We start from the raw sequence: 72,089 nt of genomic DNA, 5'->3' as shown, positions 1-72,089 counted from the left end.
ATTAACCAATATTTTCGATAAGATTTTGGTCTATCAAATAATTTTTTAATAACATTCTTATAAAAAAAAATTCCATTATATTAAGTAAAAGAAATATTTTTCCAATATCAAATACCCCTTAATACGCATTAGAAAAAGATGCTAACGGGACTCGTAATATTAATGGAGTGTTTGGTTGAGGAGAAATTTTTTGAATACTAAGAAAATGTAATTGATAGGAAAATGGTTGGAAAGTGAGTTTGACAGAAAAATGTAAAAAAAATTGTTTGGTTGGAAAAAATTGAACCGGGCAAATTAGGTAAGATTTATAAAGTCTATGTTTAGTTTGAGGTAAAATATAGATGGGGAAATAAGTGGCTATTACGAAAATGTTCCTGTTTTTAAAATTACTGTAAATTACGAAAGTCTATCATGGTCCTGAAAACAATTTTTAATTTTATGTTTTCACTAGATGGTGGCATCATGGTGTTATGGATTGGATAATGTTTACAGCTTTCGTGTATGAGAACTACGTTCTCTACTCTTGGCTAAGTCATTTTACAACTTCACAATTAGTTTTCTAATACAAAATGGAAGGTCATTTTGGTCACAATTTTCACTCTCAGTTTTTTATTTTCCTAGTTTTCCATAAATACCACATCTCAAGAGGTATTCTTAAACAGTGAATTTGAGCACAAAATCAACTAAAATATGGTTTCCTAAGCAAACTTCTTTCCTAGACTTTTTTTCCCCATAAACTTGTACCAAACATAGTATTTTGGGATACCTACCAACACTTCCCCATCTATCCCAAAAGAAAACCTCAACCAAACATACCCTAAGGGAGTTATTAATCTTATTTCATAATATAAGTATTTTATGTGGGTGAAACAAAATTGTGGGGTCCATAATTTTTAAAAAATTATAAAAGAAAAAAAATGGGCACAAGATTTCATGAGTATAAATAGTTGTCTTATGTGACATAAGATAACTATTTCCCTAATATTAATTATAAAAAGAGAGTGGTGGGATAAATGACATTAGTTATTATTTTATTTTTTTCATTTTTAACAAGTGATGTATATGTAGGGGTGTAAATAGGCTAGACTTTGACTTAAATAGATCAAGTATGTGTAAAAATATTAGGTTTGGCCTGGCCTGGCTTATAAGCCTATGTATCTTGACTTATATTTAAAAAATAAAAATTGATCTAGGTATGTTAGCCTGTTTAATCCTATTAAATATTCAACAATTAAAAGAAAACTAAAATAATATTACTTTATTATTCAAAATTATTAAAATAGTAATTTCATTTAAAATAAATAATATGATATAGGCCGGCGTGTTGGCTTATAGGCCCAACATGTATAAAAAAACATATGACCTATTTTCTAAATAAATTTTATTAAAAATCTAAATCTATTCTATGTTAGTGTTTGTAATAGTAGGTCAAATATGATCTAATATAAAATAAGTGGTAGGTCGACTTAATCCATTTATTCCCTTATATATATGCAGTACTGAAAATATTTAAAAGTGGGAATGCAATGTCAAGCATAACATAAGCCGTGCGAGTGACGAGACAAGAACAGAAGAGAGAAGCCATACATAGCAATTGATCTTTGGGTTATCAGAGATTCAGAGACAATAGAAAGGTCTTAAAATTTTGGTTCCTGACTGATAGCGACCCATGCCGGAGACCATTTTAAAGGCGCGTGACTCTTCCTCCTACCACCACCACCGACAACCACCTATCTGTCCATGACAGGTGTCACTCCCCTGAAATATCACCGTCGGATCGCTATCGGACGGCCAGGACAGAGGTGCGTGTACAGTTAGGGGAACCGCAGTGTTTGGTAATGGCTACAGAGAAGCGGAAAATCCGGTAGAAGATTGAAAGAGAGAGAGAATGGGGTACGGAGGAGGAATCTGATGCGTCCGAAATCAGAGGGAAGACCCAATTATTGCTCCCCACAATGCCCGACACTCATTATTCTGTCGCTACTGTCCCCACCCACCTTCGTCAATCTCATGTTTATTGTGCAAAAATTACAAATAACCCGCTTAGCCACCTTCAAATTTTGATCGTGCTTTCCAAAATATAATAATTTTAATTAATATAATAATATTCTGTTGGAGAATTTTAATTATATCAAAAAAAAAATCAACAATAATAATTTTATAATTATTTATTTCTATATTTCTTTTTCTTTATCAATATTAATTTATTTTTATTTGATTATAATTTCCCAACACGGTATGATCATGTCATATCATGTTAATTAACATATAAAAACAATGTTATTAAAATCAACTTGGGCATCGACCCAGTCAGGATATTGGATCACTGGTTGGATCAATAGGTCATTGATCGGACCCAGATGACCTAGATATATATAAATATATAAAAATATTATAAATATGAACATATAAATTTAATTATATTCTCCATATCTAAAATGAGTCAAACAATGTTCATTAGATAAGCTCAAAAGTTATCCAATCACACTTTTACAAGCTCATGAAGCACAAATAAATGAAAATGCACCTTATTACTATATCAATTTAAATTGCAACTCAGAATTCTCACAAGCATACCTCTAAATGACATTTTACTCATATTTTTCAAATTCATTTTCATTCAAATGACATATGTCACATTCTCTTAATTTATTGTTTCACAAATTGCTTCAGTATTGAAAACTGAAATTTGATATCATTGTAAAAGAGTATACTAGATGTTATCAAAAAAAAAAAAAGAGTATACTAGAAAATAAAATTACAAAAAGTTTTTAAAATAAATTATATTTTTTTATGACAAGATGAAATAATTTTGTTTTTTTTTTTATAAAAATGCAGGATCCGATCGAATCATCTAGGAAAAGCACTATTTTAAATTTTTTGGGCAAAAGAATTGCCTAATCAAAGCTAATTGGATAAGTTTTATCAAAGTAATGCAGTCAAACATGTCACATATGCTGACGCGACTAGTCCCGTCAGTGGCAGGACTCGTGCCACGTCAGCGCCACGTAGGCAATCCAATTACCGTAAAATTTCGGAAGGCCTTAACTTATGACTCGGGTATCCAAATCAGATAATTTTTTTTTTATTTCAGATAACTTTTCGAGATCTATGCAATGACACCTAATTTGATATATTTTATATCCCACAAACATAATTTGAATTTGTAACAATTGTACCACAATCACAATAGCGTTTAAATCCAGAAGATCTTCAAACTATATTTGTGGGAGATAAAATATGTCAAATGAGGTGTCATTGCGTAAATCTCGAAAAGTTATGCGAAATAAAAAAATCATCCGATTTGGATACCCGAGTCACCAGTTTTGGGCTTCCAAAATTTTAAAGTAATTGGACTGCCTACGTGGGATACACCACCCCAAAAGCTAGTTCAAAGGGTGGGAGTGCCCAATGCCTTATAAACTCAACATTTGTTGCACATACAACTAATGTGGGACTATATATCTCAACAAATGGTTGTGGGAGATAAAATATATCAAATTAGGTGTCATTGCGTAGATATCGAAAAGTTATGTGAAATAAAAAAAAAATCATTCGATTTGGATACCCGAGTCATAAGTTATGGCCTTCCGAAATTTTACGATAATTGGACTGCCTATGTGGCGCTGACGTGGCACGAGTCCCGTCAATGTCACTGACGCGACTAGTCCCGTCAGCATACGTGACATATTTGACTGCATTACTTTGAAAAAATTTATCGAATCAGCTTTGATCGGATAATTCTTTTGCCAAAAATTTTTAAAATGGTGCTTGATTTTGATTGGTGAATTTTGTTTGGATTTTGATCAGATCCAATGGATAACCAATCTAATGTTAAAACCAATCTGATAACGAATTCGTCGAATTTTGGGTGGACCCAGCCACGTGGATCTACTCTCTGGTGTGGTGACTACTAAATCAAAGCAATAACGCTCTTCTTCGTTGCACGTTTTGGAAAATCATGGAAATCATATAGCTGTTTGCACCAATGGTCCCCACCACTAAATCCTTAAATATTCATTGAGCCTTTTTATTTTTCTAGCCTATGGCATAATCAAAGGTAGGTTTGGAATTCTTTGCTTACACATCAGCTAACCATAATGACATACCATGGTGGGTTTTTTGTTTTGTTTTGTTTGATGTTATTGGTGATGCATTTTTGCATGTGGATAATGGCACATTTCTAGAAATGAGTTGAATTATGTTTGGCTAATTGGAGGGAAAAAATTGTAAGCTAAAAAGGCTAGAACGTGACATTATCCAAAGTTCTTTATACCTACAAAGATATCTCATGGCCAAACACCCTACGGCCTATGACTGAAATAGGAAAAGACTGGTGAAACGAATATATTGATTTAGTATTAGAACCTGGCCAAGCTCTGGCCATGATCATTAGCTTGACCAATTGGAAGAAGAGCAACTTTTAACATAATCTGTGCTTATTTATTTACTTAGTGGGTAGTTTTGCATTTCATAATTACTTCAAAATGCATGCATCTAATTGGCCGTGCAAGCACTATAGTACCAGAAAAGATAACGCTTCGTTTAATGGATTAGCTCAGTTTGTAATATAAGTTGAATATGTAGAAAGAAAATCCATATTCAATTTTCATCAAATATATCTTTATTGAAATGCATAAAATTTTAATTATAATTAAGTTTCAATTCAATATTAATGATATAACTAGCTTAAAAAATTTAAACTTATAAAAATATAAAAAACCAAAAAATAATTAGAAAGATATAAAAAATAGGAAAGAATTATACTTATTACTCTTACTATCTATTTGGTTATCGTTGAATTAATTTAAAATTAATAATGATTATTATTTTTAATTGTTGATTTTAAATTAATTTAACAATAAACAAATAAATAGTAAAAATAATAAAATCAAAATGATAATAAATATAATCGCAAAAAAAAAAATGCTTCCACTACTTTATTTATGCATCCAATTCCTAATGTCCCAACAGCCAACCCCTCAAGAAACAAATGAAAAAAAAAAAAAAAAAAATTGATTGGAAGAAGGAAAGAGAGGGTTGAGGTTTTGAGGGTTGGTGGTTGTGCAGAGCCGCAGCCCTATTAGCCGACCCAATAAAGAGAGGGTATTATGGAGCCGACTGAAATGTCCTGCTTAACAGAACACTGTAAAACTGAACACACTCTGCCTCGTATAAGCCTCGGAATATGTCTCTGTTTCCACCACAGATACTCTCTCTCTCTCTCGTTTCCCATAAAACCACCTCTTTCCATTCCATTCACACCAAAACCTCACGCACACGCTTTCATTACGCTTCTTCCATAACAATTCCGCAACATAAACCTACACTCTCATTCGTTTCATTTCCCTAAACAGTTTAATAAATACATCCATCTTTTCTTTTAATTAATTTTAGCTTTCACTTAACATTTCACAACCACCCAATGCCGTCATCGGATTCCGGCGAGAGCCGCCGAGCAACCAAGCCCCAGAACACCGTCGGAGCAGCACCGCCCCCGGAGCAAGAGAACCTTCCGTGCCCTCGCTGCGACTCCACCAACACCAAGTTCTGCTACTACAACAACTACAACTACTCCCAGCCCCGCCACTTCTGCAAGTCTTGTCGCCGGTACTGGACTCACGGTGGCACGCTCCGTGACATCCCCGTCGGCGGTGCCAGCCGGAAAAACTCCAAACGCTCCCGCACCCACCATGCCACTGTCACATCTTCCTCTTCACCACAGGACCACCCCTCGCGTGCGGCGGCGCCGCCCATCGCCGCCAACCAAGGAGGGTCGATGCAGTTCGGTGGTGGAGTTGATGGTGATGTCAAACAGAACGTGAATATTTGCGGGAGCTTCACTTCTTTGCTGAACAACACCCAAGGTTCTGGCTTTCTAACTGTGGGTGGGTTTGGGCTTGGGTTAGAGGAAATGGGGTTTGGGATTGGGAGAGCGGGTTGGGTTTTGCCGGGAATGATGAATGGAGCTAACATTGGCGGCGGCGTAGTGGCTTCCGGCGCCGGAAACACGTGGCAGTTTGAAGGTGGCGAAGGTGGGTTTGTGGGTGGAGACTGCTTCTCTTGGCCGGGACTCGCGATTTCAACACCAGGAAATGTTCTGAAATGAACCCTTTTGATTATTATTTTTTGTTCTCTTGCTGTTTTGGTTCTAAGGGAGTTTGTTCTGATGGTTCAAGTTGAGGGATACTTGCTTGGTGTGTGTAAGGGGATCAGGGTATAATCAATTAATCATCATTTGCCAAATTAGAAGTATAACTAAGACTTTTTCCTTCTTCTTTTCTTATGTTTTGTTTTTGTGTAGTTTTCTCTTTTGAACTCTCTTCTGTGTATGTATTTTGTTTAGTGACTAATTAAGTTGGGTGATTCTATTAGTGGCTGACGTGACTTGTCTTTTAATCTGTTTATTTAATCACGCTTTAAACTTGATTTCATTCCTAGCAAAGATAATGCCACCATGGCTAGACATAGAAGACATATTATTTAGTAAAGAAAAGGAATAGTGTTGCAGTTTCTGACCTAATGTTCTTTTTGTTGGTAGACTTGCATACTTAATTTATGTGTTGAATAGTATAATATTTTAGTTTTGAGAAACTTTATTAGTATATTGTTGTCTAATGTTTTGAAATTATAATTCTTGTGGCGCTTTTTTAATTCTTGTCTAGTTCCCTTTTCAACCTGTTGCTTCCTGCACTGCCAAAGAATACTTAAAATGTAACCTGTTACACTGAAAGATCTCTTGGTCTGAGGTTTGTCTTCTTGTGTTCGTTTTTTTGAACTGCGCCTTTGAAAAGTTGTTTCTGTTCTATTTTTGAGCAAGTTTGTTTCAGACAAATTAACTTCCATTATGAATTAAGTTTGGCTGGGCGCATGGAAGAACTTCTTGATAACCTAGGTAATAAATTACCAACATTTTGATTGTTTTTCTCCTCATTAGACCATATATTTTTCTCCTCATTAGACCATATAATGCTTTATATATTTATGCTTACATTCTTTAATGTAACATCTTTGAAATTACATTAACTGCTGAAACATAATTTAGTTAGAAATTACTATCTTATTAATTTATAAAATATTAGTTATAGATATTCCATGTTCAACGATTATATACAAAAGAATTCCAAACAAAACAAAACCAACTTTTCTTCAATTTGATGGATAGATTTTGATACTTCATTATGGTCATGAATTTGAAACAATTATGAGCTGGTTAATGGTGACAGATTAATTAAATTTTTTTCTCTTAAAAGTTAAATGTGAAACTGTTGGTCGCAGTTATCATAATTTTAATCTATAAAATGTCCCTCGTACAAAATTCTTTGCACTTAAAATGTGAACATTTATTTGACTATTTGAGACAGATTCACTCTTTTTTATTTTCCTGATGTAACTATAACTTTTTTTTTAGATAAACAACATATATCTTTTACGCGAATCAATTTTGACAAAAAAATATTCACATTATTTGGAACTAGATAACTTAACGAAGATTATATTACCATTGATCAAAGAGGATTTTAATAACATAAGTACAAACTACTAAGATTGATTTAGTAATGAGGAGTTTGGATAAGTTATATTAATCTGTAAGTTCAATTCTCATTTGTATATATAGATATATAAAAAATAACATATGTTCTATGAACTAAATAAGTTGAAGTTGTTATCCCCAACCTTTCTATTGTTAGTTACTATTTATAGACAGATTAGTGTCTCCACTTGTTTCATTAATTTATTAAAAATGGTATTTGCACATCGACATTCTTACATCATTTTATTATTTTATTATTAAAGACAATGTGTTAAAATGTGCATTTTTCTTATTTTATTTTTTAAAAGACGTGATGCAAAAATGATGTAGAATTTGTTTATATACAAATATTATTAATGTTAATTTATTTGGACACGATACACCACGTGTTCAAAATAGCTAAACAATGGACTGGTGCCCTTTTATTGAGCAAGAAATGAAACATATCAAGTAAACTCTTGACTTAATCTTCAAAAGAGTAATATGATATACTTGAAATAAAAGGGTATTTGAAATATTATTGAATCGTATTTGAATCTGTACATAGGGGTCTCTATTTATAGAGACTTCTTAACCTAATTTTGACCTAATGGGCTTGGCCCAATATACAAGTAACGGACTAAATAAATACAAATAAATGACTACATAATTACTAATAAATGACTACATAATTACTAATAAATGACTACATAATTACTATTTACAACACTCCCCCTCAAGCTGAGGAATAAATATTTATCATTCTCAGCTTGCTAGCAAGTTCTTGAAATCTATCTGAAGGAAGCCCCTTTGTCAATAGATCAGCTAATTGACGCCCAGTGGGAATGTATGGAGTGGTAATCAACCCGCTATCAAGTTTCTCTTTGATGAAATGGCGGTCGACCGCAATATGTTTAGTCCGATCATGTTGAACTGGATTATGAGCTATACAAATAGCGGACTTATTGTCACATAGCAGCTTCATAGGTCCCTCACATTTTATTTTTAGATCATCAAGTACAATTTTCAGCCACAGTAACTCACAAATGCCTTGAGCCATAGCTCGAAATTCAGCTTCTGCACTTGATCTGGCGACCACATCTTGTTTCTTACTTCTCCATGTCACCAAGTTACCACAAAGAAACATGCAATAACCAGTGGTAGAACGACGGTCAGTCACGGATCCAGCATAATCAGCATCTGTGTAGACTTCTAAAGATAGATTGCCCTCACGTCGGAATAACAACCCTTTAACAAGAGTACCTTTCAGATACTGAAGAATTCTCTCTACTGCATGCATATGTTTCTCCTTTGGATCGTGCATAAACTGACTGACAACACTAACAGCATAAGCTAAGTCTGGTCTAGTATGGGCCAAATATATCAATTTCCCAACTAGCCGTTGATATTGTCCTTTATCAACTGGAGGACTCTCCTCTTCATAGCCCATCTTGTGATTCTGCTCAATAGGAGTATTAGAGGGTTTACACCCGAGCTTTCCTGCTTCTTTGAGAAGATCAAGAATATATTTCCTCTGGCTGATAAAGATTCCTTTGCTCGAATGAGCTACTTCTATCCCTAGGAAATATCTCAGTTTCCCAAGGTCTTTGACTTCAAACTCAGAGGCAAGCCGTGTTTGCAGAATCTGTCTCTCCACAAAATCATCACCTGTGATAATAATATCATCAACATATACAAGGAGCACAGTAAGCTTCCCATTTTGGGAGTGCTTGAAAAAAAGAGTGTGATCTCCTTGACTTTGTTTATATCCTAAGGTCATCATAACCTTAGTAAACTTTCCAAACCAGGCACGAGGTGACTGCTTCAATCCATACAAGGCCTTTTTTAATTTACAAACTTTATTTTCTCCCTTCACAGAATCAAAACCAGGCGGAATTTTCATGTAGACTTCTTCTTCTAACTCACCATTGAGGAAAGCATTCTTCACATCAAATTGGTTTATATCCCAATTGTAATGGGCAGCAAGGGATAACAAAACTCTCACCGTATTCATCTTTGCAACTGGAGCAAATGTTTCTTCATAATCAATGCCATAGGTTTGAGAGTAACCTTTGGAAACTAATCGAGCTTTGTATCTCTCAAGAGTTCCATCAGAATTATATTTCAGGGCATAAACCCATCTGCACCCTACTGCTTTCTTTCCAGTAGGTCTATCAATAACCTCCCATGTTTCATTTTTCTCTAATGCATTCATCTCCTCTTGCATGGCTTGAGCCCAATTCCTATCTTTCAAGGCTTCATGTACTGATTTTGGGATTGCAATAGAGTCTAGTGCTGAAACAAAGCTTTTGTGCTGCACAGAAAGATTAGCAGAGGAAACAAACTGGGAGATAGGGTATTGAGTACAAGAGGGACAGGAGGGACAAGATTTCTTGGGACAAGCTCTTTTTCCTTTTCTAAGAGCAATGAGTAAATCATCAGAATCAGTAGTAATGGGTAAGTCATCAGAAGTATTAACATCATGATCAGAAATATGAGATTCAGGACTTACCAGTGGTTCAGACGATTGAGGTTGCTGCTGAGACAATGTGGGTTGTTTCCTTCTTTCAGGTGTCATAATCTTTCGTATCTCTGGTGTACTTGATGTATCAATCACAGGAGAATCAGTCACAGGAGGATTACTCACAAGAGGATCAGACACAGGAGGAACAGACAAAGGAGAAACAGACACAGGAGGAACATGACCAGGTGGAGGATACACTGACATAGGTAAAGGAGTAGACACTGATGATTCAAACTCAAAGAAGGGAGGTGATGAGATTTTTGGTGAAGGATTCTCCCCCTGAAGATGAGGACCTTGGAAAAAGGACTCAGATTCCTGAAATGTAACATCCATAGAAACAAAAAATTTCCTACTGCTAGGGTGATAGCACTTGTAGCCCTTCTTATCAGGAACATAACCAAGAAAAACACATTTAATAGCCCTAGGGTCCAACTTACTGCGATGATGTTTATGAACATGAACAAAAGCAACACACCCAAACACTCGTGGAGGAAGACTCATCATAGTTGGAATAGAAGGGAAAAAAGAAGTCATAGAGTGAATAGGACTTACATGGTCAAGTACCCGAGTGGGTAAACGGTTGATCAAGAATGCTGCAGTAAGAATAGCATCTCCCCAATAGTATTTGGGTACATGTGTCTGAAACATTAATGCACGAGCCACTTCAAGAAGGTGACGATTTTTTCTTTCAGCAACCCCATTCTGTTGGGGGGTGTCAACACAAGTAAGTTCATGAATCATACCGTTATTTCTTATAAATTGGGAAAAGCTATGATTAACATATTCAGTACCATTATCTGTTCTTAGTCTCTTGAGTTTTTTACCAAACTGGGTCTCAATCGTTTTATAAAATTGAAAGAACAGTTGTGGTACCTCAGACTTTTCACGCATTAAGTACACCCAAGTTACACGAGTGCAATCATCAATAAAAGAAACAAACCATCTATTTCCAGAACCATGAGGGACTTTAGAGGGACCCCAAACATCAGAATGAATAAGATCAAAAGGTTCAACACTCTTAGTAATACTAGAAGGAAAAGACACACGATGATGCTTAGCAAATTCACAAACATCACAATGAAAAGACTCAACAGATTCAGACAAAAACAATGACGGAAATAAAGATTTGAGTAAACTAAATGGAGGATGACCTAATCGCTTATGATGAAGCCAAATCAAAGAATCAGCAGTTGATTGACCATGAGACATCAAGATGTGATTTGTTACTTTATTTGCAGGAGATTGTGACACCAGATAGTACAACCCACCTTGCTCTTTAGCACTACCAATCGTCTTCCCCGTGGCGAGATCCTGAAAAACACAATGGGTAGGATAGAAGGTTACAGTACAATTCAAATCTTTTGTAATTTTATGAATAGAAAGAAGATTCGTGGAGAGTTTAGGAACATGAAGAACATCCTTAAGATGTAAGAACTGCTGTAAGTTTATGTCACCAGATCCCGCAACTGATGTATGAGAGCCATCAGCTACGGCTATTGTATAAGTTCCAATGGTAGGATGATAAGAGGTAAATGAGTCAGCACAACAAGCCATATGATCAGTAGCACCAGAATCAACAACCCAAGAATGTTTAAAATCATTACATGAAGAAAGGAAAGAATAAGTTTTGGAGCTCATACCAGTCATAGTCAAAACACTAGTATCAGATGGCTTACTCATAGAATCAAGAATGGTTCGGAGCCGTTCTAACTCATCTGAACGAAATGCAGGTTGGGTCTTATTAGGTGTAGGAGTTATTTCAGAGGAAGTAAAATGTGCTTGACCACGCAACTTTGCCATCTTTTCTAAGACAGATTGCTTTCCATAAAGGCGAAATCATAAATCCTTGATATGACCTGTTCTTTTACAATAAGAACACCATCGATAATCTCTCTTAGGTCTAGAAGAGGTACCATCATAAAATTTTGAAAAAGAACTCCTTTGAGAAGAGGTCATACTGCACATAAAATGGTCAAAGAAAAGCTCCAAGAAGCCAAAAAATCACAAATAAATACCAAACGATGTCCGATCAAAGAGAGGAGCACAGATCCAGAAAGAGAATGAAGGGAAGATCAAGATCGCGGTGGTCCGATCTGGAAAAATGATCTCACGCGCCGCCACGCGCCGGTGAGATTGGCTGCGCGTGGGCTTCACTCGCGGTTGAAGGGGCGGCGCGTGTGGGCGCGTGCGGTGGCCGTCCGGTCTGAAATTTCTGGAGCAACGTCGTCCGGTGAGCGCGATTCTTTCTAGGTCTGTTCGGAGTTGAAAAACCACCGGGAAAGGGTCCAATTGTGATGAACAGATGCTGTCTTGTGATGAAGAAAAATGGAGACGTTGAACAGTAACAGAGATCCAGTATAACAGAGATCTTCTCGGTCCAAGAGGTCACCGGAAAAAAAAAAAATCCGGTGGCGGCTGATGGCAGCGAGAGACAAAAAGAATAAAAGGTTCTTGTTCTAAAGACAATAGGCGCGGAAGCAGAGCCCTCAGGATCGAGAGCTCTGATACCAACTTGAAATAAAAGGGTATTTGAAATATTATTGAATCGTATTTGAATCTGTACATAGGGGTCTCTATTTATAGAGACTTCTTAACCTAATTTTGACCTAATGGGCTTGGCCCAATATACAAGTAACAGACTAAATAAATACAAATAAATGACTACATAATTACTAATAAATGACTACATAATTACTAATAAATGACTACATAATTACTAATAAATGACTACATAATTACTAATAAATGACTACATAATTACTATTTACAACAGATATTATATTAGTCTTTTTAAAGATTGCTATCACTACTTAGTCTTTTATAGATGTAAAATGTTTAGTAAAGTTAGTATTTCAAAAACATAAATATACAAACATTTTAAATTTTTGCAAGGCTGATTTGGTGACTAAGGGGGTGTATTGGATTAAGATTTCAAAGGATTTTAATGGATTATTTTTGGACAAAAAAATTCGTTGGTATTCGATTAGAATTTTAAAGGATTATTTTAGAATCCGTCCAAATTTGTTGATATTCAATCAGGATTTTAAACAATAGAATCACAATCTCGTGGTATTCAAAAATCTGACGATTTTAATGAATTTTCTATTGGATTGGATTTCGCGAGACTTTTTAGTGAAAAATATAAATAGGATGTCTCTCTCACAATCTCACCCCCACCCCTAGAATTTCTTTAGATTCTTCTATTACAATGTTTTCTTCTTCATTTGGCAGGTTGACTGCTCGAAATTGAGTTCCACCATGGGAGCTTCGTCAAAACTAAAAAAAGAGAGCATATTTTTTAGCGATTTTCATCACAAAACAATCCAGAAACAACAAACGAACGTGATTTTAATATAATCTATCTCAAAAATAACATATTTTTGAGCCATTTTTGAGAAGCTTTAAAAGTTTAAAAAGTGATTTTTCAAGCTATGGGTCGCGATTTTTCTTGGCACAAAAATGTGTGATTTTTGTATTAAAAGCAATATAAAACAGTGAAAAAATAATAGCGGAACTAAAACCCTCAAACCAATTTTTTTTTTACATGAATGAAACAATATCAATTTAAAGAAAGATTGAAACTTTCATAATATGAACCCTATATTTCATAACAATACATTCATGAACGAAATTTCTTTACTGTAGGAAACAATTTCAAACAATTTTTGTGTCAATAAATAACTAAAAACTTGTTTCTCAAAAGCCCCAAAGCAATTTAAGGTTTCAATGTTCGATTGAAAAAAATTTGAGAAATTTTCTAAACTTTCATATAATTAAACCCAAAATTTCATATTCATATGGTTAGAAAATTTCAAAAACTCCAAGATTTTCAAGATCAATTGCAAAAAATTTCAAACTAAATTTTATCATGAACTTTAGGTTCTATATGCAAATTTAGAATAATTTTTATAATTAAAAAAATGGGTCTTATAATCATATATACATAGCTTTGATACCAAATGAAGAGAATAATTTTCAACCCATTAAATATGTGAAAAACTGTTATTTAGTAATTTTGAATGTTTGTTAAAAATTATATTATGTTTTACTGATTGAGAAAATTATATTAGGTTTCACTTTTTTTTTATTAATTTCATTGCATTTATTTGTTATTTTTTATGGGGAAGATTATACTTACAACCTATTTTTGTTTACAATCTTTTACAACCATATCTCAGCCGTTGATTTCCGTCAATCAGTGGTTATTATTTTTGCAAATCAAACTCATTAGTTAATATTTAATTTGCAATGAATGATAACCGTTGATTGACGGAAATCAACGGTTAAGATATAGTTGTAAAATGTTGTAAACAAAAATAGGTTGTAAGTATAACTTTCCCTTTTGTATTGACTCTTGTAATTTTGAATGTTTGTTAAAAATTCATATGGTTTTTTAAAATCTTATAAATCCATATTGTCCTTTCAAATCTTATAAATTCTATTGAAATCCTTTAAAATCCAATCTTATGAAATCTTGATTGTAAAAAAAGTATTTTAAAAAGTCTTTAAAATCTCTCCAATTCTAAAATGTCTTTTAAAATCTGTAGGATTTTTAATCTCGAAAAAAGTCTTTTAAAATCCTAATCCAATACACCTCCTAAAATTTGTAGAAAGTTAGTGTACTAAGACTAATAGAGTTCAAGGAACTCAGAGAGAGAGAGTAAGAGAGAGAAGTGAGAGAATCCATTGAAGCTGAAGAAGAATTGTATGTGTGATATATTCAATGCTTAACAAATACACAGAACACTCATTTATATAGAGCCACACTAACTAACTTGTAACAAACTAGTGGGTTCGTGATCAGGTGTAGCTACCACACCAATAGACCTGCAGTAGCCACTGTATAAGTACATGCTAATATGCCCCCTCAAACTTAGGAGTTGTGGAGTAGATGAATATCCAGAACCCTGAGTTTGGTTCGATAGTCAGCAAACATGGGAGCTGATAAAGGCTTGGTAAGGGTATTAGCTAGCTGATCAGTAGCTGGAACATGGGACACAAGCAAATCCTTAGAAATAACACGTTCACGAACAAAGAAGATGTCAAGCTCCATGTGCTTGGTCCTGGCGTGCAGAATTGGGTTGTGAGAGAGAGCCACTGTACTGAGATTATCACAGTAAATTTGAGGAGTAGCTAATGGAACTCATAGTTCACGAAGAAGAGATTGAATCCACAAAACCTCAGAAGCAGCAATGGCAAGGCTTCGATACTCAGCCTCAGTGCTAGATCGAGCTACTAAAGTTTGCTTTTTAGACCACCAGGACACCAAATTGGGACCGAAGAAGAGACAAGCTCCAGAAGTTGATCGACGGTCATCAGCATCAGTTGCCCAATCAGCATCACAAAAGGCAGTTAAGGAGAAAGGACACTGTGTGGGAGCAGGTTGAAGCACAAGGCCATATGAGAGAGTGCCTTTGAGATACCTAAGAATGTGCTTGACAGCATGCCAGTGATCAAGGAGTGGTTGAGCCATGAATTGACAGACCTTGTTGATTGCAAAGCTGATTTCAGGTCGAGTAATTGTGGCATATTGAAGAGCAGCAACAATAGACCTGTACTGAAAAGGATCATCAAAGTAATTGGAGCCATGCTTAGTCAGTTTACACGAAGAAGCCATGGGAGAAGAAATGCTCTTAGCCTCTGACATATTGGCTCGAGCTAAGAGATCCTGGATATACTTCGATTGAGATAAGGAGAGACATCCAGAGGAATGGTGCTTAACTTCGATGCCCAAGAAGAAATTTAAGGCCCCAAGATCCTTAAGGGAAAACTGAGAATTTAAATCAGTGACCAGTTGATTAATGAAAGAGGTATCATTTCCAGTAATAATGATGTCATCTACATAAATCAAAATATAAATGCATTTGCCATTCTGACAAAAGAGAAACAGAGAAGGGTCATAGTGACTTGGTTTGAAACCAAGGAGAATCAAGGCCTGTTTGAGTTTATCAAACCAAGCTCTAGGAGCTTGTTTGAGACCATAAAGAGCCTTATCCAACTTCCAAACTAGGTGTTTATCAACTGATTCGAAACCTGGAGGCTGTTGCATAAAAACATCTTCAACCAAATCACCATTAAGGAAGGCATTATTGATGTCCAGCTGCCTTAAGGGCCAGTCACAAGTAAGAGCTAGAGTAAGCATGATTCTCACGGTTACTGGCTTAACAACTGGAGAAAATGTTTCGGTATAATCAAACCCCTCTTGTTGATGGAAACCCTTAGCAACTAGCCTGGCCTTGTACTTATTAATGGTCCCATATGAATTTTCTTTGATTTTAAAAACCCACTTGCATCCAATGATTTTCCTGCCAGGAGGAGGGGATACAAGATGCCAAGTTTTGTTCACCTGTAAAGCTGTGAATTCAGCTTGCATAGCTTGTAACCAGTGAGGAGAAGCCAAGGCTTGTTTGACAGTGGTGGGCTCCATGTAAGTGAGAAGAACAAGAGATCTGGCTAAAGACTTAGACCTAGTAATAATGGATTGAGAAGAAGAGGGAGGACTGACAGAAGTAGAAGGTTGGTAGTCAGAAACAGAAGAGGGTAATGGAGATGATGAAGAAGTGGAGAAATCAGAGGGAAAACTCGGAGACATGACAGGAGTAGAAGGAGGCATAGCCAATGGTAAAATGCCTACACTGTGAGAGAAAGAAGAAGTAGCTACTGGTGAAGCAATGGGATCAGGAGGAACAGAATTATCAGAATGGACTGTTAGGCCATGATCAACAAGAGCAATTGGATTAGATTGGACTGCTGTTGCATTGATGTGTAGAAGAAGAGGGTTTGTGGAAGTTGTATCTGGGAAAAACAGAAAAGGGGAGTGGGGGAGTGGGAGAAGAGGGAATTGAGGTGAAGTTGTTATGCCACAAGGGGAAATGAAATTTTCCTTCATTGAACAAGACATCTTTAGAAATAAAGATACGGCCAACAGGGTTTTGGCATAGGTAACCTTTATGCTTTGTAGCATAGCCAAGAAAAAGACATTCTTGGGACCTGAATTCGAGCTTGTGGTTATTGTAAGGTCTAAGAAGGGGAAAGCAAGAACAGCCAAATTTTTTAAGAAATTTATAATCTGGAATGACATTGAATAGCTGTGTATAGGGAACCCGAAAGTTTAGAGATGCAGTAGGTAACCTATTGATAAGGTAAACAACTGAGGTGAATGCATAATCCCAGTATTTCATAGGTAGAGAGGCTGAAGACAACATAGTCAAACCAGTTTCAACAATATGCCTATATCTGCGTTCATGAACATAGGCATGAAATTATGACTATGATGGCTTGTATGATTATAATTATTATAAGTTTCAAACTAGCTTTGATTGATTATATGACTTTGATGATTTGTATTGTGATGATTATCAGGTATAGATTTTGTTAAATTTTTTCTTGAAATATTTTATTAAATATATTTTGAAAGTACGGATGGAATTAGGGATGGAAAAATTCAGTCCCTAATATTTTGAAAGTAGGGATAACAATAGGGATGGACAAAATTTGTCCCTAATAGGGGCAGATAAAAATTTCGTCCCTAATAGGGACGAACAAAATCTGTCCTTAATAGGGACAGACAAAAATTTCATCCCTAATAGGGATGGACAAAATCCGTCCCTACTAGGGACGCACAAAATCATTTCCTAATTCCGTCCCTATTAGGGACGGATTCTTACCTTTTACAACTCTTAATTGTCGACAACATTAGGGACGAAAAACACAAGTCAGAGACGGATTTTATTCCGTCCCTATTAGGGACGAAACTAAAGTGTCGTCCCAAAACATTAGCTAGGAGCGATTCAGGGACAAAATTTGTTCCGTCTCAAATTCCGTCCCTAAATAATTTAGGGACGGATTTATGACTTTTAGAGACGAAATTTGTCCGTCCCTAATAACAGTTTTTTTAGTAGTGTCAACCATACCATTTTGATGGTGGGTGTGTGGACATGCAATTCTGTGATTTATACCATGGAGGAGTAAATATTGTGTAAAAACCCTGAATTCCCCACCCCAATCAGTCTGAATGGCTTTAATAGGTAGTTGGAATTGAGTGGTAATTAGGGAATGAAAATTCTTGAAGGTTTGAAGAGCATCATACTTTTGTTTTAAAGGGTATATCCATGTAAACCTTGTGTGTGCATCTACAAAGGAAACATAGTACAAATAACCCATGACAGATTTGATTGGAGCAGGCCCCCATAAATCACTATAAACGAGTTCAAAGGGCTTGTGGTAAACTGTGGGGGAAGGATGTGATGGTAACCGGTGAGACTTACCAATGCAACAAGCAGCACAAAAATCCTCAACTGTTTTATTAGGAAAAGGAATATTACAGACTTGAAGTACAGACTTAAGAGCATCTTTGTGTGGATGTCCTAATCGACAATGCCACATAGAGTACACAGAATTTGCTATTGCATAAGGCTGATCATTAGCCATTGAGCTATTACTATTACAAGTGGAAGTCACATTAGCAGAAGCAACATTACAGAGAGGAGTGATTGAACTTGAAGAATGCAAGTAATGAGACTTGAGACAGGAACTGATTGGTGACACATGCTGAGTTGAGCTTAGCTGAAACTTGATGTTGTCGAACTTATAGAGACCACTAGAGTCAAGAGTGCCTTCAAGTAAAACCTTGTGTGACTCCTGTGATTTAACAAGACAGAAAGTAGGATGAAATTCAAAGTAGACAGAGTTATCTTGTGCAAATTGACTAACACTAACAAGATTTTTCACAATAGAAGGCACAAGCAAGAGATTTTTCAGGTGTAACTGTGTGTGAGGATCGAGTGGGGAAGTAAAAAGGGAGGAACCAACTGCTGCAACAGTCAAACCTTGGCCATTTCCTATCATGATTTGGTCAGTACCACTGAGTTGCTGACTTTGAATTAAATTCGAAGGATTGGAGGTAACATGATGTGTAGCTCCTGAGTCTGGATACCATTCCAAGGCAGGTGTAGCCACATGAGCAGCAACCATAGCTTGTGGTAGCATATGCTGAGGTCTAATATACTGAAGAGAACGACCTGGTTGAGGTATGTGACTCATCGGAGCTTGAGGAAACATCTGTGATACATTTGCAGGAGGTGGAAAAGTAGGAACAAAATTGTCATCATATCGGTACCAACATGTATGAACATCATGGCCAAATTTGTAGCACACTGGCATTGCACATTTGATCTACCTCCATAGCGTCCTCTACCTCTGAAATTACGTTCTCCATAACGTCCTCTACCTCTGTTTGAGGAGTACGAACGTCCAGAGTGATCTGAGTTATGAAAACCAGTTCTCTGTTCTTGATTGTGTGAAACAGCTGAAAGAGTATTGGTGTTAACTCCATTATTATCAGTAGAATTCTGTTTTCCTACTTCATTTACATGTTGTGTCAGATTAACAGTTAATGAATCTGAAAATAATGTTTCAGACTGCTTAGCAAGGATTTGTTCAAGAGTTAGCAATTGAATGCTAAGATCCTCAATAGAATATGGATTTTCACGTCCATGTACAGTAGCAATAAATGCAAAATATTCAGAAGGTAAACCTCCAAGCTCAATATCAGTTCGTTCTTCATCACTGATTGAACTTCCTATAGCTCTGAGTGAATCACAGATACCTTTAATACGAGAGAGAAATTCTTTTGCTGTTTTCGATCCTTTCTTGATTGAGTGCAGTTCCGAACGCAAAAGTCGTGACTTAGATTTCATCATACCTTGAAATAGCTTGTGAATCTTGTCCCAAGCTTCAAGCGAATGCTTCACTCCAAGAATCTCATTAACGATTGACTCAGAAATTATTGAAAGTAACCAGGACAGGAGCATTGAATCCTAAGTTATCCAATCCACATATGCTTGATTCTGTATTCCATTAAGTCGATCTTCTTCTGACTGAAACTGAAGTGGAATTTTTGGATTCACTAGGAAACGATGCATTTGATGATAAGTAATAATCGGTTCAACAATTTGATTCCAGAACAAATAGTTTTCTTCTGTTAACTTCACTGCAATCTGTTGATTGAACAACTGTGGACTTTTGAATTCCGTTGCTCGATCCTCCATATTCGACTTTGCTTGTGGAGAAGAATCTGGTGCGGAAGTCATGATGAACTATACTATGAATCAGGTCTTCAGGAAGAAGGCTCTGATACCATAATAGAGTTCAAGGAACTCAGAGAGAGAGAGTAAGAGAGAGAAGTGAGAGAATCCATTGAAGCTGAAGAGAATTGTATGTGTGATATATTCAGTGCTTAACAAATACACAGAACACTCATTTATATAGAGACACACTAACTAACTTGTAACAAACTAGTGGGTTCATGATCAGGTGTAGCTACCACACCAATAGACCTGCAGTAGCCACTGTATAAGTACATGCTAATAAAGACGCTGAGAATAAACAATATTTGTTAAGCTATGGGATCCTTCCTTCAGAAAGTCTCATCCCGTCAAAAGGAATTGGAAGATTCCCTTAGGTAGTGTTTGGTTGAAGGTTTATTTTGGGATTGATGGGAAAGTGTAAATGGATATTGGAAAATACCACGTTTGGTTTAAGTTTTTTCAAAAAATACCAGGCAAATAGGATAGATGGAAAAATGACTTTTGTGTTGATTTTTGGATTAAATTCACTATTACAGAATACCACTTGAGATGTGGTATTTTGAGATAACTGGGGAAGTGAAAAAACAGGTGCAAAGTTTCTCCCGAACATAGATTTTGCATATTTAAATAAATTTCCCTGGTAATATTTGGGTCAACCAAACAACTTTTTTTACATTTTCCTATCAAACTCACTTTCCAACCATTTCCCTATCAATTACATTTCCCTAGTAAAAAAAAATTTCTCCCGAACCAAACACTACCTTAAAATATTCATAGCTAACATTACTTGTTTTATGCATTATGCTATAGAGAGTGGCTCAATATCTGCTGGCTTGTTACAAAAATAAGACATTTTTGGACCTTACTTAATGGAAGAGAGGCTTTGTCAATTTTTTGATTGTGTTCCTTGTAAGTTGTAAGAAATAAGTACTTGGATTACCCAAAACAACACCAAACAAAAAATTGATGTTGGTAGGCCATCGAGTGGCTCAACTTTCAAACTTGTAATAGTGAAATTTATTCTTCTGTTTACACCCTTCCCCCTCAGAGATGCAGTATTATTTCTACGTTTCTCACATGAAATAATCTACTTGTCGGACTCACTGCCTGAGACCTTGCAGTCTTAAAGATTGTTATTTTGCAACTTTCATGCAAAACATTATAGATGTTACGAGTTTAAAATTGTCAAATGTTTCCACTGTAGAGGAACACTTTTGGATCAGTCATTGAAGCAAGCATTTCAATGGTAAGTATGATTCAATTGGTTAGTTGACAAATAAAAAAAAAATACTGGTAACCTATTTTGAATAATTTATTATAGAAAATGTTTTTACTTTATATTTCATGAGTAGGCTTAAAATATTTTGCCGGGGTCCAATAAGATCCAAAGTGATGTGAATTTTCAACGATAGTATTAGTAGGGAGTGAGGGGTTACTCTTTTAATACGATCCTTTGACACCAGTATCAAATTTAAAATTTGACATCTTATCTGAGAATTATTAGATTAAAAAATATCAATGGTGTCACATGCTTACAAATCAGAGTCATTGATCTTTTTTGATATAATAACTCTCTGATAAGGTGTCATATTTTAAATTTGACATTGGTGTTAAAGAATCCTACCTCTTTAGAAATTACATAAGGTATTCTATGATGGTAGAATTTGACAACTTCTTAAAGGGACCACGAAGTAGTTATATATTTGGAAAGTAGGGTAATTTATAGAAAGATAGTATATGCACGATAGTAAAATTCTAGCAAAATCAATATCAAAATCAACAACAATTTATTTCAAATTAGTTGGGTCGATGATAGATAAACAAAAAAAAAGTTATGAAAAGATTAAGAAAAATAATAAAAATAAACTTTAAATATATTATCCATAAAAAGTTGTACACAATTGCAAGGAAAAATAAAATACAAATAAGGATATATAGGAGGACATAAAAGAATAAAAATAAGAAGGTAAGAAAATAAATTAGAAATTAAAAATAAATAGGATAAAAATAAAATAAAATAAATTATAAGGAAAAAAGAAAAAGAAAACACATAAATAAATAAGTAAAAGAAAGAAGATTGTCAAAAAAAAAAGAAAAAAGAAAAAAAAAGAAGATTGAAAGGAAAAATGAAATCGAAGAAAAGGGGGGTGAGAACCTTATAAAATATAGGAATAAAAATGGGTCTAATCTTCCATTATGTTTATAATTTTTTCCATTCCGTTCTAAGATATATTATCTGCCAATCTATATTTCATTCCATTAAATCTTATTTTATTATTATCGTCTAAGGAAGTTTCACTCTACCTCTACCTATCTTTATATTAAGCTATAAGTAACAATTTTTTGTTCCAACGATAGTAAAATTACTAACATGCCAATTTCTATTTTATTTGATACGTAACATGCCAAAAATTTAAATAAACGTATGATACTGACTTGGCCAGCAAAACGAAGGTTTTCTTTCTCTCTTTCTAACCATTTCATGCTTAGATTTAAAAGGGCCAAACAAATCCCATAACTTTACGGTCCAACCTCCACGGATAGGCGATAGCCATAAATCTGAGCATATCTTGAGTGCTTCTCTAATAGATATTCTTTTATTAAAAGTAAAATACAATAAAATTCATGTAACGTTAATAAAAAATAGTAGGATAAATATAATTAAGTGTATTTTTCTTATCTTTAATAAATATTACACCCAATTTTCATTATCACTGGACTACTGAAAATATTTTTCATGAATCCGCACCCCATTGGCTAAATTAAGTGTTCAAATACTAAAGTAAAATACTAATATAAAATCAATTCAACTTACCTTTAATGTGTTTTAAAGATGAAAACTAATTTAAATTCTAATTTTTATAATGAGTTTTGAACATGGGAGTTGATTTATAAATAAAATTAAACCAAATCTATTTTTTTTCAACTGAAGTTGTTTCTAAATTTGTAAACCGTAACAAATATTGACTATGTTGCACCGACACCGACACGGAATATGAAATACGACATGACACGATACTCTGACACGTTAATTCTAAAAAATGTTAAATTTCGACACGTTAGAACACGTTTTGATATCATATAATATTTTTAAGTCATATAGTGTATATTACATTTAATATTCAATAATTTAACAAAAAACTAAAACTAAACTTATAATATCCATCAATTTTGCAAAGAATTATATCCCTAATGTTTATATTAAATTCAATAAAATAGTAATCGTAATTTAATAAATCTAATAGTTGGAACTCAAAATCCAACACAACGTAAAATTTGAACTTTTTTGAGTCTTTGCAATAAGTATTAGAATATCAGAAAGTGTCGAAAAATATCAGACACAACACGTCAGAAGTTTTGAAGTGTTGGTGCTTTATAATCTATTGCTATGTTTCTCTCCGAAACTGGCAGCGTTTAATGTTTGTCTATTATTGGCTTAAACGACAACGTTGGGTTGGCGTTATATCGCACAGTAGATAGTAAGGCACCGCATATGCAATTCTGACTTGCGAGACCGGAAATGTCTCCGCCCGGTGAACTCCGGTGGCTCTGCCGACTTGTCGACGAGTCACTCCGCCCCTACATAGTCTGTTTCACTGTTCTCACCTCCAACTCTAGGGTTTCCTTTCTTATTCAATTCTCAACTGATTCGTTAAACCAAACCTGTTTTCCATGTGCCTCAGGAACCACGTGAGTTCGTTTCGGTGTGCAAGGAGAAGGAGAAGGAGATTCTAGTCGCTTCTTCTCAGGTTTAAATTCTTTCTCATATTCAAAATACTATTAAATGTTCTGTACCTGATTTATTTGCTTATCGACGATTTTTCATTTTAGGTCGTGAGAAAAATTCAGGTGCAGATTCGTGGATTTGATTTTGGTGCGGACGCGAAACCTGCTCCAGACAAAGAAGAATTGTGCTGTTCGAACCAGCATTCTTCTGTCGATCAATGTCTACAGAAAATCGTAACTGAAATGGTGAGTGTGAAGACCAGCTACTATTGGTTGACTGTGTAACATTCTTGCGAATATTATTCGGTGTTGTTGCTTTTCGTGGCAGATGATTTTGCTAACTGTGAAGAGTGAATTTGTTCGACACGTGGCTGTCAATGCTCTTGTCTTAACTTCAAAGCTTGTGTCCACAACGGTATGAAAGAGTATTTTGATTGATGAATTTAGATCACACCTGCTATATGATTCCCTGTGATAATTTGCAGGGTAACAATTGGGATGGTTGCATTCATTTGTTGTGCTGTTCCTTGGAAATGGCGATTGCTAGAATGCTATCGTGTTCGTACGCGCCTTCTTCTGGTGCTGAAAATAATGACTTTGATTCTTCCAACGTTGATTTTCTGATGCAATGTGGGCTGAAGAATTGTGATTGGTCTACTGTGGCTGGCATCACTCAGGTGCTTCGTGTTATATGCAAACAGTTGAAGGAAGACTATGATGATGGACTTGTCAAAGTGTACTATGACTCTGTTAATTCTTGTCTTTTGAAAATGCCTTGGGATTTGTTGGATGAGTATTATCAGAGTTGTGACATTGGTGGCACCAATAAAAGCTCTTCTATGAATCAATTGAGCCGCAATAGTTTCGGTGCTATGGAGCCTAAGTTTCTTGGCACTTTTCTTCAGTTGCTATGCTCTTTGGTTGACCGGAATGATTTTGTGGAAACTGGTTGTGATTCTGCCAGTAAACATCCAATTATTGTCACAGTCACGAATCTTATACCTAGACTTGTAAAGTGGTGTCTCGGCAAGCAAGAAGATAGTGCTGAGACATGCAGCATTCATTACTTGAAACACAAGTTGCTGGTAAGGTTCATCCACTTGTTCAATGAACTTCAAATTGATTTTTTCAACACTTGTAGAATTGAATGCAGATATCGATCATAGTTTCCACTTTAAATTTTATGAAAAAGTAGGTTACGATTATTATAAAGAATGCTTTTTGTGGTAGGCATGCGGAGAACAGAGAGCAAGAAGTAAAATTTTAGTGCTGACAGAGCTTGACAAAAATATTCCATCCCAATCTCAAACCAAATTTCTTTGAAGGATGCCAGGAACCACTAAATAATATTTTTGAGTTGATATATTATGTTAGTACATTGTTAGTGTTATTAGGCTAGAATTGTACTGTTTGTATTGTAATTGACCTAGATTATTAGTATAAATAGAATTATAAGGTCAGTATAAAGTGCAAATCCTGATGTACAAGGGTCCCCAATGCAAGGGTATGGGTGAGGGTCGTTTATAAGCAGTTGTACCCTTGCCTTTTTGCAAAAGGGTTGCTTCCCACACTTGAACCTGTGACCTTCCGGTTACAAAGGAGCAACCTTACCATGAGTCACACACAAAGTATAAGGTCAGTATACATCTACAATACCTATATCCCAAACTAATTGGGGTCAGTAGTCAATGAAACCAAATAAAAAGCAAGAAAAAATTAAGTGAAAGGAAGAAAATAATAGTAATAATAATAATAATAATAAATAATACAATTACAATAAAATATAAATAAAAATAAATAAGAGAAAAGTATAAGGTTACTATAATGTACAAAATTTATTTAGAATCGCATTAGTGAAATATATTCTCTCTTTTCCCTTTTCTACCTAAACACCAAAATTCCAGCAGCATGTCTAGTCTTGAGATCTATACCATTGGCAGAATCCAATCAATCCATAGTTATAAGTTGTCCCCAAGATATAGAAGACATGTTGCACCAATTAAAGCCTCAGTGTGCAATTAGAATAAAGGTTGTAAAAATTAAGTTGCCATTACTGTTCCAATTGCATGACTGGCGTGTCTTGGCATATATTTGCCGAAATCAGTGTCTAGTGACTTGTTTGCGTTGTTGGTATTGACAATTTAGCCTTATCTCCTTCAACTTTTTCACCAATTGTGGAGGTTTTACTGTCTTCCAGTTCTCTGTGCATTGTTCAAGTTGATAACTTTTACTATAGGCCGGGATACTTAGGATGTATATTGGCAACCTTTATACTAGTACTTGCAATCTTTCATTGAAAAATTGTAAAGTAATCCTTTTGACATTTCTTTAAAAGGGAGGCAAATTTTTTATTGTTATAGATTGCTCTTTAAAGTTTTTTAATTTTTTCATTAGTTTATAATCACTAGAAAATTTACTGAGAAAAAGAAGAGAAATAAATTTGGAATTTACAACCATGTATGCTTTGAGTGGAAGCAAGTTTACTCAAGAACAACTTCTGAGGAAAGTCCTTGTTTTCCTGTTATGTCATGTTTTTATTTTACCATTGGTTTTTCAGATTCAATAAGTTGTGCTATTACTTATGTATGCAATTCTGCTCGTTGTTAGACAGTGTGAATGACCCCTTTATGAACTGCACTCTTCAAACCAATTACCATTTTTTCTGCAGGTTCTGATGATCAGACTTGGCTCACTCACATATCTAGACTGTTCGATCCTTCTTTCTTGGTTTGAACTCCTTCATAACTACTTTGAAGAGCTTTTGCAGAAACCCTTAACTCAATTTCAGTCTGATCAAGGTGATTGTCTGGAAGGCTCTCCATTTTTATTTAGTTTGTCGGACGAAGAAGCATGTGGGATGTATTCCAGCCACCTCCAAAGACAAGCTGTTTTCCTCTTACTGGCTTGTTCATTCAGTTTGATCAGTCAAAGAGGAGAGAATGCTCACCACTGTAATTGTTCATCTTTATGCTCATGTTTTACCACTAACCCAGATTCAGAGCTTGATCATTCCTGCAGAAAAAAAGGATCACAAGAACTTTACAAGTGGATTCAAGGACATCTTCCAACTGAGGTCACTATCAACCATGAAAAGTACATGGAGATATGTATGAACTTCATATCATCTTTCCTCCAGCTATATCTACGCGAGGTTTGTCTACTCACCCTTTTCATGCCACTTGTGCACAGTAGTTTGAGTATGAAGCTTGTTTGAGGTGGCCTATGTCTTCATAACATTTTTCAGTTCTGGAAATTTAGGTTTTTTGAAAGTCTTGGGTCCATATGGAATGTACGAGGATAATGATTATAAGAGTTTGAAGGTTAAGTTAAATACCATCAGGGATTTTATTAAGTTTCTCTAACAAGTTAGGCTAGGTGATCACGTATTGGAAACTGTGAAGCACAGAAGCTTTTAATAAAGGAGCTGTATTTATGTGTGAATTGAGAATACTTCCAAATTCTAATGGGACGTTTTTAGTGTGTCTATGGCTATGCTTCTTAGATTGGTAATATATTTGCAAAACTGAGGCATTAATGAGAATTGGAGTATTCCCCCCACCCCCCTTCTTTAGCACAACAGCTTTGAGTCTTTCTACAATCTTGGTGTTTCATTGGTGTTATTTATCACTTAAATGGCAGGATGATCTATTGTTTGAAGTGCTTTTGCAATTGCTTAGCATATCATCATGTCTCCAGCAACAGTAAGTAATTGTTTGTTTCCTTTTATTATTAACCATTTAATGGAAGGATCCACTGTCCTGAGATTGATATGAATCATATGATGCAGGTTTGAAAGAAAGGATGCTGCATATCAGGATGTAAAGAAGGATTTTCCTTTTGATCTGTTAGACATTTTCAATCCTGTGTACCTTTTCCATCTGTTTCTTTCAGAGGCTAGTATTATATAATACCTTCACATGCAGATAGGATACGCCCATTGCTATCCAGTTTATTAATTAGTTTAATTTGAAAAAATAAAAAATAAATAAAATCTCACTTATTGATTATCTTGTCTTTTACTTGCTGATCTACAGATACATTATGATCACCAAGTGCTTCTTGATTACCTCATTTCGAAAGATACTGGAATAAGCTGTGCTAAATATCTTCTTAGGTATATTATACTAACTTTATAGGATCACAAAATTTTCCCTTTCTGTATTAATAAATAAACAGGCTTAGCTATAATCACACCTGTTTGTTGTGACTAATTTTCTGTTAGATTTGTGATGTTTTCGAGGCTATGGTTTGACATCTTGCATTCTATTCATGTAAGAGAAAACTTTGGTCAGCCTCAAATTTTATGAAATCTTGTTGCAACCCGCAATTTCCTTTTCCTTTATTCAATTGCGGGAAACAAGTTCATGGATCAAAACCCACTGTGCTCACGATTTGTTTAATGTGAGGGTGAAACAAATCAAGAAAGAGAATTACTAATAAATTAATGAATTTTGGTTTTGGCACTTGTCCTGGCTTATTGCTATTTGAAAGTTGGCATTTACATTTTTCTCTTTTGCATGTGTGTTGGTAGGATCTTGCATTTGATATGCAACTCATGGAAATTATTTATGGAATTTCCACTAAATGGAGAATTTTTAAATCAATCATCTTGCAAGAGAAGAAAAGTTTTAGGGGATGGTCCACAGTTCCTGGCAGATGGAATGCCTTCTTCAGTTGACAACGAGGCGAGTATCGTATTGCATATCAAGAATTATAAGGAAGACACTCAATATGGCTTCAAGTACTATTTTATTAAGCCATTCAAGAAAGCTGCAGAATGTTTACTATCTTTGAACAATTCTGTTGAAAATCTTCATCAAAAGAACTTGTTTCCATATAATCCTGAAGTGCTTCTGAAACGGTATGTTGCATAGCAATGAATTTATTTGTTTAACAGATGGGTCAGGTTTTTAGAAATATGATTATGTATACCTGAAAAAGAAGAAGAAGAAGATAGTAATGAGCTTATATTTTGTAGTCTAAGAAGATTTCAAGAGTTCTGCTGTCAGGAAAAGGGATTCCATGGACAGAAAACTGAGTAATTACCAAAACTGCACGAATGTTGTCTGGAAGTTTGGCTATCTTGCATTTTTTATTGGTGATCGAACTACGTACTTGGGTGAGTAGGATGCTCATGGCAGGAAACTAGGCCTGCTTCTTGAGTGTTTTTGGAATGTTATACCAGAATTTTTTATGCTGTCATATTTAAATTTTAGTTTGCTGATTGAATGGAATACTTGCTGAAAACAGGGGGCGGTGGCATGCATGGACTGAAAGGGGTAAATTGTGTGCTGGTTCACTGAGCTGCATGGGTATAAGATGGCTACTCCAATGGTACATGGGGTCTTAGTGCCACAGCTCAAGAAATGGCTGCTACTGGATGTCTTTCTTGTGGATGCCTTTCTCTTCGTACATGGAGCTTGCATTCTTGCTCCTCCAAATAAGCATGTCATGCAGGACAAGATCACAAGTGGAAACTTTGTTGCCATGGTTTTATAAATCTCATTCAAAGTCAATCTTGTACCCCGTCATTTAAAGGCTGTCATGAAAAGGGGTCGAGTGGCTAATATTAGAATCTTGTAGCATATTAGAGGCTGGGAAAAACAAATTAGGATAATAGAATTACGTGAGATAAAGGACCGAAAGAATTTGGGTTATTTTCATCCTTCTTGTCACAACCACCTTCGTGTGTGCTTATGGAGAATGACAACCAAGTTAAAAGATCGAATACGCATAAAAATGATATTGGAATTGCGTGAGATAAAGGATGAAAGACTTTGGGTTAGTGTAGGAACTCAGTTATCCACCTTATTAATTTTTAGAATCAACTATAGGCCATATGTATTTCCCTTAATATCTCCTTTACCATTAGAAGTGTTGGTTGTTAAGAATTCTGTTACAGCAATAATTTTTTTAAATAGGCTATCAATGAGAAAGACACCACAAGAAAATATTCAAGTTTCTCTCTCCATTCTCTCTCTGCATCCTTCTCCCCTTTTTCTCCTTAATTCTCTCCATCTGTTTCTTAATTTCCCTCTCTTATTAATATCCTTGTTGTTACAAGTTACAACCACCTTGGTGTGTGCTTTAAGGAGATTGACAACTAAGTTGTAAGACAGAATACGCATAGAAATGGATAGACTTAATCCCACAAGTATCTATAACATGCCAAATGTTGTTACTATTGTCTTTAAACGTCTATCCCTAATTAGCACATGCTGAAAATTAAATGAAAAAAATGAAAAAATTAATAAGGATTTGGTAATTTTTCTTTAAGAAATTACCAAGATTTGTTTGATTTTTTTAATTTATTTTTTAATTTAATAAAATACTTCTAAAAATATAGCATTAAATGTTTATGAAAATTAATTGATTAATTATTATGATGTAAAGAAATATCAGTAGGAGTAAACTGAAGCAGAGGCACTATAAATACTGTGCTCTCTTAATTTTTATTTTATTTTAACAAATTAAAGGAAACCAAATGATATTTGGAACAACGACCAATTTGTCACTTTTCAAAAAAAAAAAAAATTGCAGAAATGACACGCAAACAGTAAAATTTCTCAAAGTGCCACGCGTACAAGTTTGTTACATCAATAGCGAATTTTGTTTACTAATGTGACATCACGCGTACAAGTTCGTTACATCATGTAGCGAATTTTGTTTACTAATGTGACATGTTTTTAGACCTAGTTCGCTACTGATAATAGCAAACTATGTGAAATGTTAGTCCGTTTTGAAGAAAAAGAGAACAACTAGTTAGCTATGCATCCTAGCGAACTACGTGTGTTGGTAACAGTACCATGATACAAATTCACGTGGCTGTGTGTTGCTACTTTCATTACATTGTCTCTTTCTTTCTTTCCAAAAGCTTTTTTTCCTTCAACTTTTATGACTTCCAACTTTTTGTTTCTGACTCTCCCCTAGTTCGCTAACCAGTATAGCGAATTTATACCATATTGACACATGTCTTAACAATATTCGGAGCATAGTGGCATTTCATGTAATTCGCTATTATTAGTAGGGAACTAGGTCCAGAAACATGCCACATCAACAAACAAAGTTCCCTACTTGCTGTAACGAATTTGTACGCGTGACACTTTGAAAAATTTTACTGTTCATGTGTCATTTCGGCAATTTTATTTTTTAAAAAGTGGCAAATTGATCATTGTTCCATAATATATTAAGACACTGCACCAGAATCAAGGAAGTTTGGCTGACCTTTTTACACCCTCTTCCTAGACATCAGTTCTTTGGCTTCAACTTATGTGCATTAGAAAGAGCCATGTTTGAGCACCAACCTAGCTTGGTCCAAAACCAGAGAATTCGTGTTTGCCAACTGCATTTCACCTTTTGATAGCCGAAGCTTGCGGTACTAGCAGATAAACATGAGATGGATTTTTCTACCAGAATCAGATGAATGGACTAAAAGTGATGTTGATGGTTCTGTTTGGAAGGGTGGTGTTACACTTGGTTGTGGGGGACTCTTAATGGACTCCTCCGGCACGTGGGTCTCAGGTTTCGTACATAATTTGCTTCGCATGTGTCACAATGACTGAATTATGGGACATTTATATAAAAGATGAATTTAATCCAAAATTTTAAGGCATTCGATAATACTACATTAGTTGTTTTATATTTCTTTAACATTGTATAGATCCATTTTTTTAATTTACCTAGTGCTGCATTGCCTATTTTTTGATTTATCTTATATTTACTTAATTTCACCATATGGTGATATGGTGAGAATCGAACTCGTAACTATTTAATCACTGAGGCCTGATATCATAAAAAGAATTAATTCTAAAATCATAAAATATTAACTGAGGTTGTAACACTCCCAAATTTCTAACAATTTATGAAACCTTATTATAATAAAGAAATTGCCAAAATTCACGTTTTATTGTTTTGTTTATTTTTATGATCATAGAAATACCGCGGAAGCCAAACTAAAACCAATTTGGGAGAATGTTACCGATGCACCTGTACATGGACAAGTGCAATCCTAACTCTATTACATTCATAAATGTAAAGATAAAATCAGAGACTTTGTTTTAATACATAAAATTTAGAACTAGCTGGAAATTCTCTAAGTCATTATCCTCACTGCTCACTACTAGTCCCATCTTTTGCAACCTGTATCACGGAAAATCTGCTCCCCCAAAAGGATCATTGCAGTCAAACAAACACAAACAGTCAGCGAAGCTGGTAATCCTAATCAAAAACACAAATTACATAACTCAAATATAGTAATCAAATTAAATATATAATTTCTTAATAATTGAATCAAATATCAACTTTATCATATATATAAAATATTCTCATCATAATCAGATCAAATATTAACTTCAATATTCATCATATATATTCTCATCACAATTACATCAAATTATCAACTTCAATATATATTCACATAGAATCAAATATTATTCATAATCTTTATTAAGTTTATTTAGTGTAGCAGTGAGGGTAATTAATTATCAACTAACATATTCAGCACAACCTTAATTATAATATGATAATATTCACAACTCAATGACATTCATCATAATCAAATCAAATAACAAATTTCATTATTAATAATGTTTAATAATCTTTATTAAGTTTATTTAGTGTAGCAGTGAGGGTAATTAATTATCAACTAACATATTCAGCACAACCTTAATCATAATATGATAATATTCACAACTCAATGACATTCATCATAATCAAATCAAATAACAAATTTCATTATTAATAATGTTTAAGTTCATTGTATTTAGTGGGAAGAGAACCATGGTAGACCCGGGAAATAACCACTGTTGCCAGTCTACCCTGTGACCCGTGAAATAATCACTGTTGCCAGTCACGTATAATCAAAATTGGCCATCATCAAAATATCAAATCCTAGTGTGCACACCTCTTTCCAAAGTTGCTACTAGTACCCCGGGAAATAACCATTGTTGCCAGATACCACTTTGGGAAGAACGGAAACATCTTTGTCACAACAAATAAATATCAAAGGCATAAAGCCCAAAGATTGTGTTCATCACTTTCAGGAGGTACCATCCCAAAAGCTATCTTTCCACTATTATTTATTACAATCACACACAATCAATACAATTCAATCTTATCACGATTCTCATAATTGTCAAATAGTTTTCATGATTTTCATATCAAATTAAGAGTATAGTTTCCAAATTCAATCTTTCAATAATATCATAATTTTCAAATTCATTATCCAATAATATCATAATTTTCCTATTCAACATCTACCAGAGTGAAACCCAAATCCAATCATCATATCATAATTTTCCAAATCATAATTATAAGAGTAAAATCCAAATCCAATCATCATATCATAATTTTCCAAATCATAATTCAAATATTCACATCTCACATCTATTAGAGTAAAGCCAAAATCCAATTATTAATCCAATTAAATTTTAGATGTTGAAATAATTTAATTTAAATACCCTAAGGGTTGATATAATATATGAAAACATCCTAAAATTCCCTAAAGATCAAGATTATATTTAACAAATTTAATATAAAATTATCCTACGATCACCTAGAGGATTACATATACCAAATTTCATCTAAAAATAATTTAAGATGCCCTAAGGATCAGGATATAGTGCCCTAAGCATCGAGATTACATCAAATATTCATATAAAGCTAACCCTTGACTCTCTAGGGATTAAGATTACATATAAGGATTATGCCCAAATTTCATATAAAAGAGATAACCTACAAATACCTAGGGATTAGGATTACATATAACAAATTGGGATTATATCAAATAAGAATCACATAAAATTAATATATTACTCCGTAAAGGTCAATATTATATCAAACAAAATCCGTATATAAATAATCTATTACAACTAAAGGTTTAGGATACACCCAACAAATTTCTATACAACAAATCTACAACCACCTAGGGATTAGGATTACCTGGTCTCCGTGTTGGCTACCTTTTAGAAGAAAAGTGATTGGAGGAAGAAAAGCGGTTGGTATCCAAAGGAAAATAATAGTAAAATAAAATAAATAAAAATTTGAAGTAAGAAGAGAGAAAGTAGAGGAGAAGAGAAATGGAGAAATGTTGAGAATTGGGAAGTGGTTTGGTTTGATTAGGTTAAACTCCTATTTATAGCTGTAGTTTTGAAACCGAGACATTAACTACAGATAATATCAAAAGTCATATACTTATTTCAATTATTGAAACTGCAAGTAATATCAAAAGTTATATACTTATTTCAATTATTGAAACTGCAACTAATATCAAAGGTCATCATAATTATTTTAGTTATAAAAACTGCAGGTAAAATGAAAGGTCATCATAATTATTTTAATTATAATATCTCAATGGTTACAAAATTAAATAAAAATAATTGTTGGCATTTACTAACTAAATGATAACTAACCATAACTGCTAAACGTTACAACTAAAATCACCACTAATTAAGGTTACAATTTTATAGTCATATCATGACACACTATTAGCAATCAATGCCTATAACACTATACATAAGGGTACACATTATTATTATTATTATTTTGTTTTTTGAGATATTACAGAAGTTATATTAATAATTTTATATTTGCGGAACAAATTGCACCGTTCTGTTTATAAGTTAAGATGATGGCATTGCACAACTTTGGATTGAATGTGATTTGTCTACTGTTGTTCCGTCGGCATGCATTGGTTGAATGGTTGTTCCTCCTCCCACCCATTTACATCTATTGTACGAGAGCATTTACACAGCATACGATGCACTGCAATTCAATTCATCGGACTATATCTTACTCATAAGATATAATGTAAAATATAAAAATTGTTTTTATTTTTCTATATCCGATATAACCTGATAAGACAGAAGTCATGGGATACTCGAATAATGCATGAGCTCCATGATGGGAATTGAGTACTGATTTGGCACAAAGCTATTCTCATAGTGTGATTTAAGGGTGTGCATGGCAATTTTTTTAAAATCATTTTTTTTATTTATAATTTCTGTTCTTGAGAATAAAAATGGATATAAAACTCGTTTGATAAAATCAGTTTATTTTTTGTTTCTGAGATGAACCAGTTTAATTTTTGTGCTGGGAATAGAAAAAAGAATAATTTTTTTCTATTTTTTCTTTCTCGGACACAAAATCAGAAACACTTCTCTCAATCACTCTTCACCTCTATCATCACCACCACCACCACCACAACCACCATCATCGTTGCTATCGTCATTCCACTAGTGTCGTCGTCACCACCACCACAACCACCATGTCACCGTCACCACTATCACCGCTGTCACCACTACCATCACCTCACCACGCCGCCACCACTACCACTACCGCCACCATCACCATCACCATCGCCATCACCAACCACCACCATGATCTTCACAGCCACTGCTGCCACCACTGTCATCACACTACCACGCCACCATTATCGCTGTCGCCGCCACCACCATCCCCGCCATTACCACCGCCGCCGCAGTCACTGAGTTACCACCACCACTACCATCACCATCATTACCGCCGCCGCAGTCACTGATGTCACCACCACCACCACCACCATATAGAAATGAAAGTGATGATTCGAAAAAAAAATTATGTTTAAAAAGAATTATTTTTATTATAATATTTATTGTGTTATCAGATGTAATTCTCATTCTCAGAGTAAAAATATAACATATTATCAAATACATTTTTTTCTTCAAGAACTGTTCCAAGGCACTGAAATAGAAAAAAATATTTAATTTTAAAAATAGTGTCAGAAAATAGAATAATTATCATGCACATCATAAGTCTACATGCATTCCAGATCTCAACTTCGAGTTTTGAGAACGGATAAAATGATTAAAAAAAATTACACGTGCTAGAGACCAAATGGATGCGGTCATCTTTTACTGCAAGACCTTGCTAGCGTGTCCTTTCCAGCGAAAGGGTACAGACTACAGAGTAGTTTGGGCTTTGCCTTTCTTTTTACCAAAAAAACTGGTGATAGTTTCGTTGATCACATGGGTCCGTTTGATAAATTGGGAAAGAAAAAACTATTTGCAACTAATTGATTTTAAATTTTAAGATTATTTTAAAGTATTATGAAGTACAATTATTTTGAAGTATAATCATAATGATATTGTCTTGTCAAAATTAATTGTTTGCTACTTTGCTTTCAAAAGATTGCTAAAGAGGGCAACTGACTTGATTGATAAAATTATCTATAATAAGTACTAATTTTTCCAAAAAAAGCGTTATTTCACTAATATATATATATATATATATATATATATATATATATATATATATATATATATATAGGAAAAAAACTATTCTTATGTCACATAATATAAGTTTTCTCTTCTACACACCCTTCGATAACTGTCATCTTTTTCTTTTCTTTTCTTTTATTTTTTCAGGTGGTGGAGCCCACTAGTTTGTCTCTATGACATGAGATAACTATCTCCTTTAACATGAGATTAATAAAATCCATATATATATATATATATATATATTTTTTTTTTTTTAAATTCTTGAAAATTTTCAGACATTGGTTATCTGCCCCTCGTTCATTGGTATACTAAGGACTCGTTTAGTGGACAGGATAGGATAAGGGTACTGTTATGGACCTGACAAAAGGCTCATATTCTAGAAGGACCAATAAAGGACAACACAAAAGAAAAGAAATCTCCTATTAATGACAATCTTATCCAGACAGCTAAGCAGTTGGACTTAGGCCCCCAATATTCCTAAGAGGCCCAGAAGTACACTCCTTCAGGTAACTCATTTATAAATACGAGGTTAAACCAATAAGGTACACACACTCTCTAAACCCTCTCTCTTAGCTTGTCACTGTCCACACACCTCACGCCTTGACTATGTCGATATTATTGTGCACAGTGATCAGCCTACCATCAAAGGTATCTCATTCATAGATACCTAAGAGAGGGCACATAGATCCTACATAAAATATACCAGCCACCGGCTGGACACCTCTGTCTTTCAGACAGAACAGGTAGGATATGATAGGGGGTTGATAAGGATAGGATATGATATAGGGCTGATAAGCCTATATCATGTCCTTTGTTTGATAAGCACTTGATTAGCAATATGATAAGATTATGTAGAAAGATAAAAGAAAAAAAAATGCAATAAATACAAATATATTGGGTAGCGTGTGGATATATTGGGTAGCGTGAAGATATATTGAGTATCCAATTTTGGTATTCTATCGTATTGAATCCTAACTCAGCTCCCCCCATAGGATAAGAAATCATGTATTGGATAGGATAAAATGAGACAATAGGATAAACTAATCATATCTTATTGACCCACCAAACAAGAGATACAAGTAGGATATGATAAATTATCCTATCCTATCTTCTTTATCAGGTGCTCGAAACAGACCCTAAATTTTTTAAAAATTTGTATGCTTTATGAGTTAAATTGCGTGCTTATACTTCAACGGTTTAGTTACTATATTTTCTTTGTGAATTATTTTTATTATTTATTTTGTCGAGCTTTTTTGCTGGATTAATTATTACTCGAAGTTTGCTTACCATATGAACGACTTAATTATGGGTTTTGGTGAATTTATTTAACGACACTGGAACCTATCAATTATTTAATAAGTTCAATTTATTCATTAACATGAATTTACACAGAAATACAACTCGGACTGTGAATTTTACAAAGTTGCGTGCTTGTACCCCGAAAAAACACACGAGATGCAAGAATGTCACTTTATTGATATGTCTTGTGGTTTCAAAAGAGAGACTTATTTTTCGAACACAAGTCAAATTCAAACACAACAAATAATATTAAGGCATGCTCCATGAACTTATGCGTATTTAATAGCTATCTGGAGGAGAGATTCGCATAGTTCTTGTGGCTTGGAAAGCATAGCCATATGATCAGCGCCTTTGATCTCTAACACGTCATTAATCCCTGCATTTTTGACCATCCAGAGCTGATATTCCAATGGAATTATTAGGTCCTCAGTGCAAACAACAAAAGCACGTGGAACTGATCCATATCCCTCTTTGGAGAAGTTCTTTTGCCGAGACAAGTCTTCAAGAAAAAGTGACCCTGGCCTTATTAAGGCCTTGGCCAATTCAAGATCCTACAAAATCCAATTGTGGAATCCAAACATGTCATTTCTTAGCATGCATTAGTATGAGATAAGGAGGTAACTCTTGTAACTTGTAACATATAATTACCTCAGCGGAGGAGAGTTGATAGAGCTTGGTGGACAATAAATTAGGACCAAATAACAATGATGTTCTGTTTCCACATTTGGAAAATTCAGTGTCTAACCATTCAGCAGCTGGGGTCCTCTCATTGAACTGTTGAAGTTAAAAAAAATATACATATGATGATCAAGATGAATGTAAAGTGTGTCATAGTTATCAGTCCACCAAAGTTTTCACAATTCTACTCTACCTTATTAGATTAAGGGGCAAGATATTGTAACAATTAATTAGTGTTACTATCAATGTTACTATCAATTAATTTTACTGTTAGATCGATTATATTGATCCAACGGTTATATTTATTTCCATCTTTGTATGGTTATGATTTCCCATATTTAATGTGAAAGCATTAAATATGGGAAATCATAACCATACAAAGGTGAAAAAAATATAAAATATTAAATATGAGGAATCATAACCATGAATTAAATATAAATGTTGAATCACATAGTCGATCTAACGGTGAAATTGATTGATAATAACACTAGTTGGTTGTTACAATATATTTCCCCATTAATTAGATTAGCTGTCAAAGTCTTTCTCCACCTTCATTTCTCTCCCTCTCTTCCAAATTTAATGTGGATGCAGTAGTAGTATGTAATTTAATGACATGACCGATCGAATTGATGAAATTTCAAAAAAAAAATATCCTCAAGGCTCAGATGCATACCTTTTCAATGACATAAGACGGTTTGCGTTCAATGTCTGGCACAAAAGCAGCTAAGAAAACACCAACTGCTATCTTTTGGGGGAATTTGTCCATGGCAAGGGCTATGCTAAGCCCTCCAAGGCTGTGTCCCACAAGAACTACCCTTTCATTTGGGGGGATTGTGGGCAATAGCTGCAACAAAGGCTCAGAGTACTGTGAAAAAGTATCAAAATCTTCTATTTTGTTCATGTTGATACCAGCAGCTGCAAGGTCAAGTACTGTGACTTGGTGGCCAGCAGATTCCAGGCGTGGCTTAACCTTGTACCAACACCAAGCCCCATGGCAACAACCGTGCACCAGAACATAAAGCTTCCGAACTATGCAATTTTCTGTATCCATAATGTTTTTTGTGTGTGGTTGCTCTATTTTCCTTCCCGCTATATATAGACAACGAAATATACTGGAGAATAAGAGCCGACCGTTGTGTTTGGCGCTTTGTTGACTGATAGGAGGGCAGATGTGGTTATGAATAGTCCCAGTGGGGGGCGTTTTGTAGACTAAAAGTTTTTTTATTCTGAAATTTCAATTTTCAAAAATATGATGAAAATATTTAGTTTACGATAATATCCGAAAAATAAAAATTTATAAAAATTCAATTTACCAAAAATTCTACAAAATGTCACTTGTACCAAACGCTCCAAGTATGTTTTTTTTGAAAGATAAAGGAAATGAAAAACACAACAAAAAGGCCTAAGTACAGAACCTAGCCCAGCGAACACCTACAGTGTCGCTGTATAAACTTTGAAGACAGCCAGGAGGAGGGTCATCAAAGACTTGTACATCCCATGGAAAGCTATACGCATGTGAAGCTAAGAAATCAGCTACTTTGTTTCCTTCACGATGGACATGAGAAATCTGGACCTGCCAGCATCTTTGCAACATTCCTCTAATACGTTGCACCAAGCTCGACGAAGGGTGATCCTGATGACACCCATTAGAAATAATCTGTTGGGCTGAGAGGGAATCTCCTTCCAGCCACACTTTTCTAAATCCTTTTTCCCAAGCTAAACGCAAACCTTCCAAACAAGCCCATAATTCTGCATGCAAAACAGTACCTGGCCCCAAATTCTTGCAGAAACCGATAATCCAAGCTCCGGACGGGTCACGAATAACACCACCACATCCTGATCTGTTCCCATTACCAGCTCTAGCCCCATCAACATTAAGTTTAACCCATCCTAACGGAGGAAAAGACCAAGCTATCATCTTCTCTACACTTTTTCTCGGTTGAAGACCTGCTGCATGGAGAGTGGTAGCTGTATGCTTGACACAATTGCTATACCCCAAGGCTGAGTGGGCAATTGTGTAAGCATTATTGATTTTTCCTTCAAAAACCCAAGTGTTTCTGCTCCTCCAAATGCTCCACGCTAATATCCCAAAGTCAAAGGCCAATCATCGTCCATTGCCAAGCTTCTACAATTTTTTAAGTTAGAGAAGATCCAGTCATGCAGATTAAGCGAGAAGAATACCTGCCAACTGGTTTGATGAACCACCAACCTCCAAACCTCTTTTGACTGAGGGCAATCCCGGATAGCGTGGAGATTAGTTTCACAAGAGATATTATATCTAGGGCAAACACCCGAAGAGGTCATGTGACGTTGAAGCCTCCGACTATTAGTCAACAACTTTTCTCCAACCAACAACCAAAGGAACATACGTATTCGTTCCGGTCCCATCCACCTCCAGATATTGTCCCATTGATAAGCTAGAGCTGTAGCTGTGTTGTTATTTAGCAAATCATAAGCTGACTTTAGAGTGAAAATCCCATCTGATGTCTCGCTCTAGATGATGTGGTCCTTACCATCTTGATCAGAGGGGGGAAGAAAATTCATTAGCCGCTGGATGATGCAAGCAGGGAACAGATGATGCAAAGAATCTCATTTCCAATAACCCGACACATCCACATAGTCTGTCACATAATGCAATCGATCAGCATCAGAAACATGAGATTGAGCATAGGTAATCAGAGGGCCACATTCAGGAAGCCAGTTATCAAACCAAAACATAGTGGATCTACCATCACCAATTAAGACTCGACTGTGGTCTAAGATAATGTCCCAATGACGCTTGATTCCCTTCCACAACTGAGAACTGTTGTTTGGCGCATTAATATGGGGCGTCATACCTTCCTCAACTTTATACTTTGCACGAAGAACCCTGGACCATAAAGTATCAGGATGAGCGAGAAGATTAAATCCAACCTTAATGATAAAAGCCGAATTCATCTTTCTCATATTGCGCAATCCCAGCCCACCATGACTTTTATCCAAGCAAACTTGATTCCAATCAACAAGATGAGGATGCCTAGTCGTGGAAGAAGAACCCCAAACAAAGCTTCGGATCTTCGCATCAATCTCATCACAAGTGGAATGAGGAAATATACTAACCTGCATCGGGTAGGATGGAATAGCAGTCAACACTGCTTTGGATAATGTTACTCGACCAGCAAGGGACAAACTGGCATGACTCCAAGTACTCATTTTAGAATGAAGGCGATCCAACACATAGGAAAATGATGATCTGCCCACCCTCTTGTGATGTAGGGGGATACCCAAATATCGGCCAAGATCTGCAGTAAGAGAGAATCCTAGATGATGACTAAGCTCTCTTGCTTTAGTGTGCCCCACATTACGAGAAAAATAGACTCTAGTTTTTCCCTGGTTAACTTTCTGCCCTGAGGAACTGCAAAAAGTATGAAGAATATGTTGTATTACAGTGACTTGCTCCTGAGTAGCTTCTGCAAACAAAAGAAGATCATCAGCAAAAAATAAATGGGAGATTGGCGGGCCTCCCTTTTTGATCACCACCGGCTTCCAACTTTTTTGCTCCACAGCCTGGTTGATAAGATGAGCCAATCTTTCTATACAGAGGACAAAGAGATAGGGAGATAATGGGTCTCCTTGCCTCAAACCTCTTTTGGGACGAAACTCTTGAGTGCAAGATCCATTCCAAAGAACGTTCATTGTGCACGAAGAAACACACCACATAATAAGACGTATCAAGCTAGCAGGGATCCCTATGTCATATAGGGTATCTTCAAGGAAATCCCAGTTGATTCTATCGTAGGCCTTCTCGAGATCCACCTTTATAGCCATCCACCCTTTAAATCCCCTTTTGGTCCGCATTGAGTGAATCAGCTCCTGGGCAATTATGACATTATCAATGCCCTGTCTCCCTTTGATAAAGCTGCATTGGTTAGGCATCACCAGACTGTTCATCTGCAATTTTAAACGGTTAGCAATAATTTTTGTTACCGTTTTATAAATAACATTACATAAACTAATCGGGCGAAAGTCCTTAAAAGTTTGGGGTATCCCTATTTTAGGGATCAAACAGAGTAGAGTCTGATTCACTACTTCAATTTGCTGGGGATTTTTGAAGACATCTTGGATAAAATTACACACAGAATTTCCCACTAAATCCCATTGACTTTGAAAGAAGATACTATGAAGGCCATCAACACCCGGCGCCTTATAAGGCCCCATAGAGAAAATGACACCTTTGATCTCCTCATTACTAGGATGCTTTTCTAACACTTGAAGAACCCTCCAGTCCAGCAAAGGAAATTTGTTCCTTATGGGAAATAAAGGACGAGAGTAGTTGTCATCTGTGAACAATTTGTTGTAGTATTCCACTGCCATGTTCATGAGAAGAGATGGGTCATCAATCCATGAGAAGAGCATCAATCCTATTTCTTCTTCGCCTAATAATTGTTGTCGAGTGGAAGAATTTAGAATTGCGGTCTCCAAAACGAATCCAGTCAGCTCTAGCACGTTGGTACCAAGTAATCTCCTCTCTGAGGTAGATAGTGTTTAGTTGCTGCCAGATTTCCTGTTGAAGAATTTCTAAAGCATGGCAATGCTGCTGACTAAGACTACGGTCAATCCCTCGAAGACGAGCATGGAGCTTATTCTTTTTCCTCTCCTCTTCCTTGAAGCAATCCGTGTGCCAAGTGATGGCTTTTTCACGGAAATGTTTGCTCGCTAAGTGCCATTTATGATCTCTAGTCCAACTCTCTTTAACTAGATCAGAGAAGGATATATGAGTCAACCAAGCCGCCAAGAATCTGAAAGGCTTTTCTCCACCGGTGTTAAAAGATTGTTGTCCTTCCCAGAGCAAAATTGGGCGATGATCTGAACTATAATAAGGGAGATGAGACAAAAATCTATTTGGAAAGGTCAAGTTCCAGCATTCATTAACACAAGCGCGATCAAGTCGTTCCAAAAGAGACCCCCCTCCTCCAGGTGAATTTGGGACCCTGATGACCAAGATCAGCAAGATGACAAACTGTTAGGCACTCCTGAAAATCCTGCATACCACGCCAGATAGGATCTCCCCCTCCTTTTTTCTCATTTGCATGAATATAAGAATTAAAATCCCCCAAGATGCACCAGGCTTCGTTATCTGGTGGTTTAATGTTCTCCAAAGACTCCCAGAGAGATATACGTTCCTGGTGGCGGGGGCTAGCATAAACAAAAGTTAGATATTCCAGCTTTTTGTTACATAGCCAGACTAACTTAGAATGAACAAACTGATGATCAGAATGTAAAATTTCAATCTTCACCTCTAATGGATCCCAAAGAATCCATATACCACCTGAAAAACCAATAGGGTCAGAAAGAAAATACTTCGAAAACCCCAAATTTTTTGCAACTCTTGTTGCTCTAGCACCACTAATGCGAATTTTCAACAATGCTAAAACACCAATATGAAATCTCCTGGTTAAATCTTTAATAAGGGGGGAAAACCCTTTTTTCCCAGCCCCTCTACAATTCCATGAAACAATATTCATAAAAAAATACATAAAAAATAGGGAAAAAAGCCAAAGACAGATGCCAATCATTAAGAATTGGACTGCACCATAGAGTCTTCCGAAGAGGAAGTATCACACGAAGGCAACATCATGCTGTGAACTTCGCTTGTCATCACCGACTTGACCACTGGGTCAGGCGGTTTATTTTCATCTTTTAGCACTCTTTCTGGAAGGTTGGTCAGCTTCTTTTCCTCTTCCATGTCAGTTTCCAGTGACTTGGCAGAGACGTTATTTGTATTCAACGAATCAGAACCATAATTAAGGCTCCTAACACCATCCTTGTGAACTAAGGTTGATTCTTCTTCTGTCATGCTAAGAGTAACTTGAGCCTTGGCAACTTTCGAAATGGGTTGTGGTTTGGATGATATTTTGAAAGATTTTTGAGCAACTGAAAGGCTAAGTTGCTTCTTCCTTTGGTTACTCGGATCCTTCACCATACCCCTTTTATTTGAAAATTTCTTGCTAATAATCACCTTGCCAGAATCTACAGCGTTACTAGTAATTAAACTGTGATCATTTTGAATTTTCAAATTTTCGGTTACCATAGTTGGCTGGATCATGTTTCCATTCGAAACTTCTGTTCTCTTAGCTGGCATGGACTTTTTGGACATTGTTGATTGAGCTGGTCCAGACATATACATCACGTCTATCTGGTTTAAGTCTGGAATAATGCTTGGCTTTATCACTTTCTCAGCAATTAATTCTTCCTGATAATTTTCCTTTGAAACCGCTAAATTACCTTCTGTGATCCCTTGATTAAGGTCTCCTATAATTGCAAAACGCGAACCCGTTGCACCAGCATCTATTAAAGCCGTTTTCTTTGGCAAAACATCCCTTCTGGTATTAACTACATTAATTCCTCCTTGATTAGCATTTACTTTCGTACCCCCACTAGCGGTTTTTCCTCCATGATTGGCATTTACTTTCGTAATTCCTCCTTGATTAGCATTTACTTTCGTACCCCCACTAGCAATTTTTCCTCCATGATTGGCATTTACTTTCGTAACTCCCCCATGATTAGCATTATTATTTGTAACTGTCTGCTTGTTCAAATTTGAATTCACCTGTAACACCTTCTCATTGATTGCAGCGTTCGTCGGAGGAGTAACGAACTTCTGCTTCCTGCCCCGCTGATTGCGTTGGACTAACATCCATGACCCAAAAGCATCCCCTTCAACCGCCACCTTTTGCTTCACTGAGGATTTGCCTAATGCTTCAGTATGCAACTGAACTCCATGCTGGTCATTGCTAGTTGAAGCTAGAGAAAGAGTGGGACATAGATCTCTTCTGTGTCCATACCTGCCGCATGCGAAGCAAATAAGGTGTAAACCTTCATAGCCCACTAGAAAGATTCGATTACCAATTCGGAACTTGGAGAGGAAACCCTTACGCAGGTCTATTTCCACGCAAATACGAGCAAACTTAGCCCGTTCAGTTATCTCCCGCTCTTCAATATCTTCCCTCCTGATCGAATTCCTATCAATCTTGAGTGTTCGGCCAAATAGATTCCCTATGTTCCAAATATGGTGTGATGTGTAGAATTCAATCGGAAGACCTAGGATTCGTATCCACACAGCCAACTTCCTAAAATTCTCATCATGAGGATCAAAGAAAGGGCGCCAGCGTTGTACCACCACATAATGGCCTGCCACAATCCACGGGCCCTCATGAAGAACAAAATTAAAATCCTCAATTTCTGTAAATCGAAATAAAAAATAATCATTCTCCATATCGATGAATTCATAGGATCCAGATAAATTCCACATCTTTAGGAGCCTGTTCAAAAGAAATTTCATGCCCACTCGCTTCCCTAATAACTTCACTATCACTGCCATTCTCCAAGGTTTGCAACTCTCCTTATGGAGATCCTTTTCAAACCGGTAAGGTGGACAAAAGGGATCATCTGCAACTTGCACACTTTCCTCCATAAACTGGAACTCCTCATCATTACTAATACTTAGCTTCTCCAACAAAATACTTTCCTCTACTTCTTTGGTACTTCCCCCCAATCCATTCAGGTGCAACAAAGTATCTTTGTATGAGATAACTCCCCTCTCCCCAACCCTGGACGGGGGAGTATTCCCTTCCAAATCTTTGGCTCTACTAATACTACGCTCCAACAAATCTTTTTCTTCCGGGGAAGGCTCTCGATGCTCACCGGAGACTACTCCTTCCATCCCCTCTCCCATTGTTCTCTATGCTCACAGTCTCGGAGTACTGTTCTAGTCTCTATCCACACAGATGCAAGAGACAACCAGACTTGTGTATCTACAAAAACTTTTCTTTTCTAGTCTCTATTCTTGATTTTTATTTTTATTTTTTTTATTTTATTTTAATTTTTATTTTTATTTTTTATTTTTATTTTATTTTATTTTTATTTTTATTTTTATTTTTATTGCATATTATAACTTATAAGGCGTTAATGTCTATGATAAAGAGAATAAGGAAATATACCATAGAAATTTACAAAAAAAAAAAAAAAGAAATATACCATAGAAGAGGAATGCAAAGCAAAGGCAGAGAGCAACACGGGTGATCATCATTGTTGGTGAATAGTGATGAGTTCTTGTTTACAGAGGTTGCTTGTGAAGTATGGGTTCTAACGTGCGTAGCTATTATATAGGCATTGAGGCTTGAATATGCAATGATCCGTATCTGCTACGGTTCGCTGTGTTGATTAATTGAGTTAATTGTTATTATCCTCTACCATGACCCCGTGGGACTTAATCATGTTAAATATATGTTTCTAAATATTTAAATTAAAATATAATCATCACACATGTATAAACTAATTTATTTCTTAATATTTTGTAAATTAGAGGCATTCATATAGTTAACACGGTTAAATGTAAGACAGTTATACAAGCATGCATTTCCTTTATTTTTAAGGAGTGCTCAATGTAATAAAAGTAAGAGAAATATTACTCACCTTTCACATGAGATATCATCTCTCATTTTCTCTCACTTCAATTTTCGTATCCCCCCTTTTTCTTTTTTTTCTTTTTTTCTTGTAATGGTGAGACCCATCTATTTTCTCTTTACAACATATGATAACTATCTTATGTTACATGAGACTAATAGAACCCTAATTAAAAGTAATATGTTCTTATTTTAAATTTAATTTTGATGTAGTATTATTGAAAATAAATTTCTTATATTTAATAATATAATATAATATTATATAACTAATTTGATATTTCATATAATTGTTAACGTAATCAAATTAATTAAATTATGAGTGTTCAACACAAAATCAATCCACAAAATCAAGCAATGGAAATCTGGAATGTGTCCAGAAAAAAGAATTCTATTGTGTCTTGCTTTAGAAAGGAGGAGATCCCCATCGCTTGGAAGTTTCCGGACGAAGGATGGGTGAAGTTAAATACTGATGAAGCAGTCAAAGGTAACCCAGGACCGGCTGCGTGTGGATGTATTTTTAGAGACAGTACTGGGCGATGGCTCTCTGGTTTTTCCTATAGAATCGGCCATCGTACTGCTATTATGGCAGAATTATGGGGTATCTTAAAAGATGTCCAACTGGCTTGGGATAATGGTTGGAGGAAGTTAGTTATTGAAAGTGACTCTTCAACAGCGGTCACATGGCTTACTGCTAAGAGTAAACCAGCTTGTGAGTCTCATATTGTTACTCGTATACGGGCATGGATGAATAAAGAGTGGTCTGTGGTTTTCAAGCACACGTATAGAGAAGGAAACTGTTGTGCGGATTGGCTGTCTAATTTTCCTTTATTAAATCCAGATGTAGAGGATTCAAGTATTTTCCACTCTCCCCCTTCTGGGATTTGCTTTTTGTATTTAGCTGATTTAGGTGGTTTCAGTGAAACTCGGTGTATTTGGCCTGATTAGTCTTGTTCCTGTGGGGTTTTTTTCTCCTTCAAGTTACCAAAAAAAAAAAAATTACTAGCAATGCATCAAAATTATAGTGTTTCATAATTGTGGAAACTTTTCAACAATCTCTACTAATTTTAGTAATCAAATTTTGTTTAACTTATATCTAATATCAAATTTTAATTAACTATCGACTACAAAAAAAACGCGGCGTTAGAGAAGATTGGAATTAGTTAAGAATTTTTATTATTATTTTTTTACGATATTCGACCTCTGCAACTAAATTAATGAACTTTTATTGTCAATATTTGTCATATGATATATGTTAAAATGAATAAGACATACTTGTTTGTAGCTTGATTACATTCTTGCAAGAAATCCATGTTGGATATAATATTCTTCCATCTTATTTTCTTTATCTGGACACGGATGTAAATGGATCAGGCGGTCAATTAGAGGCTTACGATCCACCCTACATCAAGCCATACTTGGCCAATTATATCTAATAAAATACAAATACTCTGGTCTTTAACAAATTGGTATTTAGAAAATAGGTTATAGATTTTCTTTTACAATGTCTGGTCTATAAGTTTACAGACCAGCTTGTATTATATTATTTATTTTAAATAAAATAATTATTTAGATAATTTTAATAATAAAATAAATTAAAAATTAGTTAATACAAACTACTAGAGATTTAAACAAATTAATTGTCAAGAACTAAAAACAAAATGTAACGGCTAATACAGTAAGAATAATCATGACGGAATTTAGTCACAATTTGTTAAGAGTTAAGAATAGTTGTTGATTGAATAAAATAAAATAAAATAGTAGAGACTACCCATTTAATAAAAATTTATTAATATATAATGCTAACTCAATCAAATGAAAATTCAATATATATTCAATATAGCTAATAAAAAGTTATAAAAAGTTTACTGAAAAACTTAAAAATTTGTTTATCAAATATGATAAAAACCAGACATGCTATTAATTTACATCCCAATGCCAAATTGGGAGGGGTAGCAAGAAGTGGGATAAGACCAAAAAAACATACGTAAGTTTCTATTTTTCTCCCGTCACCGATATCACACGTAAAGTTTGTTCGCTGTCTAATGTGGAATTGGGAATACACAAACTGTAGGCTGCTAAAAGATCCCGCCAATTACTCAATTTTAATACATTAATCCCCATAAAAACTACCGCCGTCACAACATGCAAGGGGGACAAATAATTTGAAAACAAATTTTAATATTTAGTTTGGTGATTAAAAATTGATGATTAAAAATTTATTCGGTTGGGAAGTATCTTCCCCCTCGTTGATTCAGTAATTATTATATTAATATATAATTTAAATTCAAAAAACTAATGTTTTATGCTTTTTTAAGGTAGTTAATATTTGTTTAAATTTCCTTCACCAAAAAAAAAAATAATTATTTGTTTAAATTTTAAAGGAATACGGTTTTCTTCAAATAAAATTATATCAACATTGGTTACCCAAAAAAAAATTTATATCAACATTAGGACGTGATTTTCTTCTAATAACATTAACTGTTTATCCTGTAGAAAGATATATAAACACCTCCAAGTGGCATATATATATATATATATATATATACCCGTAAATCTTGAAAGTTTCAACATATTAATTAATGAAAAATCACCTCAACATGCTAATCAATTAGGTTTATATTCAAACATGATTTAACCTTATCCTCGTTTTTTTTTTTTTTTTGGTAAACTATGGTGGCTTTTTATGTATAAGAAAAAAATATTTGTGTTATGTCTTGAAGATAGAGATGTCTAGCCCAAAAGACTAGTGTGTTTATCTTGGATCGAGGTGCTCTCTCTAAGGCATCTATATATATATAACACTTGAGCATACCAGCTCACTGTGCACAAGTAAGTAAAGAACAATTTTCGCCAAAGAGATGTTGTGTGTGCACAGTAATAGCATAACAATTAATAAAGAGAGAATCTCTCATACTTGTAGTTTTTATCTCTTATTTATAGGGTATACCTATGGGTATTGGAATTATGGACCTTTTGTGCCTCTTCTAGCAGCCCAAGCCCATATTTGATGTTATTGTATTAGGGTTAATATCTTGGATTAATATTCTCCTTTGATTATATCAGATTCTTATTTGGATTGCCCCTTATTGGGCTGTATATTAAATGGGCCTCATACATGAGTCCATAATAGTTGTCTCCCAGCCCGGTAGTCTGGAAGTCCGGGCTACTTGGATGTAACTATTTCAAGAATTATCCGGGTCTATACTAAGATTTATCCAGACTCTTATTGAATATCATCCAGCTTTCTATTAAAGATCATCCGGATTTATATTGCATAATATTGATTATATTTTAACTTCTGGGTATTACGCTCACCCACATGCGCGCTTGAACAGACACATCCACCACGGCACGCTTTGTAAGTGGCATATAAACTCCATGCTTTCCTTAAAAATGCATACCCACCTAGTACAACTTGTGTCTCTTTATATCACCCACATGAGCACTCTTAAACACACATTTAAGGACCAAGTAGCGACTTGTGAGTAATACGTTCACTGTGTACTGGAGCTAGCGCGCACTTGCACATTGACCCGTGCTGCAAGTTGCGCGTGATTAATTTTCCCTTTTTAAAACACACACCCCATGTGTAACACCCCGTATGCATCCGGATTTGTTATCTTATTACGGTATTAAGCGCATCTCAATTAAATGCGGAAGCTAAAATAAATCAAGTTATTAGACATGCAAGATTACTTTTTTTTCTTTATTAACATAACAATATAAAAATTCATCTACATCCTTATGTAATTGTAAAACCACAATAGAATTCTTGAAATGCCTTAATATCATAAATAAACACTAAGTCATGAAGCTACATCACGTAGTCATGACCAACGTCCACATCTTATGGTGTATACAAAACTGTCTTTAATAACAAAATATCCAAATATACAAATAGTCATGGACAAACCCCATACTCAGACCAAATAAACTTACATAGTCTGGTAACAACATAAAGTCATAATAATCATGTCTCAGCAATATAAGCATAAATCATATAATAATCCAAGCAGGTCTACATGTAATCTATCTACTCCGGCCTCTTGCCTCAGAAAATGTAACACCCCATATGCATCCGGATTTGTTATCATATTACGGTATTAAGCGCAGCTCAATTAAATGCATAAGCTAAAATAAATTAAGTGCAGACATGCAAGATCATTTTTTCTTTATTAGCATGGCAATATAAAAACCATCTATATCCTTATGTAATTGCAAAATCAAACTAGAGTTCCTGAAATGCCTCGAATATCATAAATATATACTAAGTCATGAAGCTACATCGCGTAGTCATGACCAATGTCCATATCTCATGGCGTAACAAAGTACACATGTTCAACAATAACACAAATAAATCTAAGGCATGGACAACCCTCATGCTCACAAACAAATAAAACGTACATAGTCTGGTAAAACATAATGTCATAATAATCATGTCATGGTACAACAATCATATCCATAATACTCTTAATAAAACATGCATCTCAAATAAACTCTACTCCGGCCTCTTGCGTCAGGAAGCATCCATCTCATGGACATCTGTACCTGAAAATGTGCCCTACACGGGGTGAGATCTCTAAACAGAAATCTCAGTAAGCAAGGGTTCTCGAAGAGTTCCTCTGCCCCAAGCTCACTTCGGTATAACAGTTCAGTAGTAATAGCATAATCACATGATGCAGCAACATATATATATATATATATCATACATGTGTGCTAACAAGTCTACTGGCCAGAGAACGTATGGTTTACGCACGTCTGCTACATGCATAAGAAGCATAAGGCATCTACCTTATACCCACACTCAGGGATCAATGTAAGAACCCGCACCGTTAATTAAGGAAATTAATTAATTAATGATGTTAAATTAGGAAATAATTCCATAATTGACCCAAATAATTATTAAGAGGTTTTAATAATTATGATAAGTGATTAAGAATGCTGAAAGTCGCTTTTCGGAAGAAAAGTGCAGATACCGGTTCTGCTAGTCGGTATAAATGCGTATCAAAAAAGTATCATGGAAAATTATTATAAGTGCATGATAATTACTAGAATAATATGTAGAACTTGTAAAACGAGTTTCAAGTTAAAATAATGAGAACTGGTGCCAGAAACTGGTAATGGCTATGAAAAATGCGTACCGGAAAGGTGCTCCGAAAAATATGATAATTCTTGTAAAATTAAGTAGGTCAAGAATCCTGAGTTTGGGATTAAAATGCTAAGCGTAGCAATTAAAGTTAATACTGTGTGTTTAATATGTAAGTGGCTATATATACTCTAATGATTGGGCACAAAACCCTATAATCATATTTCCTACGTGAAGGAGGCTGACCACTTGCACTCTTGCACTGTTTCTTTGCTCTTCTCCTTTGTTCATCACCAAAATTCAACCTTGAGACCTTCTCTTGACTTCTTCTTCATACTAAACACTTGGGTGTGTGTGAGAGCCATCTTTGGGGTTGAGTGGGGGTCATTGTTCTGAGCTTGACCACTATTTTCTTGGTGTTTGCTGGCTGTGTTCTGGGTTGGGGTTGAAGGGGTTCATTTTCTTGGTGTTTGATGCTCCAAGAAGCTACCTTGTGAAGAAAAGAACCAACCTTGGTGTTCCTCTTCCGTTTTCGGTTCAAGTCAGAACTTGGGAGCTGTTGTGTGAGCTCCAAGAGCACCTTCATCCTTTGCTTTTAGCTTATGGTATGATCACCACCTTTGAACTTGAGTTTTTATGCTTAAAAATGGAACCTTGATGCATGTAATCGGTAAAAACCGAACCTTGGAAGGATATCTTCGCGAAATGCAGAAGCTGCATTCTGTCGTGAAATATCCGGATATCTGCTCGTAAAATATCCGGATATTGGATATCCAGATATTGATATCCAGATATGGACGATAAGATATCCGAATATTGGATATTCGGATATGTCCCCGAGGAATATCCGGATATTCTGGGATTTCGAAGAACAATAGCTGCATTGTTCATACAGTAGGCTATTGGGGGGTTTGTGGACCCTAGAGTGATGAAGTTGAACTTCTGTTTTAATTGAACTAAGTCAGAATCATGTGATTAAGGTCTTATGGCATTGTGTGAAGCCTTAACACGTAAAACGTAAAGGAAAGGCGTTCTCTTAATATTGGTCCATAACAGATCGTGATACTACTGTGTTGGACTTTGAGCTTGTGGCATTGGATAGCTAGCTTAAGAGGTAAGCTTTCGAATCCTCGATTTAGCCATGTTGTGGTTCCACCATGTCCCATGGGGGTATGGTTATATGCATGCTGTGTTACATGCTTTTGATGTTTTGGAAATGTTGTTGAGCTGTTATATGCTAGTGCCTTTATGATATGCATGTGGTGTTCCACCTATACGGTAAGCCTGAGTATGTAGTACATACGATATGGTGAGGCTGTGGGTGAGGTGCAAGCGGTGTTCCTTGTACTATCTGTAGGTAATAGACGTATTCCTGCATTTCTCTGGCCAGTAGAATAATATTAAACACACATGGCATGAATATCTGTTGCACTGCATAGTTTTGGAACTGATATTGATATTACTGCTTTTAGAACTTATATTGCACATGTAAGTGAGCTTGGGGTAGAAGATCCTTGAGGACCCCTTGTCTTACTGAGATTTCTGTTTAGAGATCTCACCCCACGTTTGGGGCGCTTATTTCAGGATCAGGTAATGTTGGGGCTGAGACATCAGGAGGCCGGAGCTGAGTTAGATATTGCTGTTATTTATGCTGACATGTTGGATGCTGGATATGGATGCTGCTTTTATGTTTTTAGCTTCATTTATGATTATCTTGTTGAGACGCTGTTGATTTGGTGAGCATGGGGATTATCGATGACACATAGACTTGTTTATGTCTTGTTTTATTTGGAGTTGTAATAATGTATCAGGATTATGGTCCAGACTACGAGTTGTAGATCCGCGATTTTAGATACTCACTTTATTTATATATTGAGGTATTTCATTAGATGTCTTATTGCAATTTACATAGAGGCGATGTTTTTATGAAATTGATTAAGTAATCAACTTGGTTAAGTATAATGACGTCATAATTGAAAAGAAAAAGATATTCCGCATTTTTTTAATTAAGCGCAGCTTAATACGATAGTATGATAACAATACCGGGTATACATGGGGTGTTACATTTTATGGTATCAGAGCGACGGTTCTAGGGAAAAGCATGTATGTATTGAAATGATTAGGATGTTTGGTTGTGTTTGTCTTGTGTGTTTGCTCCGTTGGGTTTTGTTATGATGATGCATATGTAATCACACTGCGTGGGCCTGATCAACTCATTAATTGTGTAACTTGCGCAAAGTCATGGTATGATCCAGGAGAACACGAGAGACTGATGAGGGTCAACCCGACCTAGTCTTGGCTGCATTGGCTGAGATGCAGGCGGCCCGACAAGCCGATCAGGAGGCCATTAGAATGGCAAACCAGGCCATTCTGGACGCCGTCAGAGAGGCGAACAGGAAGGCCACTGAGGATGTGTTGGAGGCCAACCGTTTGGCGAACATGACGATGATGAGAGTCATGTTGGAGGAGTTGAGGACTGGTCCCATTGTTGGCCATTTTCCTCCGCCACCACCTACACCGCCACCGCCTCCGCCTCCACCCAGTCTGCAGGATGACAGTCAAAGTCAGATGGGCGATGGCAGTCACCTTACGGGGGCCATGCAGACGTCCTTGTTTTTGTTGAGGATCGAGATGAGATCGATCGCCGGCTAAATGCTTTTCGTAAGCATAAGCCACCTACCTTTGATGGATCTTATGATCCTGTTGCTGCGGCGCGTTGGCTACAGGCGTTGGACAAGATTTTTCAGGTCATGCAGTGTACTGATTCGCAGAAGTTGATGTTTGCTACCTACATGCTGGAGGGCGATGCCCATGAGTGGTGGACGAACACTTCTCATGTCTACGAGTTGCAGGGCCATGTGATGACTTGGCCATTCTTCGAGGATTACTTTCTGGGTCAGTATTTCCCTTACGATGCTCAGGAGAGGAAGCAGGGAGAGTTTGACCGGTTGGTTCAGGGCTCATTGTCTGTGGACGAGTACCTGGCCAAGTTCAACCAGCTGGTGAAGTTTGCACACTTTCGGATGGTGAGGTCTACTCCGACATTCTTGGCTGCTAAGTTCCGCAGGGGACTTAGTGAGGATATTACAGGTTACCTTGTTGGTTCTGCTTCGAGAGACTTTGGGACACTGGTTCAGCAGTGTCGTGATATTGAGGACTTCTACGACTCGAGTAAGGCCAAGAAGGCCAAGGTTGCAGAGGCGACGAAGGTAGTAGTTGGTAGTTCAACTTCTTGGAGGGACAAGAAGTCTGGGAACAAGGGCAAGGGAAAGCAGATGGCAGCTCGTCAGGCGCCGAATCAGTTTAAGAGGACTTCTGCTCAGGGGAGTGCAGCGAGACCTCCTGCTCCCAAGTGTTCGGGATGCAGGAAGACTCATTTTGGGTCGTGTTCTACCGGCCAGTTGATTTGCTTTCAGTGTGGCAAGGAGGGCCACTTCTCTAGAGACTTTCTGCCGTCGACGACGAGAGCTACTGCAGTGCAGACAGTGCCACTTCAAATGGTTCCCCTTCCACCTATTTCGGCACCGGCAGTGCCACCGTCTTTTGGGCGTGTTTATACCCTGGATCGTCAGTAGTCAGATCGAGCTTCGAACTTAGTCAGAGGTACTATTACTATTGGTGCATCATCTGTTGATGTCTTGTTTGACTCTGGGGCTACGCATTCGTTTGTTGCAACCCCGATTGCTGTGGGGCTTGAGTTGCCCATGTCTGTGCTTTCTCCACTGTTGCGGGTGACTACCGCCACCGGAGAAAAGTGTGATTCTACCACTGTACATCGAGATGTCGTGTTTCAGTGGGATGGCCGTGAGTATTCGGTAGATCTGATAGGATTGCCGATGGCTAACTTGGAGGTTATTCTGGGCGTGGATTGGTTGTCCAGGAACTGTGCATTGATTGATTGTTGTGCCAAGCGTGTGGTGATGTCTCCGGGTGATTCCACAGCTAGTTCCTCGATGTACATTTCTTTGTTGCAGGCTAGGAGAGCCTTGAGAGCTGTGGCTTTTGGATATGTCATGTTGGGAGGTTTGGTGAGTGGGACACAGGAGGATATCACTGGCATTCCTGTGGTGAGGGAATTCCTCGAGGTGTTTCCTGAGGAGATTCCTGAGTTTCCGTTACAGAGGGAGATAGAGTTTTCCATTGATCTGTTGCCTGGTATGGGGCCTATTTCATTAGCTCCATACCGGATGTCGCCACCGGAGCTGGCAGAGCTGAAGAAACATATTGAGGATCTTTCAGCGAAAGATTTCATTAGACCGAGTGTGTCTCCTTGGGGAGCGCTGGTCATCTTTGTGAAGAAGAAGGACGGGACAATGCGATTATGCACCGACTACAAGCAGCTGAACAAGGTGACGATCAAGAACAAGTATCCCCTTCCTCGGATTGATGATCTGTTGGATCAGCTTAGGGGTGCTTATGTTTATTCGAAGATTGATCTCCGGTCCGGATACCATCAGATTCGGGTGAAGCCGGAGGATGTCCCTAAGATCGTATTTCGTCGAGATACGGTCACTTTGAGTATTTGGTGATTCCGTTTGGACTAACCAATGTACCTGCTGTGTTCATGGATTACATGAACAGGATTTTCTAGCCGTACCTGGATCAGTTTGTGATCGTCTTCATTGACAATTTTCTGATTTACTCCAAGATGGAGGAGGAGCATGTGGAGCATCTAAGAATTGTTCTGCAAATACTGAAGGAGAAGAAGTTGTATGCGAAACCTTCAAAGTGTGAGTTTTGGCTCAAGTCTGTGAAGTTCCTTGGGCATGTTATTTCTGCTGAAGGAGTTGCAGTGGATCCGAACGAGATTGAGGCCGTGCTGGATTGGAAGAGGCCCAAGACAGTTACGGGAGTGAGGAGCTTTCTGGGTTTGGCAGGTTACCATCGGAGGTTCATCAAGGGTTTCTCCACGATGGTTCTCCCTTTGACTCATCTTACCCGGAAGGAAACTCCATTTGTGTGGACTAACGAGTGTGAGGTCTGTTTTCAAGAGTTGAAGGAGAGACTGACTACTGCACCTGTGTTGGTCCTTCCCGATCCTGCGCTTGAGATTGAGCTTTACACCGACGCCTCCGGGAAAGGGCTAGGTTGTGTGTTGATGCAGTTGGGCAAAGCGATTGCCTATGCTTCGAGGAAGTTGAAGCCTCATGAGGAGAACTACCCTACTCATGACTTGGAGTTGGCTGCTATTGTGTTTGCTTTCAAGATTTGGAGGCATTATCTTTTTGGTTTGAAGTTTGTGGTGTTCAGTGACCACAAGAGTTTGAAGTATCTTTTCGACCAGAAAGAGTTGAACATGATGCAGAGAAGATGGATAGAGTTCCTAAAAGATTACGACTTCGAGTTGAAGTACCATCCTGGCAAGGCCAATGTGGTAGCTGATGCTTTGAGCCGGAAACCCGGGAGCTCATCCAGTTTGTTACTTGGTTTTCTTGATGTGGTTGAGAAATTCCAAAACCTGGCAGTGACCACTCCGTGTGGGAGTGCACTTCTCGAGATGGAAGTAGCAGACGTTGTGAATGAGCTGTTAGAAAATATCAAAGAGGCATAAGTTCAGAGAGAGTGTCTGGATTATGTGAAGAACCAAGAGGGTGTGTCTTGGAATAAAGATGGACTTCTTTTGTTTCAGCAGAGGATCGTGGTTCCTCGAGGTTCGTTGACTGTAGAGGTTATGGCAGAGGCCCATAAGGGCCAGTTTTCTATCCACCCTAGTGCTACTGAGATGTATCAAGACCTGAAGAAGAACTTCTGGTGGCCGGACATGAAGAAAGATGTTGTTGTCTTTGTGTCCAAGTGTTTGGTTTGCCAGAAGGTGAAGATTGAACATCAGAGACCGTCTGGTGAACTTCAACCTCTTGAAGTACCACAGTGGAAGTGGGAAGGTATTTCCATGGACTTCGTGGTGGAATTGCCGAAGACTCAGGCGGGTTGTGACTCTATCTGGGTCATTGTGGACAGACTGACGAAGTCTTCCCATTTTCTTCCAGTGAAGGTGAGCTTCACTACAGAGCAGTTGGCCAAGCTTTATGTTCGCGAGATCGTGAGGCTTCACAGGGTGCCCGAGAGTATCATCAGTGATAGGGACCCGAAGTTCACATCTCGGTTCTGGGAGGCGCTGCAGGAGGCTTTTGGTACGCAGTTGAGATTGAGTACCGCCTATCACCCTCAGACTGATGGACAGACTGAGAGGACCATCCAGACCTTGGAGGACATGTTGCGGGCTTGCACATTGGAGCAGGGCTCGGCATGGGATAGGTACCTTCCGTTGGTTGAGTTTTCGTACAACAATAACTTTCATGCTAGCCTGGGCATGGCGCCTTACGAAGCACTGTATGGTAAGAGGTGTCGGACCCCTACCTGTTGGTATGAGGTTGGAGACAAAGAGCTTTTTGGCTTGGACTTTGTCCAAGATACCACCCAGCAGATCCTGTTGATTAGAGAAAAGTTGAAGCAGGCGCAGAATCGCCAGAAGAGCTACTATGATGTCAAGCATCGTCCACTGGAGTTCAGTGAGGGTGAGCACGTGTTTGCGAGACTTTCACCTGTCACCGGTGTTGGTCGGACACTCGGTGTGAGGAAGCTGAGCCTGTGATATATTGGGCCATACCAGATCCTTAGTAGAGTAGGACCAGTTGCCTACCGGCTTGCCTTGCCTCCGAACTTGGCCAACATCCACGACGTGTTTCACGTGTCTCAGCTTCGGAAGTACATAGCAGATCCTTCGTACGTGGTGTAACCGGATGATGTGGAGGTTCGGGAGAACTTAAAGACTCCCGTCGGACCACTTAAGATTCTCGATCGTGGTGAGAAGCAGCTGAGGAGCAAGATCATTCCGATGGTCAAAGTGCAATGGTCAGGATTAACTCCTGAGGAGTGTACTTGGGAGCGTGAGGATGAGCTTCTCCGGCAGTACCCCGAGTTTCGAGACAGGTATGTTTCTGATTTTGAGGACAAAATCATAAAAAAGAGGGGTGAATGTAAGAATGTGCACAGTTAATTAAGGAAATTAATTACTTAATGATGTTAAATTAGGAAATAATTCCATAATTGACCCTAATAATTATTAAGAGGCTTGAATAATTATGATAAGTGATTAAGAATGCTGAAAGTTGCTTTTCGGAAGAAAAATGCAGATACCGGTTCTGCTAGTCGGTATAAATGCGTACCGAAAAAGTATCCCGGAAAATTATTATAATTGCATGATAATTACTAGAATAATATGTAGAACTTGTAAAACAAGTTTCAAGTTAAAAGAATGAGAACTAGTGCCAGAAAATGGTACTGGCTATGAAAAACGCGTACCGGAAAGGTGCTCCGAAAAATATAAGAAAAATATGATAATTCTTGTAAAATTGAGTAGGTTAAGAATCCTGAGTTTGGGATTAAAATGATAAGCATAGCAATTAAAGTTAATATTGTGTGTTTAATGTGTAAGTGGCTATATATACTTTAATGGTTAAAAGATGATAACCTAATGTTGGGTAATGTCTAACATGTAAGAACCTGCACCGTTAATTAAGGAATTTAATAAATTAATTATGTGAAATTAGGAAATAATTCCATAATTGACCCTAATAATTATTATAAGGCTTTAATAATATTAGTAAGTGATTAATAATGCTGAAAGTCGCTTTTCGGAAGAAAAGTGCAGATATCGGTTCTGCTAGTCGGTATAAATGCGTACTGAAAAAGTATCCCGAAAAATTATAATAAGTACATGATAATTACTAGAACAATATGTAGGACTTTTAAGACGAGTTTCAAGTCAAAATAATAAGAACTGGTGCCAGAAACTGGTACTGGCTATGAAAAACGCGTACCGGAAAGGTGCTCCGAAAATTATACGAAAAATATGATAATTCTTGGAAAATTAAGTACGTTAAGAATCCAAAGTTTGGGATTAAAATGCTAAGCGTAGCAATTAAAGTTAATACTGTATGTTTATTGGTTAAGTGACTATATATACCTAGTGGCACATGATCCTAGGTCATTATTGTGCCTCCTATGTGAACCTTGCTGAACCCTTGTGACCAGTCACCTTGCTTCTTTATTTCTCCTCCTTTTTCTCACCAAAGTCACCACCTTTGATCATCGTTGCTCTTCTTGATCAAGTAAACACTTGTGTGTGAGCATTGGAGAGTGCTTAGGGTGCCTTTTCTGAGTTGTGAGTTTCAGTTTGGGAAGGGTTTGAGGGCTGACTTGCTGGATTGGTTGTGGTGGAGTGTTTCCTTTGTGAAGAAAGGGCCAAGCTTTGGTAGCATTTTCGTGCACCCTTGAAGTCAGTACCTTGGAGCTGTTGTGTGAGCTCCAAGAGCAGCCCTTTGCCTCTGTTTTGAACCTTGGGGAGTTGTACCAACCTTGGTCTTGAGTTTTGTTGCTTAAAGATGAAGTCTTGGCATGTTTAATGAATTAAACAAGTAACCAACCGTCATATGAACCTCAATGAACCTTAAGATGCATGTTTAAGCTTCTGGAAGTGTTAAAAATGAAACTTTGGAAGGATATCTTCGCGAAATGCAGAAACTGCATTCTGTCGCGAAATATCCAGATATTTGCCGTGTAATATCCGGATATGGGGATCTGAATATCCGGATAGTGATATCCGAATATTGACAGAGTGATATCCAGATATTAGATATCCAGATATTGCCTGTTAGATATCCGGATATGTCCCCGAGGAATATCCAGATATTCTGGGTTGGCGAGGAACAGTAGCGTGCTGTTCATCCAGAACTGATCTGTGGGTTTGTGGATCCTAGTTTGAGGAAGTTGAACTTCTGTAATTAATTAATGTAAGTCAGAATCATGTGATTAAGGGCTTATGGCTTGGTGAGAAGCCTTAAGACGTAAAATGTAATGAAAAGGCGTTGTCTTTATGTTGTATACTTGTAGAGTATGATTGTTGATATATTATTGGTCCATAATAGATTGTGAATCTGCTGTGTTTGGACTTTGAGCTGTGGACTCTTGGCTTTGAGTGTTAGCTTGCAAGGTAAGCTTTCGTGTCCTCGTTTTAGCTATGTTGTGGTTCCACCATGTCTCACGGGGGTATAGTTATATGCATGATGTGTTACATGCTTTTGATATATGAAATGTTGTTGAGCTTTATGTGTTAATGGCTTTTAATATGCATGTGTTGTTCCATCTTGACGGTAAGCCTGAGTATGTGGCGTCATACAAGACGGTGATCCGAGGTGGATGCAAGTAGTGTAACACCCCGTGTATACCTAGAAATGTTAACATTACATCGTATTAAGCGGTGCTTAATTAAAAATGCGGAATATTCTTTTTCTTTTCAATTATGCGGAATATTGGACAGCAGATCCCAATATGATATGGACCAAATATAAATCAATAAACATGTACCACATGCATACAAATTAAAGACAACACCTTCTCATTACGTTTTATGTCTTAAAGCTTCTAACAAAGCCACAAGCCCTTAATCACATGATTCTAGCTTAGTCTATTAATTACAGAAGTTCAACTTCATCAATCTAGGGTTCACAAACCCCCAATAGCCTACTGTACACACAGCACAACTACTGTTATGCGAAATCCTAGAATATCTGGATATTCCTCGGGACCATATCCGAATATGCAATATCCGGATATCTAACTGTCCATATCAAGATATGCAATATCCGGATATACAGATTCACATATCCGGATGTCCAATATCCAGATATCCCAAAATCCCATATCCGGATATCACATATCCGGATATCCAATATCCGGATATTCCACGGGAAAATATCCAGATATTTCACGACAGAATGCAGTTTCTGCATTTCGTGAAGATATCCTTCAAGGTTGGGTTTTTACCGATTTTAAACACTTAAACATGCATTTCTAGGTGTGTTAAGCCTTACCCAACAACAAGTTATCATCTTTTAACCTTAACATGCATCAAACTTCCATTTTTAAGCATAAAACTCAAGATCAAAGGGTGGTACAACATACCAAGGCTCAAAACTCAGAATGGAGATGCTCTTGGAGCTCAACACAGCCCCTCAAGTCTGACTCAAGGATGTGCACGAAAATGACACCATCAAGAGTAGGTTTTTCTTCACAAAGGTGACACTTTGAAGATCAAAATGTCAAGAATGAGACTCCCACCCTTCAAACACCAAACTCAGCAGTTCAAACCCCCTCACACAGGTTCTATAACTCAGAAAAAGGCCAACAATGCAGTCCCAAGGCCAACCCTCACCCTCACCAAGTGTTTAAATGGAAGAACAAGCATCAAAGGTGATTACTTGATCAAGAAATGGAGAAGGAAGCCTAAGAACACTATTTCTGGTCAGCCTCCAAGAAAAGCCACGCAACAAATCAGTTTTCTAGGGCTTTGTACCCTTACAAAGGGTATATATAGCCAAAACTCATTAAAACGCACAGTATTAACTTTAATTGCTACGGTTAGCATTTTAATCCCAAACTTTGGATTCTGAAACTACACATTTTTCCAAGAATTATCATATCTTTCTTATAATTTTCTGAGCACCTTTCCGGTACGCGCTTTTCGAAGCTAGTACCGGTTTCTATTACCAGTTCTCATTATTTGGACTTGAAACTCGTTTTACAAGTCCTACATATTATTCTAGTAATTATCATGCACTTACATTAATTTTCCAGGATACTTTTTTGGTACGCATTTATACCGACTAGCAGAACCGGTATCTGCACTTTTCTTCCGAAAAGCAACTTTCAGCATTCTTAATCACTTACCAGAATTATTAAAGCCTCTTAATAATTATTAGGGTCAATTATGGAATCGTTTCCTAATTTTGCATAATTAATTAATTAAATACCTTAATTAACGGTGCGGGTTCTTACAAGTAGCATCTTGCACTATGTGTGGGTATTAGACGTATATAAATCCTGCATTTCTCTGGCCAGTAGAATAGAATTGACACACATGACATGATTATCTGCTGCATTGCACTGTTTTAGAAATGACATTGATGAACTGCTTTTAAACTTATATTGCATATGTAAGTGAGCTTGGGGTGGAAGATCCTTGAGGACCCCTTGTCTTACTGAGATTTCTTGTTTAGAGATCTCACCCCACGTTTGGGGAATGCTTATTTCAGGTTCAGGTAGTATGGGGACTGATGCCTCTGGCAGTAGGAGGCCAGAGCTTAGTTGATGTTTAGTGCTGTTCATTTTATGCTGGCATGACTGGATTGGATGTTGTTTATGTTTTCTGTCATTTATGATTATTTGAGTTGAGACTGATGTTGGGCTTTTTTTCCTTATTTGGGTGAGCATGGGAGTTGTCCATGTCACTATGTTTGTAGTACCTTTGAGTTGAGTTGTATAAACTGCTAGTTGGTCCGGTCTACGTGTTGTAACTCCGTGACTAGAGACATACTTATGTTATTTTAATTAATGAGGTATTTCAGTTAGCTGTTTATTGCAATATACATACAAGCGATGTTTTGAAATTGGTTAAGTAATCAAGTTGGTAATGATTAATGACATCATAATTGAAAAGAAAAAGATATTCCGCATTTTTAATTAAGCGCAGCTTAATACGATAGTATGATAACATTACTTGATATATACGGGGTGTTACATTTATAGTATCAAAGCAGGGCCTCTCTTCCAGTACGGTGTGGTTCGAGGACGAACCAGGCGGAAGCTGGTGGGCATGTAACATCCCGGGCGCTGACGAGGGCGGGGAGTGATCGCCGGTGCGAAAGGGACGGGGGTACATGAATGAATCGAATCAAAACTCGAAAGAGAGGGATTCCAGAGACTGTGCTGGTGTGGGACGGTACAGTTGGGAATGGCTTATAAGAATTAATTGGTACTACCTATACTAACAAGATGCATCTACTTTTCAGTAGCCCAGATCGGAAGAACTCTATAGTTAAGCGCGCTTGACTTGGGGCAATTCTGGGATGGGTGACCTCCTGGGAAGTTTTCTCGGGAAGTGTGCGAGTGAGGACAAAGCACGCTGAAAAGTCTCGTGTTAGTGTGTGGGGACAGTCGTTAATCCTTGCAAGTTGCCAGGAGTTACAAGTGGTATCAGAGCAATGGTTCGAGGGAAAAGCATGTATGTATTACAATAGCTAGAATGTTTGGTTGTGTTTGTCTTGTATGTTTACTCCGTCGAATTTTATTATAATAATGCATATGTAATCACATTGCGTGGGCCTGATCAACTCATAATTTGTATAACTTGTGCAGAGTCATGGTAAGGTCCGGGAGAACACAAGAGACTTCTGAGGATTATTCTGATCCTATCCTAACTGCATTGGCTGAGATGCAGGCGACTAGGTTAGCCGATCAGAAGGCCACTAGATTGGCCAACGCGGCAATGATGGACACTATTCGCAAGGCGAATCGGATAGCCGCAGAAGAGGTTCGTGAAGCGAACCGGAGGACCACTGAGGATGTCCTCGAGGCGAACAGGATGGCGAACATGACAATGATGAGTCATGTTGGAGGAGATGAGGGCTGGTCCTGCTGTAGGCCAGTTACCACCGCCACCGCCTCCACCTAGTGTTCAGGATGAGAGCCTGAGTCACATTGGTAGTGCTGCTCATGTTGCTGAGATGAGGGAGACTCTTGTAGAGCCTGCTGAGGATCGTGACGTGATAGATCGCCGGCTGAATGCTTTCAGGAAGCATAAGCCACCTGTGCTTGAAGTGTCTTTGGATCCTATTGCTGCGGCAAGATGGCTGGAATCGCTGGACAAGATATTTTGGGTCATGCAGTGTACAGAACCACAGAAGCTGATGTTCTCGACTTACATGCTGGAGGGCGATGCCCATGAGTGGTGGACGAACACCTCTCGTGCTTTTGAGATGTAGGGTCGTGTTTTGACGTGGCCATTCTTCGAGGAATGCTTCTTGGGCAGATATTTTCCCTACGATGCGAAGGAGAAGAAGCAGAGGGAGTTTGATCGATTGGTTCAGGGCTGATGTCTGTTGACGAGTACCTGGCCAAGTTTAATGAGTTGGTGAAGTTTGCGCACATCCGGATGGTTTCTCCTACTCCGATGTTTCTGGCTGCTAAGTTCCGCAGAGGATTAGTGAGGTGATTGCTGAGCATATTGCTGGAGCTATTTCGAGGGATTTTGGTACACTGGTTCAGCAGTGTAAGGACATTGAGGATGTCTGCATAGCGAGCAAGGACAAAAGGGCCAAGGTCGACGAGACCAAGGGGACTGTTAGTTCCACTACTGCTCCTACGTCCTGGAAGGACAGGAAGTTTGCTGGGAAGGGCAAAGGTAAACAGTTGGCGACTAGGCAGGCGCCTGGTCAGTTCAAGAGGATTGCTTCACAACAAGGGAGTTTTGCTAGGCCTCCTTCCACTCCGAGATATGCGGGGTGCGGAAAGGAGCATGCTGGTCGTTGTGCTTCAGGTCAGCTGATATGTTTCCAGTGTGGCAAGGAGGGCCACTTCTCTAGAGACTCTCCGTCGTCGACGGCGAGAGCTGCAGCTGTTCAGGCAGTTCCTTTGCAGATGGTTCTGATGGCTTCTACTTCGGCGCATGCGGTGCCACCTTCTGTTGGCCGTGTGTACACCTTGGATAGGCAGCAGTCGGACCGCGCCCCGAACCTTGTTAGAGGTACTGTGTCTATTGGTGGTATTGTTGTTGATGCATTGTTTGATTCCGGGGCTACGCATTCGTTTGTTGCTACCCCGTTTGCTTTGGGGCTTGAGTTGCCCATGTCTGTGCTTTCTCCACCGTTGCGGGTGACTACAGCCACCGGAGAAATTTGTGATTCTACCACTGTCCATCGCGATGTAGCGTTTCAGTGGGATGGCCGTGAGTTCTCGGTAGATCTGATAGGATTGCCGATGGCCAACTTGGAGATTATTCTGGGCATAGATTGGTTGTCTAGAAACTGTGCACTGATTGATTGCTGTGCAAAGCGCGTGGTGATTTCTCCGTGTGATTCCACAGCTAGTTCCTCGCCATATATTTCATTGCTGCAGGCTAGGAAGGCCTTGAGAGCAGGGGCATTCAGGTATGTCATGTTGGGAGGTTTGGTGAGTGGGACACAGGAGGATATCACTGGCATTCCTGTGGTGGGGGAGTTCCTCGAGGTGTTTCCTGAGAAGATTCCTGTGTTTTCGCCACAGCGAGAGATAGAGTTCTCGATTGATTTGTTGCCTGGTGCGGGGCCGATTTCATTAGCTCCATATCGGATGTCGCCACCAGAGTTGGCTGAGCTGAAGAAGCATATTGAGGATCTTTTGGCGAAAGATTTCATCCGGCCGAGTGTGTCTCCTTGGGGAGCACCGATCATCTTTGTGAAGAAGAAGGACGTGACAATACGATTGTGCACCGAATACAGGCAGTTGAATAAGGTGACGATCAAGAACAAGTATCCCCTTCCTCGGATTGATGATCTGTTGGATCAGCTCAGGGGTGCTTGTGTGTATTCAAAGATTGATCTTCGGTCCGGATACCATCAGATTAGGGTGAAGGCGGAGGATGTCCCTAAGACCGCGTTTCGTTCGAGATACGGTCACTTTGAGTACTTGGTGATCCCGTTTGGACTCACCAATGCACCGAAACTATTCATGGATTACATGAATAGGACTTTCCAGCCGTATCTGGATCAGTTTGTGATCGTCTTTATTGATGACATTCTGATTTACTCCAAGACTGAGGAGGAGCATGCAGAGCATCTGAGGATTGTTCTGCAAGTGCTGAAGGAGAAAAAGCTTTATGCTAAACCTTCTAAGTGTGAGTTTTGGCTCAAATCAGTCAAGTTCCTTGGGCATGTGATTTCAGCGGATGGAGTTGCAGTGGATCCCAATAAGATTGAGGCCGTGCTGGATTGGGAGAGGCCCAAGACAGTTACGGAGGTGAGGAGCTTCTTAGGTTTGGCAGGTTACTATCGGAGGTTTATCAAGGGTTTCTCCATGATGGTTCTCCCTTTGACTCGCCTTACCCGAAAGGAGACTCCATTTGTATGGACTCACGAGTGTGAGGCGTGCTTTCAGGAGTTGAAGGAGAGATTGACTACTTCACCTGTGTTGGTCCTTCCTGATCCTGAGGAGCAGTTTGAGCTTTACTATGATGCTTCTGGAAAGGGGCTGGGCTGCTTGTTAATGCAGTCTGGTAGAGCTGTTGCTTTTGCTTCGAGGTAGTTGAAGCCTCATGAGGAGAACTACCCGACTCATGATTTGGAGTTGACTGCGATTGTGTTTGCTTTCAAGATTTGGAGGCAGTACTTGTTCGGTATGCAGTTTGCGGTGTTCAGTGACCACAAGAGCTTGAAGTATCTGTGTGATCAGAAGGAGCTGAACATGAGCCAGAGGAGATGGATGGAGTTTCTGAAGGACTACGACTTTGAGTTGAAGTACCATCATGGCAAGGCCAATGTGGTAGCTGATGCTTTGAGTCAGAAATCTGTGAGTCTATCCAGTTTGACGATGGGTGACTTTGACCTCATAGAGAAGTTTCGAGATCTGAAGGTGACAACCTTGTTTGGGGGTGTACTTCTCGAGATGGAGACTGTGAGAGTCAGGAATGAGCTTATGGAGAAGATCCAAGAGGCGCAAGTGCAGAGAGTGTGTCTCGACTACGTGAAGAACCAAGACGGTGTGTCTTGGAATGAGGATGGATTTCTGTTGTTTCAGAAGCGTGTTGTGATTCCTCGAGGTCCTTTGACCGAAGAGGTTATGGCGGAGGCCCATAAGGGACAATTTACTGTTCACCCTGGTGCTACAAAGATGTACCAAGACCTGAAGATGAATTTCTGGTGGCCAAGAATGAAGAAGGACATAGCTATATATGTGTCCAAGTGTTTGATCTGCCAGAAGGTGAAGATTGAACACCAGAAGCCGTCTGGTAAACTTCAACCTCTTGAGATTCCGGAATGGAAATGGGAGAGCATTTCCATGGACTTCGTTGTGGGTTTGCCGAAGACTCAGGTTGGCTGTGACTCGATATGGGTCATTGTGGAGAGATTGACGAAGCCTGCCCATTTTCTTCCAGTGAAGGCGAGCTTCTCTACTGAGCAGTTGGCCAAAGTGTATGTTCGCGAGATCGTGAGGCTTCAAGGGGTGCCCGAGAGTATCATCAGTGATAGGGACCCGAAGTTCACATCTCGGTTCTGGGAGGCGCTGCAGGGAGCTTTTGGTACTTAGTTGAGATTGAGTACAACCTATCACCCTCAGACTGATGGACAGACTGAGCGGACTATCCAGACCTTGGAAAACATGTTGCGGGCTTGCACGTTGGAGCAGGGCTCGACATGGGATAGGTACCTTCCTTTGGTGGAGTTTTCGTATAACAACAGTTTCCGTGCTAGCCTGGGCATGGCACCCTACGAGGCACTCTATGGTAGGAGGTGTCGTACACCTACCTGCTGGTCTGAGGTTGGGAATCGTGAGTTGTTTGGCTTGGACTTTGTCCAAGATACCACCCAGCATATCCAGATGATCAGGGAAAAGCTGAAGCAGACGCAGAATCGCCAGAAGAGTTACTACGATGTAAAGCGTCGTCCACTGGAGTTCAGAGAAGGTGAGCACGTGTTTGTGAGACTTTCACCTGTCACCGATGTTGGACGGGCACTCGGAGTGAGGAAGTTGAACCCGCGGTTTATTGGGCCCTATCAGATTCTTGGTAGAGTAGGACCTGTTGCCTACCGGCTTGCCTTGCCTCCGAAATTGGCCAACATCCACGACGTGTTTCACGTGTCTCAACTTCGCAAGTATGTAGCGGATCCTTCGCACGTGGTGCAACCTGATGATGTGGAGGTTCGGGAGAACTTGAAAACTCCCGTCAAACCACTCAAGATTCTCGATCGTAGCGAGAAGCAGCTGAGGAACAAGATCATTCTGATGGTCAAAGTGCAATGGTCAGGAAGAACTCCTGAGGAGTGTACCTGGGAGCGAGAGGACGAGCTTCTCCGCCAGTATCCTGACTTCCGAGACAGGTATATTCTGATTTTGAGGACAAAATCCTAAAAAGGTGGGGTGAATGTAAGAACCCGCACCGTTAATTAAGGAATTTAATAAATTAATTATGTGAAATTAGGAAATAATTCCATAATTGACCCTAATAATTATTATGAGGCTTTAATAATATTAGTAAGTGATTAATAATGCTGAAAGTCGCTTTTCGGAAGAAAAGAGCAGAAACTGGTTCTGCTAGTCGGTATAAATGCGTACCAAAAAAGTATCCCGGAAAATTATAATAAGTGCATGATAATTACTAGAACAATATGTAAGACTTGTAAAACGAGTTTCAAGTCAAAATAATAAGAACTGGTGCTAGAAACTAGTATTGGCTATGAAAAGCGCGTACCGGAAAGGTGCTCTGAAAATTATAAGAAAAATATGATAATTCTTGTAAAATTGAGTAGGTTAAGAATCCAAAGTTTGGGACTAAAATGCTAAGCATAGCAATTAAAGTTAATACTGTGTGTTTATTGGTTAAGTGACTATATATACCTAGTGGCACATGATCCTAGGTCATTATTGTGCCTCATACGTGAACCTTGCTAAAGCCTTGTGACCAGCCACCTTGCTTCTTCATTTCTCCTCCTTTTTCTCACCAAAGTCACCACCTTTGATCATCGTTTCTCTTCTTGATCAAGTAAACACTTGAGTGTGAGCATTGGAGAGTGCTTAGGGTGCCTTTTCTGAGTTGTGAGGTTCAGTTTGGGAAGGGTTTGAGGGCTGACTTGCTGGATTTGTTGTGGTGGAGTGTTATTCTTAGCTTGTGAAGCTTCAAGAAGCTTCCTTTGTGAAGAAAGGGCCAAGCTTTGGTAGCATTTTTGTGCACCCTTGAAGTCAGTACCTTGGAGCTGTTGTGTGAGCTCCAAGAGCAGCCTTTTGCCTCTGTTTTGAACCTTGGTGAGTTGTACCAACCTTGGTCTTAAGTTTTGTTGCTTAAAGATGAAGTCTTGGCATGTTTAATGAATTAAACAAGTAACCAACCGTCATATGAACTTCAATGAACCTTATGATGCATGTTTAAGCTTATGGAAGTGTTAAAAATGAAACCTTGGAAGGATATCTTCGTGAAATGCAGAAACTACATTTTGTCGCGAAATATCCGGATATTTGCCGTGTGATATCAGGATATTGATATCCGGATATGGATATCCGGATATGGGGATCTGAATATCCGGATAGTGATATCCGGATAGTGATATCCGGATATTGACAGAGTGATATCCGGATATTGGATATCCGGATATTGCCTGTGAGATATCCGGATATTGGATATCCAGATATGTCCCCGAGGAATATCCGGATATTCTGGGTTGGCGAGGAACAGTAGCGTACTGTTCATCCAGAACTGATCTATGGGTTTGTGAACCCTAGTTTGAGGAAGTTGACCTTCTGTAATTAATTAATGTAAGTCAGAATCATGTGATTAAGGGCTTATGGCTTGGTGAGAAGCCTTAAGACGTAAAACGTAATGAAAAGATGTTGTCTTTATGTTGTATACTTGTAGAGTATGATTGTTGATGTATTATTGGTCCATAACAGATTGTGAATATGCTATGTTTGGATTTTGAGCTGTGGACTCTTGGCTTTGAGTGTTAGCTTGCAAGGTAAGCTTTCGTGTCCTCGTTTTAGCCATGTTGTGGTTCCACCATGTCCTATGGGGGTATGGTTATATGCATGCTGTGTTACATGCTTTTGATATATGAAATGCTGCTGAGCTTTATGTGTTAATGGCTTTTAATTTGCATGTGTTGTTCCATCTTGACGGTAAGCCTGAGTATGTGGCGTCATACAAGACGGTGATCCGGGGTGGATGCAAGTAGCATCTTGCACTATGTGTGGGTATTAGACGTATATAAATCCTGCATTTCTCTGGCCAGTAGAATAGAATTGACACACATGACATGATTATCTGTTGCTTTGCACTGTTTTAGAAATGACATTGATGAACTGCTTTTAAACTTATATTGCACATGTAAGTGAGCTTGGGGTGGAAGATCTTTGAGGACCCCTTGTTTTACTGAGATTTCTTGTTTAGAGATCTCACCCCATGTTTGGGGAATGCTTATTTCAGGTTCAGGTAGTATGGGGACTGATGCCTCTGGCAGCAGGAGGCCATAGCTTAGTTGATGTTTAGTGTTGTTCATTTTATGCTGGCATGACTGGATTGGATGTTGTTTATGTTTTCTGTCATTTATGATTATTTGAGTTGAGACTGATGTTGGGCATTGTTGCCTTATTTGGGCGAGCATGGGAGTTGTCAATGCCACTATGTTGTTAGTACTTTTGAGTTGAGTTGTATAAACTGCTAGTTGGTTCGGTCTACGTGTTGTAGCTCCGTGACTAGAGACATACTTATGTTATTTTAATTTATGAGGTATTTCAGTTAGCTGTTTATTGTAATTTACATACAGGCGATGTTTTGAAAATGGTTAAGTAATCAAGTTGGTAATAATCAATGACATCCTAATTGAAAAGAAAAAGATATTCCGCATTTTTAATTAAGCGCAGCTTAATACGATAGTATGATAACTTTACCGGATATATACGAGGTGTTACACACCTAGAAATGCATGTTTTAGTGTCTTTAATCGGTAAAAACCCAACCTTGGAAGGATATCTTCGCGAAATGCAGAAGCTGCATTCTGTCGTGAAATATCTGGATATCTGCTCGTAAAATATCCGGATATTCGATATCCGGATATGGGGATCTGGATATCCGGATATTGATATCCGGATATGGACAGTGAGATATTCGGATATGTCCCCGAGGAATATCCGGATATTCTGGGATTTCGAAGAACAGTAGCTGCACTGTTCATACAGTATGCTATTGGGGGTACCATGGGGGTATGGTTATATGCATGCTGTGTTACATGCTTTTGATGTTTTGGAAATGCTGTTGAGCTGTTATATGCTAGTGCCTTTATGATATGCATACGGTGTTCCACCTATACGGTAAGCCCGAGTACGTAGTACATACGATATGGTGAGGCTGTGGCTGATGTGCAAGCGGTGTTCCTTGTTCTATCTGTAGGTAATAGACGTATTCCTGCATTTCTCTGGCCAGTAGAATAGTATTAAACACACATGGCATGAATATCTGTTGGACTGCATAGTTTTGGAACTGATATTGATATTACTGCTTTTAGAACTTATATTGCACATGTAAGTGAGCTTAGGGTGGAAGATCCTTGAGGACCCCTTGTCTTACTGAGATTTCTGTTTAGAGATCTCACCCCACGTTTAGGGCGCTTATTTCAGGATCAGGTAATGTTGGTGCTGAGACCTCAGGCGGCAGGAGGCCGGAGCTGAGTTAGATATTGCTGTTATTTATGCTGACATGTTGGATGCTGGATATGCATGTTGCTTTTTGTTTTTAGCTTCATTTATGATTATCTTGTTGAGACGCTGTTGATTTGGTGAGCATGGGGATTGTCCATGACACATAGACTTGTTTATGTCTTGTTTTATTTGGAGTTGTAATAATGTATCAGGATTATGGTCCAGACTACGAGTTGTAGATCCGCGATTTTAGATACTCA

General features: G+C 37.6%; 3 protein-coding genes across 3 annotated transcripts; 2 read left to right on the top strand and 1 right to left on the bottom strand.

The window, feature by feature from the left end:
- The first annotated feature begins 5,425 nt into the window (after positions 1–5,425).
- Positions 5,426–6,109, top strand: LOC133297408 (dof zinc finger protein DOF3.4-like). Its single transcript, XM_061496546.1, has one exon. It carries the CDS (start codon positions 5,426–5,428, stop codon positions 6,107–6,109), a length of 684 nt encoding a protein of 227 aa, XP_061352530.1.
- Positions 6,110–23,639: 17,530 nt separating this feature from the next.
- On the top strand, positions 23,640–29,789 carry LOC133297403 (uncharacterized). The gene is made up of 12 exons (XM_061496541.1): positions 23,640–23,711; positions 23,809–23,874; positions 23,957–24,097; positions 24,180–24,266; positions 24,337–24,936; positions 26,520–27,002; positions 27,491–27,552; positions 27,639–27,744; positions 27,886–27,965; positions 28,383–28,712; positions 28,830–28,970; positions 29,102–29,789. The coding sequence occupies exons 1-11, from the start codon at positions 23,646–23,648 to the stop codon at positions 28,891–28,893; spliced, it is 2,085 nt and encodes a 694-aa protein (XP_061352525.1). The 5' UTR covers positions 23,640–23,645; the 3' UTR covers positions 28,894–28,970; positions 29,102–29,789.
- A 7,723-nt stretch (positions 29,790–37,512) lies between these two features.
- LOC133297405 (salicylic acid-binding protein 2-like) lies at positions 37,513–39,133 on the bottom strand. The gene is made up of 3 exons (XM_061496542.1): positions 38,756–39,133; positions 38,053–38,178; positions 37,513–37,955 (listed from the first exon to the last, which is right to left on the bottom strand). The coding sequence occupies exons 1-3, from the start codon at positions 39,131–39,133 to the stop codon at positions 37,674–37,676; spliced, it is 786 nt and encodes a 261-aa protein (XP_061352526.1). The 3' UTR covers positions 37,513–37,673.
- Positions 39,134–72,089: the final 32,956 nt, after the last annotated feature.

The sequence above is a fragment of the Gastrolobium bilobum genome, unplaced genomic scaffold (genome assembly GCF_033153095.1).
Source record: "Gastrolobium bilobum isolate Gb01-03AN ecotype WA unplaced genomic scaffold, APGP_CSIRO_Gbil_v1 utg12149, whole genome shotgun sequence".
In the NCBI taxonomy this organism is placed as follows: Eukaryota; Viridiplantae; Streptophyta; class Magnoliopsida; order Fabales; family Fabaceae; genus Gastrolobium; species Gastrolobium bilobum.
This window is presented reverse-complemented; position numbering and strand designations above follow the sequence as displayed.

Bases quoted from the DNA above. Each gene is read 5' to 3' on its own strand.
- LOC133297408 (XM_061496546.1), top strand. From the start codon at position 5,426: ATGCCGTCATCGGATTCCGGCGAGAGCCGCCGAGCAACCAAGCCCCAG.
- LOC133297403 (XM_061496541.1), top strand. From the start codon at position 23,646: ATGTCTCCGCCCGGTGAACTCCGGTGGCTCTGCCGACTTGTCGACGAG. The intron at 24,098-24,179 runs GTGAGTGTGAAG...TTTTCGTGGCAG, and splicing joins AGAAAATCGTAACTGAAATG to ATGATTTTGCTAACTGTGAA. The intron at 27,003-27,490 runs GTTTGTCTACTC...CTTAAATGGCAG, and splicing joins TCCAGCTATATCTACGCGAG to GATGATCTATTGTTTGAAGT.
- LOC133297405 (XM_061496542.1), bottom strand. From the start codon at position 39,133: ATGGATACAGAAAATTGCATAGTTCGGAAGCTTTATGTTCTGGTGCAC. The intron at 38,179-38,755 runs GTATGCATCTGA...TAACTTCAACAG, and splicing joins CGTCTTATGTCATTGAAAAG to TTCAATGAGAGGACCCCAGC. The intron at 37,956-38,052 runs GTAATTATATGT...TGGATTTTGTAG, and splicing joins ATCAACTCTCCTCCGCTGAG to GATCTTGAATTGGCCAAGGC.